This window comes from Zonotrichia leucophrys, chromosome 1A, assembly GCF_028769735.1.
Source record: "Zonotrichia leucophrys gambelii isolate GWCS_2022_RI chromosome 1A, RI_Zleu_2.0, whole genome shotgun sequence".
NCBI classification, from domain to species: domain Eukaryota; kingdom Metazoa; phylum Chordata; class Aves; order Passeriformes; family Passerellidae; genus Zonotrichia; species Zonotrichia leucophrys.
Genome location: NC_088170.1, coordinates 33,538,514 through 33,609,720, shown reverse-complemented (window position 1 = coordinate 33,609,720; position 71,207 = coordinate 33,538,514). Strand labels below are relative to the sequence as shown.

Here is a 71,207-nt window from a genome sequence, read left to right as displayed (position 1 = left end):
ATTCTCACGTGCCAGAAGCACTCTGCTAATCCACCCAGTACGCAAGACTGGAGGTAAGTGGGAATTATCAGGGAAATTGTTTACAAACTGCACTACTGTTCCTACAAAGCCAAGACTACTCCCATGTTTGTCTGTCAGAGATTTTATGGCCATGACAGTGGAAACTTGCCACTGCACTGCTGGACCTTGTTGTTTTCAGATGCTAACACAATGGTCACTTTGTCACTGCAGCCACTGTGCTTGCCCTGTGAAGGAGGGGCTTCAAGGCTCTCAATGGACACTTTCTAAGAAGTCTAGACTTATTTTATAAAGGCAGGAAACACAAAGAGTAATTGTCTCATGTTTTTTCATTCTGCAGATGACTTGGCTTTTTGGACTCCTGCTTTATAGCACAAAAGGGTACTATAATGACCTGGAAGAGTGGAGTCTGTCATGCTTAAGCATTTCCTTTATTGTCTAGTATTTTTTAGAGATAATTTCTTACACGCAATCTTATACTAATTTTGTAAAAAGAAAAAATAGCAGAAGGGGAATGAGAGAAGTGGGTGGGTATGAATGACATCAGGGAAGACAGATATCAGGTGTAGACTACAAGGGTAGGATTGGTTTTTTAATAGAGGGAATTAAAGGTCCTGATGGCAGCAAATAAAGGATGGATCTAGGCTGCAGCATGGAAAAGCAGAGCAAGTTTGAGACTCAAGAAGAACTTAGAGTAAGGAAAAAAACAACAAGATCAAGAAAGAATCAATAGAAGTTAAATCTCATTTAATTTTATTTTCCAGCCCAAATGGACCATTTTTTCTCCTTGAAGTATGCAGTATGTGTTTCAGCTGATAAGTTCATGACAAGGAGGAAAAACCATCCCTGTCAAGGCTTTCATTGACTGAGACGTGCAGTTTGGAGTAGCAGAAAATATTTTTGGGTTAAGGACATAGGTTTAGCTATAACAAGAAATAATGATCTGGAAATGCTAGGATAAACCTTTTCATAATGTTCACAGCAGTTTTTAGGACTCGTTTGTGTTAGCAGCAAAAGTTTAAATTCAAGCAGCAATGGCATCAACTCTGCTGCTGGTGTCATCCCAGTTGAAATACTGGCTCATCCAGGATGCATCGGTTCAAGCCTTGTCACCACCTGCAGACATTTAGATCCCTGTCTCCTGCCACACTGCTTTGGGTTGTGGTGGGTGTTTTGGGATGTGCTGCTTTCCAATGCTTCTGCTGACACTGTACCTCTTTGCATACACATTCACTTGGCACTTATGTGTCCGTGTAAATGTGGGCCATTCCTCCTAAGTGGTGCCCAAAGCAGCAGGGGATAAAGCCATCCTCTCTTGCACAGTCTCTGTGCAGCAGCAGCCTGTGAAACTCACTAAAGAAACCTCAATGAGCAAGAAAAAACACCGAGAATAATTCAGCCTGCAAGAACTCTTTGGTTAGGGTGTTTTCCCAAGAAGGAGGTTTAACCCTGCTCAGGGCTGTTCCTTGGTGAGGCCTTCTTTCACTCCTTTAGCTCCTTTGGGAGCTTGGCATTTCAGCATGCTGAACATGGCAAATAGGAAAGTTTTCAGTCACCATAGTCAATACTAACATTTAGGAAGAGTTGCTCAAAAAATCAATGATGTTCAGAGTTTAATTTCAGGGATAAGAACAATATGATTAGTGTTGGTATACTGAGAGGTCATCCAAAAAGAGAACAATCACACTTCTGATCAGATGATGAACTGAAAAAATAGCTACTAATTCAGTGCTCAGTAGTGGTTTTGTTTTTCTTTAAAAAAAAAGGTATTGCATGGTCTAGAAGTGCTACAGAAGCCCCCAAGCTCTCAGTGGTTTCAGGGGCCCACCACTGACACAGCTTGGAAATCCAGGAGGATTGACATCTAATGTGTGCCAGGGAACTTCAGCAGTCTCAGTCTCCAATGAACAAGCTGAATCTTCCCAATATAAGCATCAGAAGGAGTCAAACCTTAAGGAGCAGCTGTGCCAGCTGACCCCAAGCAGAGGTCCCATCTAAGGCTTAACAGCAAACCTGGGCAGGGAACCAGGTCAAGAGCAACAGCAAAAAGAGAGCAAATCCCCTAATTCCTTGCACATTCTAGTCTAAGCATGCAAACTTCTCCAAAAATACTGCAAAAGAGTTCTAATTCCCCACTGAATTGGCATACTCATCTTACGAGCAAGATGGTCAGGGCTGTTGATAGAATGGTCTTATTCATACAAACTAAGCATCTGGCTGGTATCTGTCCCTGTTTGTGAGCTTTTTCCTCCCCTTCCAAGCACAGTCACAGCACTGACTCATGGCACTTGAAGGAGTTCCCTGTTGCCCAGCAAAAGTGATTTTAAGCCACCATATATTGAAGTTACCCTTCAGGAGTTTAAAGCAATCACCTGAAGTCTTGCCTGCTGAAATTTTCACAGGAGTCCATAGGCCTTTGCTAATGAACTAATACATGTGGCTGCATGTAGGAACAGCAGCCCCTTCCACTGCCCCATAGTTCCCAGTGCCCAAAGCCCACTTGCAGAAGTGCTTTGGGCATTTGAGGCCTCACAGCTCTATAGAAGCTGGATTTTCTGTTCTTCCTGTGAATTTACCAAATCAGCCAGCGAGAAGAGGCTGTGCAGACTGAAGCTGCCTCCACTTCTTTTTCTTCTGTGAGAGCTCCTCCTAAACCTCTTGGATACAGGTATACAGCTAGCATGTCCTGGGGTAACAATCTGTCACTTTACTACTGCAAAATGTCTCCAGATCCCCAGGTTCCTGCTGCATGCTGTGGGATCAGAGGCATACACACCAGGGCTTGGAAATCTGAGCTGCTTTGAGGAGGATGGAGAATCCCCAGAGGACTGTCTCCGAGATGATCATGCTTTGTTCTGGCCATGCTGATATTTCATGTCTTCCCTGCTGCCTGCAGCGTGGTTTAGAGGTACCCAAGCTCGCTGTAAGCAAGAGCTTAATACAGGCTAATTTAGCTTAATTGCTCTATTTTCAACCAGAGCAAAAGTCATGAGGCCCCTGGCATCTTTAGCATATGCAGGAATAAGGCAGCTGGGAATAGTGTTACTCAGGCTGGTTCCCTGGCCATCTTCCCACTCTGTACGTGTTCTACGTCCAGACACACTGAACAACCAGGGCTGTTGTATTTAACTACCCATAAAAAATGATCTTTAAAAGCTCCCTAGTGACCCAAGCTTGAAAGCAGCCAAAGGGTGACTAGAGTAAATGCACAAGTTACATGAATCCATAGCTCTGCTACATTATGGTGCTACAACGGTACAGACACAGCACGTTCCACATTTATGGAGCTCTTTCTGTTTAAAGAGAGAAGGGCTCTTCCATTTCCACTTCCACTGAAGCTAATTCATTTGACTATGTGATATACTCCAGATAATCTGCTGGGTGTGTTAGTCATACAGAAGAAATTCTCTTTTGAAGGCGTATTTTCCACCAGCCAGCACTCAGTGATGCCCACACCCAGTAACCTGCATCATGAAGTCTGACTGCAATGAGAGTATCTCAACTAGCATGAGCTCTTTCTAGCATTAGATCTTTCCACTGCACCTCATGGTACATGACCAGTATTTTCATCTGACCAGGACTGTGGCTCCTTTGGGTTATTCCTGATGTCCTAAATGCAGATACTTTTTTTTTTTTCCAAAGAGAGGAGGAAAAAATAGACCTTCTGCAACAAACCTCTTTGTCAAGAGAGCTTTCCCATCAGTACAGGACAGGCATCATTTATGTCATATTTTTGTGGAGTCTCTGCTACACAGAGGGGAAGGAGGAGGACAGCCAGTCATGTCCCTGCCCTCCCCATCTGTGCTGTCACAATCTGGGACTGTGGCTCCTTCCATCTTTGCTGCTGGCTCATCAGTACACCTCCCCGTCCCTTCTGCATGGGGCTCTGCCTGCCTTTGGGGGCTGCACTGCATGTCCTGCAGCAAGCAGGCTGAGAGCCCTTGCCCTGCTGCCCAAGGGACTCAGGCTCAAGAGGGGACCAGTGCTCACAGTACCTCTTAGACCCCAGCAGGAACTTTCTACTCCAACAGCTCATTCAATCAAGTGAAATAATTTAAGCAATGTTTTTTCACATGTTGTCCGACAGTAATTTCTGTTTCTTTTTCAATGGAGTCCAATGGGATCATAAAACAGCAACATGCTTTCCCTAAATCCTGCCTTTATTGCCATGTTTGATAAGTGGTCATTATTTAAATTGATCTGGAATGCCTGAAGGGGGTGATTTAAAACCGCCATACCCTCCCTATATTTGCGATGAAACCACTGCCAAATGCTTGTTTGAGCATTTCTAAACTGAGTTTGTCAGATTTTCATTGCTCATCCTGTTGATCAGGCAGACAGAGGCATGTTTTTCCTGTCTTGCTTTCTACTAATACCATCTTTCCTCCGCATGAGTAGTGATTGTAACTGAAGGCTATTAAACCTCATTTAATTCAAATGCAGTGCAGTTCTTCAACAGTCCCACTGGGGAAGCAGGTTCAGCAACAAGTCACTGTCCTGGAGGAAACCCTGATCCTCCAGTGCCCATTCCTGGCTTGTTTAGTTGGATTTTAAGCTGGTTTTCTAAATTCATTCTGTGTTCGCAGCTGGAACTCTCTGCAACTGTCTGCTAAATTACCTTTCTGTAAGGTGCAGTGCAAAAGGCTTGTTCCCGCACTTCAGTACCAAATTCCCATTGATCAGGCCACTAGGGAAGAGCTGGATGCTTTGAGAGTCCCCAGGATGCCTGGACTGCTCAGCACCAGGGAGTTGAGAAGGATCACAGAAGGATGATGCCATTGGCTTGAAGCAAAAATTAAAGAGCAGATGCCAAAGAGGGTGGCATGGCCTCACCAACATCTCTATCCCATACATCCAAGGTCCCACAAAGGGGGTGCCCCTGACAGATGTCCTGGTGGAGGGGTGGGAGCAAACACAGCTGTGTTGCCCTCTTTTCCCACTGGAAAGGGCACAGAGGCAAGCACAGCATGATGGGTTCTCTGTCCACACACATAATACCTGCTGGCAGAGGATCCCTCCCTCAGTCACCCTGAACCCCAGATTTGGGGTTTGGCTCACCTTACACCAGTGGTGAGGTAGAGCAATGCCCAGGGTATTTCCTACATCAGGAGCTGAGAAACAGGCTGTGGAATTCCATGGCCAGCCAGGTGTTTCCTGGAGGTGAAAGATGGTGAAAAACCATTGATGGTTTTCCAGCACAAGGCAAAGGTCCAGACCAAGTTGTGGCTTGAGGGTTGTGGAGAGGTGACAGCAGATTTCCTCAGCTAATCCTTTTCCCTCTGTATCCCCAGCCCACTTCTCCAGCCCCACATCCCAATGCTGTGGCTACTGCTGGCTGCTGGGCATTCCTCTGGCACTCTGCTCCCAGCTCTGGGAGTGAGTGCCAGGGCTGGAACAAAGGCAGGGTGAGGGCCTGGCAGGGCTGTGCCAGTCTGTCCCACCGCCAGCCCCATCCCTGCTGCCGTGGGGCTGTCTCACCATGGCAGCCCCCTCCCCACCTCGCTGCTCTCCTGGCTGCCAGGAGGGTTTCTGCTGGCCAGATGCTGGAGCTGGCAGAGGTGGCATTCAGGAAGCAGCCAGCAGGTTAATCCTCCTAATAATTTGTAGCCTGAAGGACACAGAGAACTGACATAGAAAACGTTGATGCTATGAGTTTCTATGGCATTTTAATTTCATCCTGGTCTTGATATTTGCATATCAATTACCCAGGAAAGAAGGGGAGGAGGAAGGGCAGAGGTTATGTGGGAGCTAAGAAAACACTCAGAGCAATAGTCCAGCAAGTACAGGTCTTATTGCAAAAAATTGTGCTGACTGCCGACTAACTCTTTCTTTCTTTAGCAAGTCCTTCCCATCTCTTTCTGTCTTTTACTTTGCTTTTTTTCCTCCTGAATCCCCTGTAAATGGGGCATGGGCAGATTAGCTGGTTCCCCTTCATTCCTGCTTGTCCAAAATGGACAGTAAAAAGAGAAGGAGAGAGAAAGGGAAAAAAAAAAACCCAAACTCAAAATGCCTGGAGCCATGGCTTGTGGATAAATACCAGCTGCACATGAAAAACAATTGATGTGGGGTTTGAGCTATTATGGCTTGGAGAATGAAACACCAACTTACCCTTCCAGAAAGATGGCAAAACCTTTAAAAATTATTATTGAAAACAGGGATTGAGGTTGGGTTTTTATAGCAATGAATGTAGATAATTTAATGCACTTGGATCCAGCCTTGTGCACTGCCAGGCAATCCCCTGCAGCAGTGGACTTGGGACTGACCTTTCTTCCTAAAACAAATCCCTGTCAGAAGGCATTTTGGGGCTGCTAGTCAGAGAAGTGTAGCAGTTATTGGACCTCCTGGACATCTGAAACAGCCTTAACCCTCTCGTCCCTCCCGTGAACCCCACGAGAGGACTGTGAGCAGAAGCAATTCCTGCTTTCACGACCAGGTGATGAACACTTACTGGGGCACTGGTGTGGGCAGACCCATCCCCACACTGAAAGGACCAGTGCTATACACAGAGTGGCAAGGATTTAAACCTTTACCAGACTACATAGTAAACAGGTTTTTCTGTGACTGATGAAGGAGTTTAGCATTATGTGCCAGGTGCAGAAGTCTACCCAGTTCCTGACTGACCCTTTGCATTTTTTCCTTGTGGTGGGCAGAAATAGTGTGTTTTCCATCCACATTACATCTTCCATCTCAAGAAGAGCACTATCACTGTATAATCCTTCTGTGACTTGACTTCCAATTACATTGAATTCCATAAATCCCACGAAAGTGCTCCCATTCTTATATGCACACTGGTCCAGTATAAAAAAATACTTGGCTGCAAAAAGTTAAGTGAGCCACTGGGTAAAGGGCAAGGTAAGGGCATTTTGGCTCCCTCATTTTCTCCAGTTGTTTGTAGGGTGTTGTCATGTATCATAATTCAGCTTTAACAGGAATTTGCATATCACAGAGCATGTGAACAGATTGCCCAGAGAGGCTTTGGAGTTGGCCTCATTGGAGACATTCAAGAACTGTCTGGACTGAATCCTGTGCAATCTGCTCTGAGATGACCCTGCTTGAGGGAAGGTGGGCCATATGACCCACTGTGGTCCCTTCCAGTCTTACCCAGTCTGTGATGCTGTGACACTGTGAATATGGAGCTTTAATCAGTAATGTTTGCTCTGGGTTTTCCTTTGGTTTATTTTCAAACAGAAGACTTGGGAATCAAGTTGTTTCAAAATCTCATGAGTCAGTGAAAGGTTTCTGTTGCTTATTGGATGATGGTTGGAAAATTTTCAGTGATTTGCAAAAAAAAAAACAACAGAGAAGTACAAGAGTTAACAAGGTGTTTTAATAGGAAGGATTAAAGATGTAGTACCACAACAGAGAGGAGGGTAGTGACTTCAGACGCCCATCCAAAATCTACTTATCAGCTGTCAATTTCCATTGACTTCCATGGGCTTTGAATCAAAACCATATTTTTTATTGAAACAAGTTTCAATTCCTTTCTACAAAGCTCTTCTAACATGTTTAAATGTGTGCATGGTACATCAACCTCCATTCATGACTAGAGGAGCGAATCATCTCCTGAAAATTACAACAGCCACAAGATCTGGATCTGCCAAATTTTCTCTGAAATCAGTAGGACTGCTAATCCAGTAGGTCCTTCATATAAATAGTAACATCACCAAATCTGACACAGTAAATGACAAGTTCTACTGCTGAGCAGAGCGTGATCCATCCAGTCCTGCCCAGAGAGAGGACACTGAAAGGGTCCCTTGATGGAAACTAATTAACAAAAATAAGCATCTCTGGAGCTAAAATACAGGTGATTGTTCAGCTGGAGTTGCTGCCCTGCAGTTAGACTGCTTGGCAGAGACTGCTCCGATCCAGCCTCTCACCTTCCCACCAAACTGTGATGCTCTGGGTAGCACTCCATGCACAGCACGGAGCAGGGCATGCCCAGCTGGTGGAGGAGCAGTGAATGAAGCAGCAGGCTCAAACAGCACACATCACACCACTCAAAATAGTCAGGCACGTCTGAAGGACTGCACCGACCCCAAGGGCCTCCTGTTAAACTATAACAGCAGTTCTGCATACTTACACAGATGCCAGCAGACAAAATGCTGATCTTTGAACAAGCCTCTAGTTAAAATTAAGTTTGATCTTTTGAATTTTTGAGATTTTTTTTAATGACAAAAGTCTAAACCAGGTAGCTCTGACTGGGTGAGGTATTTCTCCCTCCCCTCCCCACCATGGTGTGCTTCTAAATTTAGCTTGGTACAGTGACTTGAAAGTGTTACTCCCAGCTCATCCTTACCCTTGGCAGGGTGCTTGGGGAGGAGATTCACCCCTCATCTCTCCTCACACGATTCAAAGCTGGGATTTCACGCTGACAGAAAAGGAGAAAGGCTCCTGCTTCCACTCCCCAGGGTTAGTTAGAATCATGCCTGAGGGGACCTCTGCCAAAGCAGCAGGCTCCTTCCTTCAGGTTACCTCCTCAGCATCTCTGAAAAGGCAGAGGCCATGCTCTCAGGCCTGTCATCCCTGATTACTTCCTTCACACTTACTGTGACACGTCTGTTGAGGGAACATCATTACTCTTTAAAGATTTCTTATGTATAATTGAGAAATGCATACACGAGACAGGTGATCTTCACATTCTGAGCCTTTCCATCTACCTGTCTACCTACAGTCACACTGCAGGAATCATGGAATCACAGAATGGTTTGGGTTGGAAGCGGCCAAATATCATCTAGTGTCTACCCTCTGCCATGGGGAGGGACACCTTCCACAAGCCCAGGTTGTTCAAAGCTAACCTGGCCTTGAACACCTCCAGTGATGGGGCATCCACAGCTTCTCTGAGCCATTCTGTTCCAGTGCCTCACCACCCTCACAGTGAAAGGTGATGATGAGCTATCAAATGACAGCTGCAAACAACTCTTGCTCTTCTTTAACTAGTGGTACACTATGAACCCAAAAGCTTATGATCCTGAAGAAATTTGGTGAGAGGTGTACATCTTCTTTAACTAGTGGTACACTATGAACCCAAAAGCTTATGATCCTGAAGAAATTTGGTGAGAGGTGTACATTCGCCTCCTCGCAAATATGGGATTTTTGTTTTTCCTCTGACAACTCAAGAGGCAACTCTGACCAACAAAGGAAATAAAACTGTGCTGGAACACCTCTGAGCTCTTCTAACCTTCTGGAGAAGTGCCAGCAGCCCTGTGAGGCAGCAGACAGCAGCACCTGTACTGGGAAGATGCCCACAGTTTGTGGCGATGCACAGCTCCCCAGGATGCATTCCCTGAGCCACTGCCTTGGGTGCACTCATGGCTGCAGGTCCCATGGAGCCTCCAGGAGCCAGGAAAGGGTGCAGGAGGGTATGAGTTCCCTGTGGCCCAAGCTGCAGACTGTCAGGCCTCCAACAAGTAAATCAAATTCCTCTAGGAAGAGCAGAGCTGATAGGCAAGAAAGTGCAGCTGGGTTATTCGGCTTAAGAGGACTGAGGCACACGAGCCAGGCAGCACCTCAAAGGAGTGGGATCATGCTATCAAGCTCTCAGATGTACAGATACCTAGGATGGCTTTGGGATGTCATCTCTGAGGTTATCTGGAAATTGTTCTTTATTCTCTCCAGTTTTCTATTCCATTAATCTGTTTCAGCAATATCCAACCTCCTGCCTCTGACAATGCTGTGAGTTTGTCCTGAGCACACACTCCCTCTCCTGTCCCCACAGTTACACACCCACTGTGTAACCTCTCTCCTCATTTCCATTCACTGGGCACTGCTCTTCCCTCTTCCAATTTAAGCCTGAGCCTGTTTGCACTCTCTCTCTCTCTCCAGCTAGTGATAGCACCATTCACCTCCTTCAAAATCTTTGTTCTGCAGTTTTTCAGTCCAGATCATCTCCCTCCCTCCTGCTTCAGGGATTTCTCCAGAGCCTCCTCTGCTCCTGACAGGTCTTGTCTTTTGTGCCCTATCAAGAAAACTACTCCTGCTGCTTATGGACCTCAACCTCTGCTCCCAATGCCAAATGGGTTGACACAGCAGTGTGAGTTCTTGCACAGCTCCACCCAGACCTATCACCCTGCAGCAGACTTATCACCTGGCACTGTCAATGTAGAAGGAGCTATGAGTTATGAGTTGCAATGGAGATAAATTCCTCACCTGTGGCTTGCACTTTTCATTTCCCAGCCCTGCAGAATGTGACTGCTGCAACCTGTCTGTAACAGCACAAACCCTGTGTGGTTCCTTGGCAGTACATCACTGTTTTGAAAGATGCAAGGCAGAAAGCCCCTGGAACATCCTTTACCTCTGTGGTCACTGCTATAAGGAGGCTCAGATGTGTGGGAACATCCCACACCATGACAGTCAGGCTGCAGGAAAAGCCCCTGAGTAGCTCACAAGTAGCCATGGGGACTCAACAGGTGCCTGGGGATTAGAAGTCCCTGTCTAGATGCTCTCACCTGGGGGGTAGTGAAAATGACAGGGGCAAGGCAAGCAAAATGCTTCCCTGTGGCATGTAACTGAAAGATGGCAAAGATCAACCTTCCTCTACCTTTTAAGGTAAAGACATAGAGATAACACTGTCCAGTCAGATGATTGCGCACTAAATACTTTTCAGTGAGCATTTAGGTGATGATATAATCCTAGCAGCTCAAAATGTGTGTTTGAAATGCATTACAGGAGGCACTGTGGTAGTCTTAAGACGCTGTTATGCTGGTTTTTAAAACGGAATTGTTCTTAAGTTGTCCAAGTTCAAAGTGCAGAGAATGACATATTTGTAGCATTTTGTAGCTCTTGCAACATGCTCCCCTCACAGATTAGATTCAGGTGAGTAAAAAAAAATGACTGCTCAGAAGTGCTCCACCCTTGCTCTCTTAATAGTCCTTCGCTGAGACCTTAAAAAGTAATGGTCTGGTAGGGAGCAGTGGATGTAACTGTGCCTTTTCCTACTTACAGAGCCCAAAACTGCTGTAGCAGTGTGGTGATCGGTGCTATCGAACCCATCAAACCATATGGGAGCTAAGCCATAGATTGCCAATTCCCAGGAAAGAAGGGAAAACCTCTCGCGTTCACATGGTTCCATGGCTCAGTTACCAGAAAAGCCGATTAAACAAGTAACGCCTTCAAAGTTGAGCTGCCCAGGGTTACTTGTGGTAAATTAAGTCCCTCGTTAGAAACCGTGCCGGGCCTGAGGAAGGCTGCCTTTTGCAGCTTCACTTCCACCCTCTGTGCCCCGACAGCGCGCCCGGGCTCGGAAGCCGAAGCCTGGCACTGGCGAGGGGTAGCCCGCTGTCCCGGGGGATCGCGGATCCCTCTCTGTCTGCGGGCACCAGCCCGCCCGCCCCGGGCTGCCGGGGCTGCGGGACGGGGCGGAGGTGTGCGTGTGCGTGCGGACGGGCGCTCTCCGCTGCAGTACCGCGCCCGGCCGCGCACCGGCAACAGCCCCCCGCGGCGGGCGGCCCCGGCGGGCGGGCGGGAGGGCCGGGCTGCGGGGCGGGGCCGGGGCGGTGCGCGGGCGCTGCGCGGCGGGCGGCGGGCGGCGCGGGGCGGCGCGGTGCGCGGCGGGCGGGCGGCGGTGCCGCGCGGGGCGCTGATGCCGCGCGGGGCCGGTCGCGCCGCGGGGCGGCGGGGCGCGCAGGGCGGGCGGCCACGGGGCGCTCGGCCATGGGGCGCTCGGCCATGGGGCGCGGGATGCGGCTGGCGCTGCTGCTGCTGCTGCTGCTGGGCGCCGCCGCCGCCGCTGCAGGTGGGTCGTGACCGGCCGCGCTCGGCGCTCTCCGTCCTCCGCGGGCGTGCGAGGTAGATGCGCGGCGCGTGTGCGTGTGCGGGAACGCGCGTGTGCTGGAGCGTCCGCGCCCGTGTGCGCGGGTGTGCGCACGCACGGGGAACCGCACGGGCGTGCGCGCACCGTGCTCACAGTGCGGTCTCTGTCCGCACGTGTCCGCACACACGCATATACGTGCGCATATGTGTGCGCGTGTGCCCGCACATGCGGTGCGTGTCGGTCCGCGGCGTGCGCGGGTGGCTGTGGAAGGGCAGGGGCCGGGATGCGCGTCCCCCCCGCGCCCCGCGCCGCAGACAAAGAGGGGTCCGGCCGTACCGCGCTGTGCTGCGCGGGGCCGCCCCTGCCCGCGGAGCCGCCGGCGGGGCCGAGTGGGCTCGGGCCGGGGCTTCGGGGGATGCCGCGGAGCGCTGCGGGTGGCAGCGGCGGGGTGCTACGGGTTCCGCAGGCGCTTTGGGCGGCGGTGCCCCGAGCCGTCGGGGTGCGGAGGAGCGCGGGCAGGGTTTCCAAAGCCCCTTCCCGCAGAGTAAACACTTCGCACTCAGAGCTGCCCGCAGCGGGGTCCCGCAGCACACACACTCGGGCATAAACAGTTTGCGTAACGCTTCCTCGGCCGGGTGCAAGCCGAGTGCCAAATTTCTTTTTTATAAAGAAGAAAAAACTCTGATGGGAAACAAACATTTAATGAGGCACAAGATATAAACGAAACATCACAAGGCATGTGTTGCTAAAATGCTTAAGCAGGAAGCATATGATTTTCCATGGATGTTTTCCCAGGTGAGTCATGGTACTTGCTGCATGCTCTTACTCATCACTGAAGATCCCAGTCCGGTGGCATGTACAGTAGATAGAATGGGAAGATTTAGTTGGGCAGATGCATTAAGTGCAATAGGGAAAAGCACCTTTTCCAGTGCTGTGGCAGACCAGTTGTGAACTTGTGACTGCCAGCATAGAAACCTCTATGGTCTCAGTTTGTCCTTTTACTGAATCCCTGTGGCAGCCAGTGTTACACTAGAAAGCTGTCACTTTTCATAACGCGAAGTGCTCTGCATTGGTCATGCAACTCTTTTCCAATTCAAGTGAAAACAAACACCCTTTCAAAGGGGGTTTCCTCTCCCCCCTTTTTGCCCCTGGGACCCACGACTGTGTGCCAGCAGCATTTCTCAAACCCTGCTGAAGCCAAGGTCCCTCGCCCCAGATCTCATCCCGGCTGAGGAAGGGAACCTCAATGCCTGGCCCGAAGACAACTGCAGTCAGTGACCGTGCATGACCAGGGCTGCAGCATACCCCGAGCTGGGAGCAATCAAATACTCTCAGCTGCCGGGGTCTGACATGGGATTTTGTAGCCAACCCCTCCCAGCCGGGCTCAGGCAGAGCCCTGTCTCTGCCCTGGGGCCATCTATGACAGCCCTACCACCAACTGCAGTCACAGGGAAACCTCCCATTGACCAGGTCCTCCTCCACTGCATTCCTGGAGGCAGCAGCCTGGTGTGCTAAAAACAAAAGGACCTGATGAACACAAACAGTAATCTCAACCTGTCTGATGGGGCTGACTGAGCCCTGCTCTTCCTACACTTCCCAAATCTGCTTTGCAATCCCACAAGTGAGGGAACCGCAGTAAATGTTCATCTATTTGCGTAGTGGCCAACTGCTCTGTGTTACACGTAAGCCAAAGAATCCAGGAAAGCAGCCAAAGACATAAATTAGGCCAACTACTGGCTGGCCTCACTGATAATATGATAATAGCACTTAACTTACCTACCCCTCAGGAGAGCTACGTGGGTTAGTTAATGTTTATACAATGCTTTGAAAAGGATGTTCAGGAGTTGTAGGTGATATTACATTGACCTTACAGTTCTATTTGTTTACTTCTCTGGAGCAAAGGTGTCCTGCACAGTTACTGTAGGTCAACTCCAACACAGCTTTACCAGCACACTGTAGGAAGCTAACTTGACTGAGCATTTCTTATTCGCTAAAAATTTCCCAAGACTGCTCACCCAGGGAAATCCAGAGACTGGCTTCAGAAGTGCCTTGTACTGGGTGCACAGCAAACAGCGCTCCACGGCTGTTCTGAGGAAATGCTGTAGGAAACCCATATAGAACTTTTGTGGTAAAAATGGTTTTTATCCAGAGTGCTTCTTGAAGAGTGGGAGAAATGGGGGATTCTGTCGGGCTTGGAAGGCTTAGCACTGCTAGTGCATAACATAGCTTAATTGCAGCTATGACACTGTAGGCAAAAGCTGAATAAACCCCAGATAAAGGATTTATTGGATGCTAAACTGAAATGACCTTCAGATATAACAAAAATGCCAAGAAGAAGACATTAATTGGTGCACAAAGCTGACTGTGTATGACTGGCCTGGTGATAAAGAAGACATTATGCACCTCAGATGCTTTGACCTCCACACATCCAAGTCAACAGATTTTTTTTTATATTAAACAATTCCCCAAATACCGCTTTGACCTATTCTGAAAGTAATTAACAAAATGTTGGAGAGCCCCTAATCAAGCATTGCTGCACCAAGAGTTACATTGATAATATGTGAGAGTTACATAGGTTTCATGGTGATTTTATTCTTCTTTGACTCTATAACTGTGGATTTTAAAATTTGACAGGACTTCCAGAAAAGCTTGAACAAAAACCACAGAGCCTCAGCTGTGTGGCAGCTTGCCAGCATAATTTCAACCAAAACTTTTTTTTTTCTTCCATTTACACTCATCAGCAACAGCCTTTCCAAACTTATGCCATGCTACAATTAAACACTGGTGTCAGCAACAGTTTCTGATGGTGGGAAAACTTGAGGTGGAGACGGAATGGTGGGAAAGGGGGTGAAGACTTGAGGCCTTTGCTGGCAGGTGATATTCCTGTGGGTTCTCACAGCCCGCCCCCTACTGTGCTGCACAGTGGGCTGGGTTGCAGCAGGGCTGCAAGGACTGGGTTGTAGCAGTGCAGGCAGTCTCCTGGCCTGGTGGCAGCATGCTGCCTTGTCGGCAGCTTGCCTTTCCTCTGCTTTTCTCCACTTCCCCAGGGCCACCTGGATCCCTTTGGAGGCGTCGGGAAAAGGGTGGCCTGGCCCTGAAGCCTCGGCCCTGCTCTGGTGCCCGGGGCCGGGAGGGCAGGGCGTACTCATGTCTCACCCTGTCGGCTGCCTGCTCTGCATCTCTTGATAGGCAGGCATCTTCCCAAGTGCAGGGAAACCCTGAAAGGTTTTGGGGTGGCTTTTTAACCTTTTTTAGGCGCACTGAGCTCCACAGAGGGGAGAGCTGAGCAGCAGTGCCACACTGTCCCACAGCCCCGCCCGGGCTCGGTGGGTACCAGCGGCACACGGTGTTGGTGTCGGCAGGGGCAGCATCCCGCTAGCGGGACGTGTCCGTTCTGACGGGGTGCGGTGCTCCAGCTCAGGAGCCGCCTGCAGCCCCGCTCTCTGCAGCCCCGCTCTCTCTCTGCCCCTCCGCAGGTCTGCGCGGCGTGGCGGCGGCGAGCAGTCCCTGCGACAAGGCCTGCAACCCTCGGATGGGCAACTTGGCGCACGGGCGGGCGCTGCGCACCCAGACGTCCTGCGGCCGCCGCCACGCCGAGCCCTTCTGCAGCTACAGCGAGGATGCGGAGCGGCGCTGCCGCCGGCCCCGGTGCGGCCGCTGCAGCGGGGCCCAGGCCGGGCTGGCGCACCCGCCCGCCGCCATGGCCGACTCGCCCTTCCGCCTGCCCCGCACCTGGTGGCAGGCGGCCCACGATGCCCTCCGTGAGACCATCCGCCTGGACCTGGAGGCCGCCTTCTACTTCACTCACCTGATCATGGTCTTCAAGTCGCCCAGGCCGGCTGCCATGGTGCTGGAGCGCTCCCAGGACTTCGGCGAGACGTGGAAGCCTTACAAATACTTTGCTGCTAACTGCTCGGCCACCTTCGGGCTGGAGGATGACGTGAGGCAGAGAGGAGCCATTTGCACTTCCAGATATTCGAGCCCCTTCCCCTGCACTGGAGGAGAGGTAAGTGTGCCTGGGCTGGGACGGGAGAGCCCCTGCTCCAGCCCCCTTTCTCCCTGCAATCTCTGCACCCGTGTTTACGCTTCATATTTCACTATATTTCACCGGCATCTCTTGTCATTTCACAAGGTGAATGAACGTAATTCACTCCTAGGTGATGCGGGCACCACCCTTCCTCTTGCTTTGCTGTGTTCGCAGTCCCTCTCTTTTCAAACCAATTCCTTTCCTTCCACCTGGTGAACCCCGCTACGCAAGTGCAGCCTGGGCACGTGGTTTCTCAGGAGTGCCAAAGGCAGCGTCACTCTGGACAGCTTTCTCCAGATCTTGCAGCCGTGTGGTTTTAAGGTGATGCAAATCAGTCTCACCAAAATGCAACCATGTTAAAATGAATAATCACCAGATTGACTTTTAATAGTGACTGCTTTCACTGAGATGCAGGCACCTAAGCAGTCAAAGTAGCTACTCACCTCGCATCGAAGTATGGTTCCCATAAACCAGGTTAGCCAGGTAACTTAAAAACTAATACCTTGTCTTTTTTCCTGTGCACACTTATGCGAAAAGAACTTGGAAAAAAAAAGGAAGAAAAACATCAGATTTGCTAAGAAGAAAATTATACGTGAAAGTCGGACGATTATCAATATCAGAAACAGCAGATAACGAGTGATGCTTTTGTGGGTGCTACCAATAATTCTCTTACCAGCGTGCCATTCCGTCCCCCGGTGCTGGGGAGATCCCCCGGGAGCCGCGGCCGTGGGATCGCCCTCCTGTGTCCCCCCACTCGCGGGGACGCATCCCCGATCACCAGCCCTGCACTCTGCTCCCTCTAGTGGCCTAATTTAATGAACTTGCCTGAAAACTTAATCAAATTTACAATTTCCCTCTGGCCTAACACAGAGAAAGGATAAAATCTGACTGGTGAATCAGGAGATCTCTTATATCATTACAGTTTCTGCTGAGAACTGGTTTTGAGGTGAAAGCCTGATTCTTGGAGACCAGCATTCATGTTGAGAAAAATCATGTGTTCAGACCCCTTTGCAGTCACTTGTGGTCACCTCTACCCATGCTCTGACTAGGAAGTCACTCTCTGCACTCTCTGGGAGCTGTTTTTTCACTAAAATGCATCTGTTAGCTGTGTCCCAGGAGGCAGCCAATGTCTTCCTCTGGGAGAAGCTATTCTGTGCCCTCATCAGCTGAGAAACAAGGATCTCCAGACCTGTCAGACAGAATCCAGAGTGACTATTCCATTACATTTTAAATCAAATGGTGAGAGAAAAGTGCTACCTTTTTTTTCTTGCCACCCTTTGCTTGTGCCCCCAAAAAGCTGCCTAAACTTCCTTTCAGAGTGCAATGTATGAAGGGGCTTAGGAGAAAGGTGGGAAAAGACTTTTCAGCATGGCCTTTTCTGATAGAACAAGGGGCAACAGTTTTATGCTGAAATTGATTTAGATTGGACATAAGACATTTTTTGTTTATGAGGGTCATGGGGCACTGAAAGAGGTTGCTCAGAGAAGCTGAGAATGGCTCATCCCTGGAAGTGTTCAAGGCCAGGTTGGGTGGGGCGTTGAGCGACCTGATCTACTGAAATATGTCTCTACCCATGGCAGGGGTGTTGGACTCAATTATCTTTGAAGGTCTTTTCCCAGACAAACAATTCTGTGGCTCTGAATCAGAGCTAACTACGAAGTAAGACCCACAAAAGAAAGGATGTATGTTCACCACCGGGAATTTCTCAGGCCCTCAGTACTTTTGCCAGCCTCTGTGTCCCACCTGAATCATGAAGTTATGCCAGCCTGTGATGGAGGGCATGGAGAAATCCACAGCTCTTAGGCCAGTCAGTGGGACTTCTCTTGGGTATATGATTTACATGCTCCCTTTTTAGCTTTCCAGGGGTTTTTACTCAGGGACAAGAAACCCTGGACATCTTACAAGGCAGTATTTGCCTCACTGGTACTGGGTGCCCCGTTGCTTGCATCCTGGTGCACTTTTCATTGTGGTCACTGCACACCAGCATGGTGCTGTCCCTGCACACAGGATGGGAGCTGTGCCTGGAGAGAACCTGTACGATTCCCAACCTCAGGCTAGCTCCTCTCTGGGCTGGTGCAATGTGGGGACAGCAGAATCAAGGTCTTGTGTATAGAAACCAATGCCTCTCAGAAGAAGAAAAGTAACTTGGTGCTCTTTGGTGCATCTGCAGTAGCATGCTGCAAAGAGAGGCTACATACTGAGCTTGCTCCTGTGGGACCTCTTCTTTTGGCATGGCTTTAGTCTGTGTTATTGCAAAGAAGCTATAAAAGTCAAGAGCATTTATTTGTTCCAAGTTTTAAACAAATACTCCATCCAAGGGGCTGGAGCTTAGAAGATTTTGCTCACATGGTACACTTCAGTTTCCTGCACTTAAACACCACTTTTTACCTGCAAAGTAATAGCAGCAGCTCTCCAGATGGCAAGCCTGCATGCTTAGCAAATATCACATTTAATTTATTACAGTGTGCTGCATTCCAGCAATTACTAGTAGCTGCCAATAGCAACATGTATCTGACCTAAAGAAACATCAGAATTTTGTGTTCTGTTTGGAGTTATGTTGTGCTTTACTCCCACTTTGGTAGCACCTAATTTCAGACATATGGAAACAGTAATTTCACTTGAAGCAGTGGTTTCAAATATGCAGTCATCCAAAATGTCCATGTCTGGAGGGTATTTCTCCTTACTCTGAAGGGTATTACTCATCTTCTTTAAAGCACAACTACAAATTCTGTGAGGGCCACTGGGTTTCTTTTTTAACTTTTTAGATTTTTTTTTAACTGGGATGTAACAGTTGTAACCTGTGATCCAAGCCATGTGTCACACTGTCTGTGTGCTGCTTTCTCACACTTCAGACATTTCAACACCACATGTGCATTTCTGGGCACTGCATTAAGGGCTTGCAGGATTTTGCAGGATGCTGGGGTCTCTCTGCATGGTGCTGGCAGCTCATTCACTGCTGTCTGTCCTCTCGGATGAGCAGTTTGGCTCAGGTGAGGCCTCAGGTGGTGGTGACTCACCCCAGGTATCACTGTGTTTGGCACAGAGACAGCAGCTTGTTGGGCTGGTGGTTTCTGGTTTTACCCTCTGTAAAGAACAGGCAGTGCTGATCCACCTGCATTTCTGCTCACTGTTACACTACCTGCAAGGTCCAGTTCAAGGCAGCAGTGTGCAGAACCCCACAATACTCAGGGGCTTAGGGCCTTTTTTCAATGTATCACCCATCTTAATTTGGGTCAAAGGTGTATCTGCCTCACTTTCTATTAAAAAAAAAAGATCATACTTTATGCATTCTGCCCTCATCATCATGAGTCATTCCTTAGATGCTTACTTCAACTCTTATGACAAAAATCCTCCCTCATCAGAATTTGCCATGATGTTGATCTTGAGGAGATTTATGATAGTGTAGAAAAGAAGCTGCCAGGTCTCTGGGTTCATTTCAAAGACCCAGCTCTCAGAAATGCTGAAATGGCTCAGGGAGATGCCTTTCATCCTTCTGTAGCAGTGTGACTCTGGGCTTGCCCACGCAGTGGTGGCACTGGGGTGCTGGAGAGCTCTGGGAGAGCGATGCTTTTGGAAGGCTGCAGTCACCTCTGCTGGGTGCCACCTCAGCACTGGGAACCAGAGAGGTAATTGTGTCACACACCGTGTGTGGCACTTGGATGGTCTATTGTTGGATAGAATCACCTCATCAGGGGCTTAGTAGGTCCCTGCTCTCCTTTGCTGCCTGTCCCTAATGCTGCAAGTCACCAGACCTGGTTATCTGTGATGTGGATGTGGCTCCAGCCTGAGGCAGGCAAGAGATGGAGGATCAGCAGGCCAGGGGTGATATTAGGAAGGAAAGGACAAATCTGGGCAGAGCTGCCAAGCAAAGAGGTTGAAGGCTGTACTAAAATGCACTAAAATGCCCGGGGTTTGGTCTAAATAGTTTTCTTGGTGGAAGTAAACCTGTGTTCACAGGTCAACGTGCCCAGAGACCTCAGGGGCTCTGCTGAGCTGAGCCCCATGCCAGGGCAGCCTGGCTGCAGTCTGACCCCATGCTAGCAAGAACCACTGCTTCAACAACCAGCAAAGTGGTCAGTGATTTCTCTGCAGGTGTACAGAAGCCAAACAAACCAACTGAGCCTCTCCTCAGTAGGCAACAGGAAAGGAGGCAGATGGTGGGTGCCCACCTCCTGCCCTGGCATCCAACCTTGGTACAGCCAGCCTGGGTTTCCAGCAAGGCTCAAGCCCCTGCCCGTTTGAGGAGCTGGATGTGCAGCATTGTGAAGGAGACACATTCCCATGTCAGGGAATGATATCAAATCAGCTGCATGCAGAGAGGTCATTATAGACTTCCCCTGTGCTTAATACAGTGAATTAATTGTTTCACAACAGCAGTTTATTAAGCATAGGCAGAAACCTCTAAATGTTAGCCTTGTATCACCAGTGTTTTAAGAGAAAGGCTGTGGCCAAGTTTTAGCCTGAATCATACAAAAATGCCAGAAGTGCTGAGTATTTTCGCTGTTTTCCAGGGTGTAACCCTTCAGCCAATTTATTGCAAGGGAAATCAGAACTGGATCCACCAGCCAAACATAATCTGATCTAAGTAAACAAGATGCAGAAATAAACTCTTTCAGCTTCATGCTCAGACAGGAATACTAATTTTACTAGTATGCAAAAAAAGGCTATCTTCCCTCCCATATTTCAGATTATATTAATATTTCCTTTTCAACACACTAATCTTAAAATTATCCTTGGCTAGGGATCACTGTTGAGGGCTCAAGGGGCCCTTAGCAGATGTTAATTCTTCAACTGTGAGTGAGAGTGACTGTCCACTCTGCAATGCAATTATCTCATTTACTTTACATTCCCATCTGTGGTCAATTCAGATTAGCTCGCCTGAGTGTCCCCATTTAGACAAGCTCCAGGATAAAAGGGCTTACTGAAGCAGAGTCTCCTTGACAAGATTTTAGTAAATTAGTAACTTATTTTAGTGTTCATCTATTCAGAATACTGCTAATAAATCACTTGGAGACCTCAGCTATTGTTGCTCTTTGCTATTTATAGAAGAGGCATATTTGCAGTTTGATTATATTCCAGCAACAAATTCTAACATGCTTTTAACTTTTGAAACATCACATTACCACCGTTTTGCTGTGGGATGCGTGTCTTACTGAGCATTTTATTGATCTCGTGCCTTCCCTATCGGAAAATCCTTCATATGTTCTGCCTTTCTGTTACTGCATGCAGCCTGCCTCTCTTCCTTAGGATTTGGACACCAGTCCTACTGGTTTTACCTGAAATTAGCTGTGTAGAGCAGAAGTAAAATGTGGATTTCTACTCAGAATCTGACTATGACAGTGAGTGGTTGTAACACTTGCTGCTGAAACAAATAGGATTTAAAGATGGTCAGTAATTTTTATATTTGAGTCCTACTTTTGGGTTGTAGAAACTTCAGCCTGGTTGGGCTTTTTTTCCCTTTTTGGCCCGGATAAGCTTGGCTTTCAAGTTTATCATTGTTGTCCCTAACCAAAGCTACATTTTAATTGTGCTGAGGTCCTTCAAGGGTCTTGTGGGTAACAGGAGATTTGAGTTCAGTTACTTGCAGGACTCCACAAAGAACCCGGGCAAATATGCAAAAATTACCTCAAAACAGGCTGGGATGTCAACCCATTAGAGGACTGCAAGCATCTTTTTTAATTGTCCTGTGCCACTGACATCTGCACAGAGAGAAATCAGAGGCCCAAACTGATGAGCAGGAAAGAGGAATCCTGACAGGCATTCAGAAGTGCTCAGGATGTGTGAGGACATAGCTAGGGATGTATGTTTTCAAGTCCCATCTCTACACTTTGTAGAAGTGCACTTTGTAGGAAAAATACCTCTTTAAGAGTGTCTTCCTGATCATCCTGTCATTGAAAAAACACAAATTGTTGGGCTCTGTTCAGAAATTCCATGTGCAAAATTCCATGTTCAGCTAGGCGTGGTTGGGGGGTGGCCAAATCCTGTCCAGCTCTTTGCATTGTATCACTAAATCTAGGAAGACATGGGAACTGTTGTTTCATAAGCACGAGAATAATGATTCATAGGGGAGTAGTTAATGAGATGAAGTAAATGAGGCTAGGCTGGAGTCAATAAAATTATATAGGAGCCTAGAAATCTCAGGCCGTGGCAGCTGGCAGTAGCTGCACACTAGCAGGACACCATCTCACACCAGCCTCCTTGCTGGTGAAGTGCATCCCTTGGTTTGGTCCTCAGGCTTTCCTTCCTGCAGGGAAGTCCATCTTCCCAAGCACTGTGGTGGGTTTCCAAGCTGGTGCAAGTTTCCAACAGTGGAGGATGGGAGATTTTCCCTTTAAATAATGGTGCCGGAAAAAGCGAATCAGGGGAAAAGGAGAAACTTTAGCTTAGTTTTCACCTAGTTGTGACAATCCCTCCCCCTCTCCCACAGGCCATTCTAGAGGAGTGACATGTCCCCTTATGAGGCCTCCTGGCTGCTCAGCATCTCTGAAGGACAAGGGCATGTGAAGAGCAAGATGCTTCTCCAACCTGCCCCATGATCCTCTGCATGATTTGTCCCATTACAAGTAGCCCATAGGATCGTCTCCTTTCCTTCCTGGATTTCCAGTGCTTTGGCACTTGGGGGTTGGCCCTCTGCTTGGCCAGCTCTTGAAATGCAGCCACCTCTGGGATGGAGCATAGCCAGTGTTTAACAGTGCATATCAGAGTCCCCCATTTGGAGCAGCAAGTTTCTAACAACTGCTTCTGGATCGACCTCCAATTATGGCTAAAACAAATTATTCTTTGGAGGGAGTTTGACCAGTCTGTGAAAGGGGGGATATTGTAGGCTGCCAACAGCAGGAGGGAATGGGTCCCAGGGCTCCAGGAGACCCTTTCCAAAACTTCTTATGTAGGATGTGAAGAGCACTGTACCCACATGAAACAAGAGGAGTTTGGGTAGGCAGAATTTAATTCTCTAAATTGGCATCTGGCCTTGCTAGCGGGACTATTGCTTCCCCTGAGAAAAGTGCCACGGGATTTTAACGGTGCCTCCGGAGCCTCTCTTCAGGCACTGCACCCCACTGCTTCATTTCACAGCTCATTTTTGGCATGAAGAGAAGGCTAGCTCACTTATTCAGCTCCCAGTTCTCTGGCTAGAGAGTAGGACTGCCATGTTTCTCATTGGGATTCCTGGATGCAGCTGGTTACATGGGAAGCGTGTAACCTAAAGCAGTGTATTGACATGTCTCAGAAGTTTTGGATCAAAAGCTCGTTTGAGATTAATTGCCATGCAACAGTAGGTGTCAGTGTGAGATACCCACTCTAACAACATTCAAAGTCCTCCACAAATGGTGAAGTTCTCAAATTCTCTATGGATAACATTTTACAGGAAGAAAAGAAGTTAATGTCCAGAACCCAGTTTACTCGATGTATATGCTGTGAGTTGTTTACCACCAGTCTCTCTGCAGCATCCCTCATTCCAGTAATCAAAATCTATAGCTATGGGTTGAAAGAGGGCTGCTGCTCCTTGTGACCTTTTTGACAGTGTGCAGTTACATATAATTCCAACAAGTGTTCTTTTTCCTAAAATTTAGTGTATCTCATGGTAGTTCAAGCTGACAGTCCTATAGACACAAAGCCTTTTCATTATAAACAAGAGCAGTTGAAAAATATTCATGGAATTGTGTTACTCTTAGGCTGAAAGAAAATCCCCTTGATCCTCAGTACCATTGCAGTTACTGACACACTAACCTGCTGCCTTTCAGGCTTTTGCAGTGGTGTGTTGTGCTCAGAAGCCCTTAAAGAGGTTATTCTGCAGCTCTGGGGAGTGAGCCAGCTTTTCTTACAGCCCTGCCAATGAAGAAGCAAGTCCAGTCCTTTGTCTGGCTCTTTGGAGGTAGCTCCAGGCTTTTTTTGGTCCTCCATAAGCACAACAGGTACTGCTGACCAGCCAAGGCTGAGAACATAAATCTTTTATGGGGATGGGGAAAGGAGGGGAATTGCTGGAGAGATGAGTACTTAAATACCATCTTTCTTGCTGATGAGTCAAAGGACTTCATATAATCAGCTGAGATGTGCTGGTTCATTTTCCTGGCTGGGCTAGCACAGCCTTTACTTTAGAAATGGTGATTCTAAATATGAGAAAAAGGCAATAATTGTTTTCCTTGATAGCCCATAGCCAATGATATCATGCATCTGGAGGGTTCTGTGAACCAAGAAACTGAGTGTTTCTATCTGTTTGATGAGCAAAAGTAGTGGTTAAGCAAAATGGAGCCATTGTGGAATAAATGATGAATTATTGGAGAAGCACTATTAACCGGAGATGAAGAAATACAAGAGGATTGAGCTGTAGTGAGATTTTCCTGATAAGAACATTAGTTTTGTGATCATTGACTGCATGAGGACAGGAATGACCTAGCAGTGTTTCATTTTCATCTAATGAAATTGTGTGGTTGAATGTTGAAGAACAGCTGGGAAGATGGCTCTCATCTGGCTGATTATTGCCAGAGATTTCAAGGATCCTGGAGAAATCCCAAGGGTCTTCCCTAGCTCTCCTTGTGCCTTTTCCAGCCCCTCACTGGTCAGCTGCTGCATGAGAGTTGGAACTCTTCCTGGACAGCTTCTCACTTTTAAGAATGGCTGAATACTTTGAGATTCCCAAAAGACAAAAGTTACCTTGGTATAAATTAATTTGGGAGGGATGATTATTTGAAATAGTTGTATTTTTGTCCTGAAATCTCTGTAAGATTGCATAAATTTTGGATTGTAAGGCAAGGGATTATTTGCCTTGATTGATGTGCTATAAAAGACTGCAGAAAGACTGGAAGCATGGGCCAAATGCTGTCTTATGTCAAATTATATGAAGGAGCCTTGTTAAGGCTGCTGCCATTTCTCCAGCATCTCGGGGAGCTCAGGGACTGCTGGTGGTGCTACACAGTGGCTTACTGTCATGGTTGCCTGGGGATGTTGATCAAGTGCCAAATACTTTGGCCTGCAAGATTCCAGTGCTCACTGTGATCTTAGTGTCTTTGATGGTCTCCTCTCTGCAGTGGCAAGGCAGGTTTTCCAATTTCTGTTGCTGTTTCACCTCATCCAGGTGATGCTGAAGTGCACACCATGGGGGCAGTCTGACCTCTTCACAAGCAAAAGAGGCTCTTCTTTCCTGCAGTCCACTTGGTCTGACAGACAGAAAAACAAAGTGTCTTAGAGGAGCTGGTGGATAATACCTGCCCAGCTTAGGCTGATGAACTTTCCACACCATGTGATTTATTTGCAGCATCTGCCAAAAGCTAATGTGTCCTTATTTAGCCTAGAGTCATTGCAATGAACATAGCACAGAGATGCACATTGGTTTCTCTCCTAAAATCTTGTTGCTCAGTGTGGTAATATATGAAATAAATCTGTTTTGTCAGTAGGAGGTACCAGCATTGTGGCCCTATCAGCCTTCTTCACAGGGGTACTAATCCAACAGGCTTAAATTTGTGAAGCAATAAGATTGTTTTCTTAAAGCTTTCAAGAGCTTAACATTTAGGGTGTATCTCCAAAACGTGGTTGAAGTTAGACAGTGGTTTCAGAGGTTTTTAGAGTGGGCTGATGGGCAGGGACACGGATACACAGGCAGTGCAATGGCACAGGGCCCATTTCTGTAGCAAAATATTCCTCTGCAGACACAGCTGTGCCCTCCAGGAAGAGCCAAGGAGAGCCTGGCAGACTATGACCATACTGATGCAGAAAATCCCAGAAACTAAAATACTGACCAGCAGGGTAAATGCTAGCATAGAGCTGCACCCTCAGTACTGAAAGTGGGAGACAGAAGCAGCTGCCTTCAGAGTATGTGTCTCTCAGAAGATGTGTGAAGGCAGAGAATCTGCTGGCTGTTGCCTGCACTAGCTCTGGTGTTTAAACTGTGCATCTGACAGCAGGTGTGCCTGAGCTGCTCCTGCTGAGGGAGCCCTGCTAAACCAGGCAGCTCCTGTGTCTGAGGCTTCTCAACGTAAAAAAAAAAAAGATCCTCAAAGGTGTCAGGGCAAGTAGGACTGTCCATGTTCCCCAAAGGTACCAAATCAGATTCATTGCTGCAGCTTGGGTCTTGCTGCATGGCACAGCAAACCTTCAAAGTCAAGCCATCCTCATATGAGCAGTAAGACAGTTTCACATCAGTCTTCCCTGCACGTGTTATGGTGTGAGAAGTTCAATTATTCTTTCCTTGGAAGGCACAGGGGACAAGGCCAGAACAGTCTTAGCTCCAAGGTTCCTCTGCAGCACGAAGGTCACTGAGGAGGGGTGTGGGGAAGAGGTGTGAGAACACTCTCTTTGAAGGGGGAGCACCTCACTGGCAGTGTGTTTCTGCAGCTAAATTTACATCCAGTTCCATCAGTCAGGCCTTTGTGGTTATGATGAGCTTATTGCTTCTAGTACATTTCTTGGGTGGAAGTTGAAAGCAGACAGTGTGGCAGGTTGACAGTTGGCACACATATTGCATCATTATTAATATTTTTAGTTACCCGTTTGTACAAATGAAATTGCTCCCTGGGATCTTCCCATAGTGTTTACCAAGAGAATTGACTACTTATAACTTTTACATCTAGTGAGCAGGAGAGTGCCACAATACAATTTCCCTGCTGAGCTTCTCTGAACAAGAGCAGGCAAGGCTGAAAGCAGTTGCCACCTTTGGGCAGTGCCTTCAGGAGAGTTCCTGGGCTGTTGGATGGCTGGGCTGCCTGGAGGTGCAGGACCTGGGGTGCAGGCAAGCAGTGGCTGGGGGATGGCAGAGATGTACCATGAGTGGACAAAGCATGGACTACCTCAGCTTGTGCCATCATTTGAAGTGAAAGCCAAGGCCTGTGAGCACAAGTAGATGTGAGGCAATGCTGGGCACACAGCTGGGAATCCCAGGGCCAGGATGTCAGAGATAAGGGCTCACTTTCACCTCAGCTCCAGCACCAGGCAAGTAGTGCCTAACCTCAGTTCTTGTTGTGCTTGAGGGAAATTTTTTCAGGAGGCAAATGGGTGAGGTCCTGGATGTGCTGGCAGAGCTCCACCACTGCATTTACTGCCCACATTTTCAGAACCTTGTCCAGGCACTAAATAAATAAGATCACTTCCAGTGACGTGGAGATTCCACAGAGCCCCAGGATACAGACCAATTAAACACATGTATTTAGTGCCTGCATACCAAGAGTCACTGCAGACTCCTAGTACACACCTTAACTTTTCTGTTGAACGCTTACTTGGACATCATACACCCTTTTGTAAAGTGGTGCACATCCCTTTTGCTGTATATCTGGAGAAGACAACAAACTTTGCATTCTTTTTATTCATAATTTTTTTTTCCATTTGTTGCTGTAAAATGCATTGAAAGGGATAAATCTACCAGCAAAAATCAAATAAGCCAGTACTGAACTGATCTAATGCCCCTGAGCTAATTACATGAATCACTAATATGGATGATCATTGTTGTAATTATAGATATATTTTCATGCATGCAGGTCAGACAATACAGGGTAGAGTTCATCAGTCTCTTTTGGAAAGAAACCACACATCACTTCATGCAATGTTACCACCATGGTTTTCATTTACAACCGAGTAAAAATGTGGTTATGTTTTTAATATTTGTTTATTGCTTTTATTTTTGCCATATTCCTGTTTGTTGGCTTGTTCCCATGTGTATATGCTTCTTGAGTCTTCTATCCATTTGTCTTCTATCCATTCTTTATCCATTCCTGGCTGAGGGCAGGCTCTCAGTTGGAGGTGGGAGCATGGCACCTCTGGCCAGGTGCAGGGACCCAGGGAAAAGCACATGCACAGCAGCTGCAAGACTCTGTGCAAGCCTCTGTAACTATGCCTGTGTCTGAAGGTCTATGAGGAAGCGACTTTTGTGGGTCACCCACATCTCTTCAATGTCCCTGGCATTTGTATCCCACAGGGTCCCATTCCATTGCTCTGGACACTTGCATCTTGACAAAAGTCCAGGCCCTTGCAGCTGCATTCAGTGGAGGTGGGCCCATGACTCACTGAGAAACCTTTGCTCCTGGAAGTCTCTCATTGGTTTTGTTGACTTCCTCAGGCAACTTTGACTTCACAGTTTATTTTGTTGCTGTCAAAATCATTCATTTGCATTTTCCTTCCCACTGTGAAGATATATATAAATATGTCTTTTTATTGCCTCTCACACATAAACATATTAGGGTACTTCTTGCAAAGGGACTTTATGTATTTATATATCAAGGTCACTGTGGTGCAAGTGGTTACTTGAGTGCACCACTTCCATGGCTGCTGCTTTATTTATATTCAGGGCTACATTGCTGCAGGAGGAGCTCAGGCTTCTTCTGCCACTAGTACTTGTGAAATAATCAACAGAGCAAGAATTGCTCATGACAGCCCATGAGGAAATTGAAACCCTGTGGAAATTTATTAGAGGCTGTCTATGTAGTGATGTGACCAAACTGCAGACAGCTGCAATGGTCTGGCTGAAGAGCAAAGTATTTTTACTCCATGGCATGTGCAACGTACTGTGGGACAGCTTAGCCACTCCTGCTCCCTTGGAGTGGAGTGGGCTTCCCTTGGGATTGGAGTGGCCTTCCTCTGAGAGTGGAGTGGGCTTCCCTTGGGAGTGGAGTGGGCTCACTCCTGCCACCAACATGCATCGCACTAAGGGGGTCAGGTGAACCCAACCCTCTTGAGGCACAGCAGTGGCATTCCTCACTCAGACACCACAGACTTCAGCTCCTATTTGGCTGTGTAGAGACACTACCACCGTGCCAAAAAATCTCTGTGCGTCTTTTAAATCAGTCCTCAATTGATGTTGCTTCGTGCAAAGGTTGCTTTTATAGCACATGGGATCCAACTGCATCATTCCATATCTCACAGTAGGAACATTACCCCAAGGACTAGATATTTTGTTTCTTAGCAGTTCTCTTTGCCTCCTGGTTTGTGACACGAGTTATTGCTAGATACTTAATTTTAAGTGGAAGCTGAGATAAAGATTCAGTTCCTGGGACTGTATTTAAGAATCCCAAATATCATAAGATTTTTGGTGAGCTAGCAACACTGGGAACAAAAACATCTTTCTGATAGGATATAATATGGATGTAAAGCACAGAAATGCTGGGGTGCTTCAATGTATTACTTCTGACTTGTTTTACAAAATATAATATTTTTATTAGTGCATACATTTCAGAGCTACTGGTGTAAAGATCAGGGCCTCCCTCACTTTGCTATCATAGGTGGGGCTATCACACTGCATAAGTCACATTGTCTGCCTAATGTTGAGGTGCCAGGTTTTGATGTTTTGATAGAAGGCCTTGTACACAGAGATGGAGACTTGAGTGGGAAAGACAGAAGCCTGGTCAGCCTGGGGTGCTTACTGTTGAGGCTTGCTGCCTGCAGAGTGTCTGGGGACCACTGCCCAACGGAGTCCTGGCTGGACAGTGGCACTAGGGAGACAATGGGCTTGTAAAACCACATCATCAAATGCACACACATGTTGACAAAGTGTTCTTTTCCATTTTTCCTACACACTTACTCTACACTGCTAAAAACTGAATTATATTTTGGTTGAGGAGATTGCTGTAGCTGGGAGTTGCCAGAAGAGCCAGAGGTGTGAAAACCTGGTCAAGTCTGCTGTGCAAACCGTGGTTCATTAGCAGAGAGGATGCTGAAACCCTGTGCCCATCCTATTGCTGGGGCAATTGCATGGAAAAGCCCAAGAAGAGGTAAAAGCAGGAAATCTGGCACTGCCTGTGTGTGAATTTGTGGCTGGGCTGCTGGAAAGCACAGGGGTGTAGACCCATGATAGCTGTGTAAGAGCACTGTGGCCCCAGTGAGATGCAGACTCCTGAGACCAGCTGGGATAAATTAGTGGTGTTAATGACAACAGGAAAATCTTGCTGGGAAACACATCCTTATCCTTATTATGCAGTGTCTGAGGGCTTGTAGAATCCCAGCTGAGTCTGCTGTGTCAGAGCAGAAAATTGCTGTCTGTATGATGCCCTACATATTGTAATGACCAGTTAGTATTTCATTACACCAGGGCTGCTGGGGTCTGGGATGGAGGCATGGGGATGTTTACTGTGCTGGCAGCACTGAGACCAGGCTCACTCTGTTCCTACACTGCAGGGCACAGTGTAGCTCCTCAGGCCAGGGCTGCTGGGCACAGCCACAGCAGCACAGGACAGCCAGGGGGGAGCAGCTGAGAGCCTGCAGCCCTTGGGAATTACAGATAGAGTTCATGTTTAGCATCACTGTTTTCATGTAGCCATAAAAAGAAATGTTTGTAGCATTTTAGGGTCTGAGCAGGAATACTGGCTCCATTGAAATCAGCAGCACAACTCCCCCTGAATTCCACACAGACAAGATTTAACTCAGTGCAGAGGCACTCAGGGTTATTGATTTCCTTGCTATGATTGTCTTTACTAGAACCGCAAACATCAGTCACATGCATTAAACAGGGATAGATAAACAAGGAAAACTGAAAACCTGAGAGGAAAGTATGCAGCTCCATCTAGCATAAATTGTTCCCATTTATATAGTTTCTCCCCTGTTCTCATCTGAATTAGGACAAACAAAGAATTCTCTGAGATGCAATTTATGTAATATCAAGAAACCCAAAATGCTAGTTTTTACTGAAAGTTCTTGAACCCAGCATTTTCTGTCATGTCCACTAAAAGGAAGTCAATGTCTTCAGACTGGATTTTTCCCAAGGAATTTTCTTTCCATATCTGAAAGCATCTTGTGTGTTCACAAAACCACTAGCAAGTAAATGTGATCAGAATGGCATTGGTCTAAATTTGGGTAAATAACAAGCCTTGGGTTGAGGTGCAAGACTTGTTGTATTTGGGGTTCACTTTGGTTTCTATTGATATCTGGTTTATATTTTTATTTTAAGAAAGAAGAAAAAACTCAGTATATCTCTGAAAGAGAGGGGAGAAAAGACCTCTTTTGAAGTGTGTTACTGTTTATTAATACCTCTCATTGGACTCAACACTTCTGCAGAAGGACCATGCTCACCAGCCTTGCCCTCTGACCACCTCTCCCAGTTAACCTTCTCCCTTACCTGTGTCTTTCTGGCAGAGGGTGCTCAGACACCTTTGGGAGGGAGGGAGGGAGTGTTTGCAGGAGAGCAGTGCAGAACTGCAGCTCTGATGTGTTTGCCAGCATGCAAGGCCCAGCTCCAGCACGGCCCAGCCGGGCTGTCCCCAGCATGCTGGTGGCAACTGTGCTTGGCAGGCTGGCAGGGCACACAAAAGCGTGCTGCCGCCGTCCAGCTCCAAAACAAGGCTAAATCTCCTTCCAGGCTGACACAAAGCTTCCTCTGGCTGGGTTCAGGCAGCCCTGGAGAAAAGCCAGGTCCCAGCCAGGAGCAGTGCCAGCAGTGGTGGGGCTGATGGAGGCAGCAGCTGGTAGGCAAAGCCTGCGGGCAGGCCAGCTGGCAGCACTGTGGTCATTATTTCCAGGATCTGTGGATCCTGGTCAAACAAAAGGGAAGCCTTCATCAGCTAAAGCATATCAGCTGCTTTCTATGGAAGGAGTGGATTCCATAGGGGATTCCAAGGGGCAGGAGGCTGTGATCCCTGATAGCAACAGCAGCAAGGTGGTGCCTTGCCTCTCACTGGGCAGGAAACAATGGTCGCCTCCTTGCCGCCTGCAAGAGGCTGGCCAGCATTTTGGGTGGCATGAATGGTTTCAGTGGGGCAGCACTGTAGTTTGAGGAGGTTTTAACTCACTGCTGGCAGTACTGCGTGGAGCCATTAGCTGCATCACACCCTCAAGCGCTCAAGTGATTTGATCAAATGTTGTTTATAATTATTGTAGTTCATCAAGCTGTCGGTGACTGTTCAGTGAAAAACTACCTAACTATTCTGAAAGTGTCACTGTAAGTTGAATGTACCAATAGCTAATATATATCAGAGATATGTTGTTTAATATCTGTGATAGTCATATAAAGTATATGCTGTTTCTGATTCCTCACTGTAGGCAGCTAGACCAAAAACTTTAAAATAAGCCTTTTCAAGAAAATTGGTTATTTTTATCTAGTGCTCTCAATATTCAGTTTGAGCCAATATTTACCTATTCAATCAGAGTGAAGTTAAAATAAAGAATGAATGATAAGTATTTGTTTAAACTTTGGAAGCCCCCCTCTTTCCTTTTTTTCTTATCTTGGTTTTCTTTATTATCAGCTTGCTGTCACTAATTGCCACACCTAATCACTTTTCCACTAGGAAGCAGCCTGGGACTGATAGGAGCCAAATATTTGGAAATATGAGCTATATTGGTTAAAAAATACACCCATTCTGGGAGAGGGAATGTTAATGAAGAGTTCCTCACATGCACATCACCCAGCAAGGTGCTGGTCCCTGTGCTGGGCCGTGCCACGAGGCCAGGGCACCCACCTCTGATTTGAGTTAATGGCAAAATGTCACTTGACACCCATAAGGTCCTTACTTCTTGTGGAGAGGAATGTAAGGGATCATGAGAAGTCACCCTGTGCGCACTGATTTGGAGGTGAATTTGGTGCTCCCACTCCTTATAAAGAGGGAAAAACATCATGAGAGCCTGGTGCACACTCCCAGAGGATGCTGTCATTGCCATTTCACCCCACAGCCCACCCTGGGGCTGGCTGACATCCTTCTTTCTGCTTCACCCACCGTGTTTCTCTGCCAGGAGATCTTCCCAGCCCTGTCACCGCTGTGTTTCTCTGCCAGGTGATATTCCCAGCCCTGTCACTGCTGTGTTTCTCTGCCAGGTGATATTCCCAGCCCTGTCACCGCTGTGTTTCTCTGCCCAGGTGATATTCCCAGCCCTGTCACCGCCATGTTTCTCTGCCCAGGTGATATTCCCATCCCTGTCACCGCTGTGTTTCTCTGCCAGGTGATATTCCCAGCCCTGTCACTGCTGTGTTTCTCTGCCAGATGATATTCCGAGCGCTGTCACCGCTGTGTTTCTCTGCCAGGTGATATTCCGAGCCCTGTCACTGCTGTGTTTCTCTGCCAGGTGATATTCCGAGCGCTGTCGCCGCCCTACGCCGCGGAGGACCCGTACAGCGCGGAGGCCCAGGCGCAGCTGAAGATCACCAACCTGCGGGTGCGGCTGCTGCAGCGGCAGGGCTGTCCCTGCCTGGCGGCCAGCCCGGCCCCGCAGCCGCCGCCAGCCCTGCACTACGCCATCTACGACTTCATCGTCAAGGGCAGCTGCTTCTGCAACGGCCACGCCGACCACTGCGTCCCTGTCGCTGGATTCAGGCCCAACAAGGCAGCTGGCGTTTTCCATGTGGTACGTACATGCACCCAACAATGTCTCACAACACAACACACTGCAGGAAAGCAGGATTTTGAAAATAGTAAGGGACTGTATAGAGTATGGTGTAGGTCCAAGTACGCCATATTTGACATTTGATGCCCTGAGCTCCAAGCACAGCGAGCAGAAATGGTGTTTACAAAGGGGGTGGTCTCCATGTGGAGCTGAAGTGCTGAACTTCCTTTATGTCTTGGTGTGGGACTCTCATCCTTTTCAAAGGTGCTCCACAGTAGTTTATTTATTTCAGGTAAATCTTAAAAAATAATTAAATTGCTGACATCCATCTTTCCCCAAATGCTGACTTGCAGTAGCACAATATCTAAAGGATAAAAAATGCAGGGCATTTTGGTAACAAAGAAGGAGGAGAGCTTCTCTGAAGATACGAGGCATCACATAACTACCATTGCTTCTGGAGGATCCAAGGATATTAGGTTGGGTCTTGAACCAAGGGGATAGAGATGGGTTTTGGCTCTCACTCATGGGCTTTCTATTGCACTTTGCAATATCTTTCTCTGGATAAAAACTCTGCGCTCTGGTTTTGAGGGTACTCCCATCACAAGAGCTCTGAGCTCCAATTCCTAAGGACCCACCAAGACCTAAACTCCAGGGAAGCAAGAGGCACCAACCCATAGGGCACATGACAGGCACAGCAGTGGCCAACACATTGGATGCCTGTGGCATGGCATGCCTGTACGCAGCCAGTCCAGGGACACTTGGTGCCACCAGCACATCTTATCCTTTCTGCTCATCCAGGCTGGCTCTGAAAGCTCTGGCTTTGCTGAAGGAAGAGCAGTAGGGAAAGACAGAACAGCCAAACATACTGTACTGAATGTTAGACAGAGAAAGATCATTAAAAAAGAAGAGGCAGTTAGTCTAGGTAAGGAGTCCAGCTCTTTGGGGAGCTCTCATTTCACTTAATTACAATCTCAGACATGAAGCAGACAGGATGTTTCCCTTCCACTAGAGCTAGCCTTGCAACATCTTGAAAATATACCAGTTTGAAAGCGTGCAGCTCTGTGATTGATAAGAGTGTTTCAAGTAGCACTGCTCTGCTTTCTGCAGATGTCCCCTGAGTGAAAGTCTTTGAAAGGGGCTGTTTGCTCAGGATTATTTTGGTGGGATACAATTGCATGGGAGCGTGCCCTGGAGCACCATTGAGAGTTGTAACAGAGCCTGCAGCCAAATAGGCCTCCAGTACAGCTACAGGCTGTGGCAACCATAGTGTGCAGGTAACAGGCAGGGCTGGGGGAAGGAAGCAAGTGCCAAAATCACACTGAAAACAGAGCAAGAAATAGCAATAAACCCCTGTGCTGGCCCCGAGGGGGAAATTCAACTCTGGTTATAAATGCTTATGTGGCAGGAGTCCCAAAGGTGACGTTTCTGCAGTGAGGCTGACTCATTTTGCTGTGTCATACTGTGCTTTACTTACCCCCCATCCTGCATGTACCGTGAGGGCTGTGCCAGTGTAGGGGTGACAATGCCCCGTGGTTTGCAGGGAGGGTCAAGGTGTGGTGAGAGCTTTCCTCTCCCAATACCACCTTTTCCATCACAGAGCTGGGGCATTTTTGGCTGAGCCTAGTCCATGCCTGGCTGCTGTGGCATGAGGCTACTGCTGTTTGGGGACTGCAGTGGCACCCACCTCCTGCAACCCAGCCTGGGGTTTGCCAGGGCATTGCATCAAGACTGGAAGAGAGAACTATTTCCAAGGTGATAGGAAGAATTCATCACACATGTGAATGAACAGAAAAGGGACAAAAGATTGCTATGTCCATGGCTGTTTAGGTGGTAGAAGTGAAAAAACTTCTGAAAAGAGAGTAGGATTTCAGAGAGGGAGCATTTTTATACATTTCAGCTAAAAAACTCAGAGAAAACATAAATCTGAAGAATTATGACTGGTCATTTAAGAGGTTGATGGAGATTTCAGTATAGTCTTTATGAACCTCTGCCTACCAAGGGTTTTATCAGAACCACAAGTGTAAAACTGAGGACAACAGAAGCAGGGAAGCACAGTATCATTTCACAATATGATTATAAAATCTGGCTCTGTTTTTATGTTTGTTTAGACAAGAGCACTCCTGAAGAATATGCCCTAAGTTAGAGTTAACATCGAAATCGAAGCATGTTTAAGATCATTTAATAAAAAACCAAACAACTTTTCAAAAAAATCTTTGTGGCAGTTTTCTTAGCCCCCCACTTGTTCTCAGCCTATAGGCAAAATCCTAACTGCAGCCTTAGTTTCAGTCCCTGCCTGGCCAGCAGAAGACACAGATGTAATATATTTATCTTTCTCTTGGGCTGCTCTGGGCAGTAAATGTGATATATTTATCTTTCTCTTGGGCTGCTCTGGGGAATCCCAGCAGCACTGGGCACAGCTGCCAGGTCTCAGTCAGATCTCACAGAGTGAGCAGAAGCATTTCAGCCACCTCACCCAGAGACAATCTGACAAAAGAGTGTGGGTATGTGAGAATGCTGGGGGCTGCTGCTCTGGCAGGTTTGATACAGGATCCTCACCCAAGGGGCCAGGATGGTCAGCCTGGGACATGGGCCCCAGCTTGCTGCCACAGGATTCCTCCCATTGAAAGTAATTTTTTCTTGAGATCTTGGCAATTTTGTTGACAAAGTGATGGTTTTGAAGGTAAATATTGTGAGTGGCTGAAGTGAGGCCACAAGTCCACTTGACCATGAGATAATACTTACCTGGAACACTGTCAGCATGTGGGCTTGGGATGCAAACAGGGTGGAACAAAGAGGGGCTCCTTCTACCCTGGCAGAAGCAGCTCTAGGTTCATTTTCTAGGGTGGGGAAACCTCTGTCTGCAATCTGTCTGAGCCAAGTCAAAGCAAAGTTCAACTTGACAGAGTCTGGTAGGAGATTTGTTTCTGTCCTGTCATCACCATCTAGCTGCAAAACTCTCCATGATGCTCCTCTCCTCCTGGCAATTCCCCCACCTACCCTTTTCCTAAAAGAGAATGGAATTTGTGCAGGAAAACTCTGGTTTTGTTTGAGCACCAGAAATGCCATGTCAGCCTTTAAGTGAATTCTGAATATACAGGTGGAACTTCTGCTCTAGCAGAAGGTGTCTTTCCATGAGCTCCCCAGAGAAGACCTGTCTGCCTGGGATGGCAAGGGCTGCTCCTTATAGGGAGTATGATCCTGTCTGTCCCTTGTTGGACATTTGTGTGCAACAGGCAACTGTCAGGTTGATACAGATACACTTTCTCTCTTTCCTACTTCTCCCAAATTTATTCAAAAGGTCACTACTCAAATCTCATCAACTAAAGCCCAGGGCTTACCCAGGAAAAGATATGCATGTACAGACAGACCTCCTACCATACCATGGTAAGCAGCTGGTCACTTCTGGAACTGCATTACATGGCAAACCACAAATATGAGCAAACAAATGAGTTTACATAAATAGGAGATCCCTCCTGATCTTCAGTGGACGCAAGAAAACTGTTTTTTCCTCTGATCTGTGGCACAGGAGCTTCTCACCCTTTGCCAGTACCTCTGCACATGGAGCCATTGCAGTGCATGTTTGCTCTGCATGCCTCTTAGCAGCCAAAGCATCCCCGTGGCCTGCTTGCAACAGCGGCAAATGGCACACAAGAGGAGAAGCAAGTGTTGTGCAAGCCTGGATGAGTAGGATCTTGCAATTTAGGAATCCAAAGTGGGGAAAGCAAACCCAGAGATACCTCACCTGGGTTCTGCAGCTCTGTCTCAAGGTGAGAGCTGGAGTTCATCCATCTCAGAGACTCCTTGCCCCTCCCTGAATGCAGATTCCTGCAGCTCAGCCAGCTGATCTCTCCAAGCTTCCTCCATAGTTATGAAGGTTGGGATCCTGGGTGGACTGAGATACTCTGCTAAAGCACTTCTGTGTAGTTAGGCAGGGGAATATTTCCCCCCACTTCCCATGTGGCCAGCCCAGTGGTTATAAATTGTTATCATGCTACTGACATCAAAAGATGCTCAAGGTCTTCCAGAGCAACGCTGACAGAAGCCTTTTGTACAAGGAATTAAAAAAAGCCCTACTGCACAGCCCCCACACCCTGGACAACAAGCTTTGTATTCTTTCACAAGAACAAGATAGGATATGAGAATTTTCTCATGCATAAATTTGGTTGTCTGGTGCTTTAGGAAAAGAATACTCTCCATGTGCTGACAGCCACCGGTAGGCATTGGTTCTAAAACTGGCACAGCAGTTGAAGCACAGCACAGTTTAAAAGCTATGGTTAGAGACTCAGTGTGAATGCTGCCATTTTCCCTTAGGCTAGAATCATGCCCATTTTCCATGAAAGCTAAAAAAAATAAAGCAAGAGAGAGAGAAAAAAAAATACAGTTTTAACAGTTCCAAAAAGGAAATTCTATTAAAAGCAGTTGCCCCTCCCAGCTATTTAGACTGTTTACGCTATCAGGTCTTTGGGACTTTGATTTTCTTTTAGTGTGCATTTGTGTTGGACTCCATATAGTGGGTGAATTCTTACAATATAAATCAATTTATAACAGGTGACTGAAAGCATTTTTCCCTCAGTGCAGCAGTCTTTGTCACTGCCTAACATTTTGGAACATGATAAATATGGGGAAAAGGATTTTATAAGATTCAACTAAAGAAAAAGCCCTATGTATTTGCAATGTGAAAGGAAGCGCTGAAAGGTTATAATTTGGCAACAAAAGGCTCTGGAAGGAAGCATGCCCTAGCAACTGTCTTTGTATAGAGAAATCAGTCGCTCGTTTATCTTGCAGAAGGCAACTTTTGTAACACTCTTTGCATTGTGCCCTCCAGTGACTGACGTTGCGACTGGGCTGTCAAGCTAAGAAGGGAAACAGTGTGAAAGTGAACTGGGATATAAAGACCCCATGACAAAATGAAAAATGTTATAGGAAGGCCTTGCTGCTTAAATGAGTCAGGAGCTGTGTGAATGCTTAAAGGAGTGAGACATACTGGCAATTGTGTTTGTGTACTTAGTGATGCTCCATAATGACCCTAGTGGGTATGCCTTACAGCTAGCTATAAGCTGAGGTGAATGAAAAGGGAAGAAAATATGTGCTTTTCCCCCTGTCAATGCACAGGGATCAGACTCTGAGATTCTGCCTTCAGAAAGGTGCTGAGATGCTGGGGAAATCCTGAAGGCCAGGTATGTCATTTTCCCATCTACCTTGTGTCCCAGCAGAGCTGCTGGGCTGGTTTCTCAGCCCCGTCTCCCAGCTGCTCTGTGCCATGACAGGGTATTTGCATGGCAGACCAGTCTCACAAGTGGCCCTCCTACAGCTCTCACAGACATTAATTTTGTCCAGTGCAGACAGTCTGTTGGCTGTTTTTCACCTGCTGCCACTTCTCCTTGTATTACCCCTTCTTGACCTTTCTCATATTTCTAGCTCTCATAGGATTTCTTTATTACTAAAAAAAATACATGTCTACCTATGGGCTGCAAGAAAGGGCTTGCTAGTATCCACCTTTTTTGTTGTTTCCAATGCATAAAAGTGTTTGCTGTCATGCTGGAATTATATAAAAGAAAGAAGATATTTTCTTCAGTGGGATAAAGCTAGGTTGGAGAGACATTTCAATGCAGAGCTGTTTTGGGTGGTAGTAATTGTAATGCTATTTTAAGAGAACAAATACATCAGCCTGAGGCAAGGTTTTTGAATCACTTAGGTCTGACTTTTCATTAAACTTCTGTGAAAAAGGAATATGGAAAAGAAGGTACTAACTAAATGGTTGCACTGAGAAGCAAGCTATTAAGGACTCTGTTTCCCTCTGCTCCCTCGGTTTGACTGCCCCTTTAGCTTCTTCCTTAGTGGGTCTGCACCCCACACTCTACCTGGCTGAGAGGGGTTGGGGCCACTATGAAACCTGAGGGGACCTTGGAGAGGCAAAGTTTTCTCAGCCCATTTAAGTAGCAGCGCTGCAAAGGCACGGCAGTGTCAGAATTCAGAAACCTGCTGCCTTTTCCAAAGCTTACTCCCTAAGACTGGGGTCTGGGTAGCTGCTTCTGATGCAGAAGCGGGGTCAGCCAGGCCATTGCATCTGCCAGGCCTCTGCAGGCGTTCACCCAAACAGGAATCCCACTGAGATTATGGGGGCCCAGCCCTGCAGCAAGCAGGGGCACACAGGTTTGCAGTGTGCATTGCAGGCTGGGCTACTGAGCAGCCATGGCAGGCCCTGCCCTGGTGAGCAGAGGGCGTGTGGGATCCACAGAGGGATCTGCACTTGGGAGGGAGCAGCTGATGGAGGCAGGTTGTGATAAACCCTGAGGAAAGGAAACTGCAAGGCAGCACCCTTAGGGTAAGAATGGGGAACATGTTCCTCCTGGCCCAGCTGGACAGCACCCACTGAGTCAGGCAGGAGCCCAAGCCCACGGGCCTCTGTGCTGGCCCTGTGCTTGCCTTTGCACAGACTACAGAATTGCTACTCTGTTATTTTTTACGCTTTCCAGACAGACCATTTGTTTCCTTTTGCCCAGGTGCATGGCACCTTTACAAGCAATCAATATCAGGAGTGTCATGCCATGCTCTGCCTCTGAGTCTATCTAGATAAACACCAGCTGCTTGATTTGCATCATCTCCAACCTGGCTCTTTTGCAGCTGTCCTTGCCACAGTGTGAGAGACCACAAGCCTTCCATTGCTGCAACAGTTTTTTAATTATGTACAACTTCTTTCCTTAGAGTTCACATACAGATTAATATATTGGTGCACAGCTATTCAGTGGTTTATTTATTAGCTCTGCATGCCAAATTAATGGCGGCACAGCAGATTCTTGGAATACCCATCCTATTCTGTTTTATTTTCACCCACCTTCCTTTATTTCAGCAATGCAGCAATGTTCTATTCTACAGTACTTGAGCTTTCAGAAAATCCAAGCTCTTGCTCTTTAGAGCCATGAAAGCTCCTTGGTGAGGCATTTTGCCTTGCTGTCTGCTGGTGTCTTGGGATGCTTAATCCTTTGAGGGTTTCTGAGGTGCTGCTGAGTTTCGGATGAGTTTTTGGATTATTAATGCTGAGCAGCCTCTGGATGATTGATTGAGTCCCCAGTGATTCTTTGTGTCGCTTTGGCAAGGAGCAAACTGAATTTGGAGGGTGAGACTACAGGCTATGGGCACAGAAAGAGGGAGCACACATCCCCACAGAAATCACAAGTGTCCCCATGTCTGAGACAATTTCAATTGCAATTCTTCTCCCATGTCCTTCTCACTTTGGCATCATGATTGCAAAAGCACCAAAGGACCCTCTGGTTTTGACCATGGCATCCTCTGACTCCTTACAGTCACCTTCCCTTCTTGATCATGTGTGTCGTGGGTCTGGTGGGTCCCTCTACCCTTACAGCTGGGACAGTTCTGTGAGGAAGGGATTCTGGAGGATCTCTGGCCACAGATGTGGTTCAGGCTAGTATGTCTAGCCCTAACCATTCAATGGCCAAGGGTCTTGCAAGAAGCTCCTACCAAAAGTGGCATCAAAGAGTTAGGACACCATCAAAACCACCAGAAGATGAGCAGTATAAGTTCAGTCATCTTCTGTTTCCATGCAGGTTTTAAATGTGTGTGAAGAGATTCTGTAACATTGGTTTGTGTGTGCACCTTGCCTAAAAAATATGAGACAGAAATTTATCGGCAAGGGGTAATTTAGGAAAGGGAGGTATCTGAAAGCTTGAAGAACATCTTGTTGGTTGTAGCAAAAATGAAAATATGAAAACACAAAACACACTTTGAGAACTAAATATACCCTCCACAAGTTTGTTGTTTCTTTCCTATGTTTACTTCTCATTTTTTTCAGACATTAGCACACATTTAAGCTTATATCAATGCAGTAAACCAGGCAGACCAAGTAGTATCTGCAGTGAAACCAACTAGTTCCTGTGATGAGGTCAGATAGCACAGAAAACAATGTTAGCTTAGTATTTTCACTTTAGCTTAGATGCTTGTGCATTCTGACTCCATCCATACCTATCCATTGCTTACAAAGCACAGCTGCTGTTTGTATTTTTTGACGATCTGACATTTTAATGGGACAGGAATGAATTCAAGAAGTTTTTGAAAGATCTTGCTATTTTCATTTCTGCTTAAAACTCTTGGAAAGACTTTTCAGGTCAGTTTTGAAATTTTATCTGTACTGGTTACATTTGACTTCTGTAAGATAGCAACTGAAATAAATTAATTAATCTATTCAAATTAATAAATCAGAAAGTCACCATAAGCCAGGAATGTGTGTGATGTGTGTGTGTGCACCTATGTAATAAGCAGGAGCTGTTTACAACATGTTCAAGGTCCTCTTCTGTTTTGTTTACTCTTCAGGCTTTTCACAGGAACCTTTTTGTGTGGCAGTCTCAACAGCAAGTGATGCAGTTAGGGACAGCACACTTGTAAAACCAAAGTTAAACTCTGTGGAAGGCAGCATTTTAGAGTAGCAGTTAAAGCCATGCCCAGCTCCAGGCTGGATCACCAGGTGCCCCAGCCACCCTGTGCTCCCCTCAATGCCAAAAGCAGCAGCAGCTGGTGCAGCTCCATTGGTTTTATGGCCAGCTTGTGGCATGAGCACAGGGCCACGCTGGCAGCAGACTGCGGCCCCTGGCTCGGTCACGAGCAGCAGGAGAAGCTGAACTCTGCATTTAAAAGCAAAATGTGGGGCAGAGTAAAGCTGCAAACACAGGCACATATCAAAATAGCTACAGTAGGCAGCTACCTGCCATGCTCCATGGGAAAAGGCAGGGCCTTCATTCTTGCCAGCAGAGCCATGCTGCTGCAGAGCTTGATCTTGTTGCATCCAGGCACTGCCGGCTGCTCGTGCCCTCTGGCCACATCCTGTTTTCTTTGCATTTGCCAACAGGGTGAGTAATGCCAGCGACTGACAGGGCAGCTGGCACCAAGTGTGCTGTGCTGGCTTTTCATCTCTAATTACCCCCTTACACTGGGCTGTCTAGCTGTTAAATTATCTGTCATGAACGTGTCCGAGTATAGTCAGTCACAGGCCTTGTGCTGTCCTTGAGTCTTCCTTTGTGGGGCAAAAATTCTGCCTAGGATGAGTAGATATTTATGTTTCAGGGGCTTGATTTTCCTTTTTCTCATGCTTATTTGTGCTGGAGATAGTTGGGCACACAGATCTGAGTTCTGAGATTGTAGGTGCTATTCCTGCAATACTGCAAAGGTGTATTCATGTTTATGAGAGACAAAAAGAGAAAGGTTTTACAGTGTTTCCCAAGGGTGCTCTGAATCCCGGCATTTTTTAAAATTTCTCCTGGAAATTCATGCTGCATCTGGAAATGGCTAAAGACGCTTTTAGATCTCAAAAATATAAATAAATAAAAAAGTAATATACCATGAGTAATTAATTAGCAAAGTAATTACCAAAAGTAATATGTCATGGTATACAATACCATGACATGCAGATCTACACATACTAACCTAACTGAAAGTGTAACTACAGAATGTTTGCCCCTGGCTGAACTGGACACTATGCTATATCCCTCCTTCTAGTCAATGCAACAGCATGGAGCTGGCATGCTATTTCCTGTGTGTGGGCAGTGCTTGAGCCCCAGAGACTCTGGCCTTTGCTGTGGGTGATCCTTGCTCTCTTTCCCCTACCAGGTCCATGGGAAATGCATGTGCAAGCACAACACCGCAGGGCCCCACTGCCAGCACTGCGCCCCGCTGTACAACGACCAGCCTTGGCAGGCTGCTGATGGCAAGACCGGAGCCCCCAGGGAGTGTCAGTGTAAGTAGCCAGTCAGGAATGGTGTCTCCAGATCCTTGCCAGAGTGAAATGCTTCCTCCATGCGTGCCTTTCTCCCGTGTGTGCGAGAGCAGCACCTGCTGAGGTGGTGGGGAGGTGCTTTCCAAGCAGCTCAGCAGTGAAGAGGCACTGCCACACCCCTGCCCAGCACCCACCATGTGTGTGTGTGGCCAGGACAGCCCTGTTTGCACAGCCCCTCACTTGGCAATCCTCACGAGACCGCCATGTCTGTTGCTTTGGCCTTTCTCTGGGTCCCAAGTGCATCTCCTGGGGATAAGGTCTGCTGCTGTGGGCAGTCTGCAGCCTGCCAGGGTACCTTGGAGCTGACAAGGGGCCACATTTGTCCTCTCCATGGACACCCTGACAAACACCTTTGCAGGAGGTATGACTTTCTGCTGCTGGGTGTGGGCTCTGCTCACCCCTGGGCACTGAGGGCAGGAGCAGCCATGGGCTCTGGAGGTTTGTAGATCAGTTCTGCAGTGCCAGGGGGGATGCTTAGGGAGAGTGCTGCAAGCAGGGGAATGCAGAGGTCATGGAGCCGTCTGCTTCAGTAAGAGCAGCAGTCTAGGCAGAAGGGTGCTGAGGACTCCCCACATCACCCTGGGAAGGCTTGCAGGCCTACTGAGTGCCATCCTGCCCTGGCTACAATGCTATCCATACAAAGCAACCATCAGCCTGCCAGTGTGGGCTATGGTCATGCTCACTGCAGTGTGGATGATCCCTGAGGGAATGACAGTAAATTCCTACTCACACCAGCAGCATTTGATGAACAGGCATTGGATTAGGTCTCACTTGACCCTTGACTATAGTCATGTGGGCATGCAGACTTCCTCCACTGCCAGCACAGGGTAAGGAGGATGTGTGTTCTCTCTCACACACCTATCCTCCACCTGCCTCTTTCCTCCCTCAGCTGCGGGGGAATATCCTGACAGCATCCTCATGGCAGATGTTGTATAGGGCAGTGCTGATTTCTAAAGCTGGGAGGGAAGGATCCTTCCTCAGCAGGACCAGTAAATGTGGGTCTCTCTGTTCTGGCCTGACCACCTGTGGCTGTCCTGGTACTGGAAAACCTGTATTGGAAATTAAAGAATTTTTTTAAATCCTTTTTCTTAAATGTTATCTCCAGAGGCTGGGAAATGTAGATGAAAATGTAGTGCTACTTCATGCATTTGAATGAATAACAGGTTCATAGGTCAAGTCCCCATTCCAAAACATGGTCTGAGTTTTTGTGTCTCTTTTCTATAAACCAGTATCTTTCACTGCCTTCATGAGTTTTTCTGTTCCCTTTGGCTTTGCCTCAGCGTGCAAGTGCAATGGGCACGCCGACACTTGTCACTTTGACATGGCTGCGTGGCTGGCGTCGGGCAATCGCAGCGGCGGCGTCTGTGACAACTGCCAGCACAACACGGAAGGGCAGCACTGCCAGCGCTGCAAGCTGGGCTTCTACCGCGACCTCAGGAGGCCCTTCTCTGCCCCAGACGCCTGCAAACGTAAGTCAGCAGCCACATACTACTGAGGGGCTTCTCGGGGGGGAAAGTGTCAAACCAAAGATGAGATCTTCTTGCCCCTCCTTGGAGCAATCTTCTTGCTTCACTTGAATCCTCTGTGATACTACTTGCAAAAAGAATCATGGGTGAAAGTCTGCAGATGCTGTTGACAAATCTGTCCCAAGGATCCCTGTAGCCTGAGGGCAGGAGAAGAGAGATGATTAATTTACTTTCTCCTATTGCTATTTTTGGAGAGGAAAAGCTGCATCTTGTTTTCATGTTCTCCTTGTTTGGTGGTTGTTGCAACCTCAGAATGGGGTTCCTCAGCCAGCAGGGGTGCAGCTGATAAATAGCATCGCCCACCAGTTCGTGTTCCCAGCAGCAGCAGGTGGGTATGGAAGGACAGACAGGAACACAAGTCAACTGATATTCCAGAAGGTGGGACACTGAGGAGGCAAGACTAAAAGCAATGAGTCAGGCACATGTGAAATTAAATCTTTCCCAAGCAAAGAAGCATTCCAAAAGCCACACTCCCCAAGGACCACTGTGAGGATGGTGACTCACCCTGGGGGACTCCAGATCCCCAAATTATGCTGAGAACATTTTACTGGTCAGCTAAATCCAAGGTGCAGGCATGCCCCCCTCTCTGAGCCTACAGCCACCCACTGGCTTCACCACATTTCCCCTCGTTGACTCACTTACTATGAGGGGGGACCTTCACAAGTGACAGAAAGAAATCCAGCTGACACCCTGCCTGTGTCTTTTGAGGAGACACTGAGCACACCTCTCTCCTCTCAAGGAGAAGTACCTGCATGTAAAGGAAGAGGGAACCCTCCCACAGTGAGGAGCTGCACCCCAGGCTGGAAGGATGTGTGAGGTTTCAGTTGTTCATTGAGGTCTGGTGGGGAACAGCTGCTTTTGTCCTGCTCCCTTGCTGCATATAATCCTCATGAGATTCCTGACAGTCTGTTGCAGAGGTCCTCCTCCTCTCCACCTTTCACTCATTGCAAGGAGGGGCAGCAACAGCTGAACTGCCTGTTTTACAGCCCTAGTTCTCTTTATGGAAATGGAATTGACCACAGTTCATTGCTTGTGTAAATAATTACTTCACTGCTGTAGTATGTACACAATGATTTTTTTAAACAGTGAATTTAATGACTTAAAAAAGTTTCATTACCTACTTGTATACATCAAAGTTCTAAGTCTCCTCTGTAATATCAGATACTTTCCCTCCTTAATTATAGCCAGAACTTAGGCAATCAACTTTTGTTTTGGAGTCTCATTAGGAAAAAAACAGGCTTAAGTCTTGCATTTACACACAAAGCAGAGGCTATATGTTTTTTTCTAACTTGTGGATTCATCCTTGCTGATTAAAAAAAGAACAAAGAGTATTAATTGATTGCTGGTAGATAATGCAGGGCAGAAAACTGAAATAAATGTTGCATGGGACCTTCAAGCTCTGAAGCATCATTGTACTGTGCTTCTGGTATGTTTGCTGGGGTTGTAATTCCTGATATTCTTTACAAGCCAGCTCCCATCAGGGAAGATTATGCACTTTTCTGAGGCAAGTGAAGCTTTGGCCCTGAGCTGAGTGTGGTTTTCTGGCCACCTAAAGACACCACCCTTTACTTTGGAAGCAGTAAAAGTGGCTCTATCTCCTTTGCCACCTCCTTCAGTCCATTGAGGGAGGGGAGTTCCTGAGGGACTCATTGTAGGCTTGTCCTTGTGCCAGACTGCCCAGTCCATAATCTGTGACTGTTTGCAGGGCCCAAGAAGAAGTCAAATGGCACTTCCTGGGCTAGCCAGCACTGAGTGGCTTTTCCTTCCTTGCAAAGCCAGATGGGAACCAGAGGTCTCAGGACATATTGCTGCAAAGCAGCCCCAGCTCAGAGGGAAGGCTGCCAACCCTGTGCACGTGCCTGTGTGCAAGTTAGACCATTGTTAATGAAGTCAGGCAGTACATCACATCATTAACTATGTGTTAGCCAAATTCCAGGGTTCTTGATTAAGTTTCTCCTCACCTTTATGAGCCAGAGGAAGCTGTGGATGTTAGATGATTAATGGGTATTTTTGTTGACATATGCCAGTGCTCGGTTCTCTTGGCTTTCTGCATTCATCTCTGAATCTCTGGCCCATGGCATTCCACTTTCCACATAAAAAAAAAATGTGCCTCATGTGCCTCCATTACTCTTTAGTGCAACAATCCAGCTTTATGAACCACTAGATACTCATGAACTCTGGTATTTAAAAGCCAAAGATAACATATACTTAACAAGAACTGAAAGGTGCTCTTGAGTATAGTGAGAAAAAGTTTACATTTATTTACCTTCTTCATTAAGTACATCTACTTCATCACTTTTTTTTTTCTGCATTTATGAATTGCAGAGCATGATAGTCCTTCAAGTGTCTGAGGAAGACAACTTTTCCTAGCACAAACTGAATTCCACAAATATAGGGATTAACTGAATGCTTTCTTTTCAGAGACGCTGTTACTACAAACTTCCAGATGATTTCTCTCTGGGCTTTTCAAACCCTCACAAAAGCACTCCTCCCTAAGACCCCTTCACCTCTTCACTTCTGGTCTCCTGCTGCCAGGAATGCTCCCTGCACCCAGAGACTCAGCATCTCACAGGGGAGATGGCAGCTGCAGGGCCGTAGAAAATGACTAATGACTGTTAAATTAAATTATATAAGATCAATTACAGCCTATGCCTGGAACATTTCCAAGCACCATGCCATGGTCTGCAATAACAAGGGATGTGCGTGGAGCCCTATTATTCTTTCATGGGAAGGCCATGGCACTGCCTGCTTGTTTCTGGCTCGAGACACCATTATTGTTCAACCACTGAAAATTTAAAAATACCTAAGTCTAAGTAAATAAAGGAGTTGTTAAGCCATAATCTTTAAGGATACTTTAGAGATTCTTGTAGGCAAAGAGTGTATATAATATTTGCTCAGGAGTAGGAGTGTACCTGATAAAATGAAACATTCTGATGTTTAAAACACCAATCTGATCACTCTTTCCCCCTGTCATACCTATGAGTTCTTTTCTTTCCATCCTCATGAGTTTTTAAGCCTCAGCTACAGTACAATTGAAGGCAATAAAATCAAGTTGTATAATTGCGAAGTTCATTTTGCTTTTCAACTGTAGGGTTTTGAGGGTAAATATTTGTCATTTCCAAAGGTTAGCTGGTTTCCAAGGAAACCACAACAGTATCACCAATCCAGGGCAGGGAAATCCAGTTCTGCTGGCATCCCACTTACTGATTTTCCATCCCCGTCAGCACATGCAATGCCAGGACAAGCAGCTGTTAATTCATCTGTGCATGGAAGTCACATGCAGAATACTGCTATGTAGTTCTGGCTGGTAAAATGGCATTTTTAGCAATGCTGCTTACAAATCAAAAGTAAAGGAAAAGGATCAAGCTTATGGAAGGTTTCTCTTGATCCAAAGCTAGGGTCCAGCCATTCCTTCTCTCACAGGAGCTCCCTTGGCTGTGGAGATTCCCAGCCCCTTTGGTGAAGCGGCCACGGCACATGAGACAGGCATCGTGCAGAAGCCTCAGCCTGAGAGTCTTACACTCTGCACCTGTGTATCTACAATGAAATGCCATCCAGCACTGCCTGTGGCTACTTTCTCTGCTGCTCAGCTGCTCCTCTCACCTTCCTGGATGGGGCTCTCCTACTACCTGTGCTACAGTGAGGTGCAGAGCATGTGGAAAGAGGAAAATGTGGTCTAAAACCAACACAGCACGGCTGCCCATGAGGGACCAACAGCTCCAGATTTCAAACACTGTATAAATCCTGCATCAGTCCTGCAACCTTTTCCTTCCTGCCCTTGCCATAGTAAGGAAACACTCCATCATTTTTCCATGCATTTCTTTTAAATGTGGTATCACACGCTCACATCTGAGCTCTAGAGCCTCATTTCTGTGCTTGGTGCATAGCGATGGGCTTCACTTTCTGTCTGCATTGCTCAGCAAGTTCCTGCTGCAGCCCTTCACAAACATTTACTGTGTTGAAAATTTGCCCCCCAAACCATTCCAATTAATGCCCTTTAGTGTCACCTTGGGCCTTCACTCACAATCCAAGAGCAAAAACCTTCAATTTGCCAGCCACCACTGGAAAGCAGATTGACACCTTGGTGGTTCATTGAGGAGTAGCCAGGAAGGATGGAATCCATGGCAGTGGCTATTCAGGCCTGTTAGAAATTACCAGCCTTCACATACATCTCTTTCTGGCTTTTATTAAAAAGTATAGCCAATTACATTCTCATTTTTAGTTGTCTTTTTAATTACCTATGAGTTTTAAATGAGTTTTTGCTGCTCTTTTTCATAACAGCTTTTGTAAATTTAATATTCTCGCTTCACCATAATGTTGCCACTGATGTTAAATTTTATATTAGGGGGAAAAAAGTATGTAAAAGAATTGTATAAAACTTAAAAGCTCCAACCCCAATGGGGTTGTATGTAAAATTCAGCTGAAACCTCACCAAAACAGGACCAAATCTCTGGCTGAGCAGTAGGTTTATCTCATTAACTGGAGGAGAATAGAAGAGCCTTAAGTGCCTGATATTTCCCCTGAAGGGCCTGAGGAATGCCAGAAATACCCTCCTCATCTAGTAGGAAAATAGAGCATTTGGCTGTGTGTATCAGGTGTAAAACACTTCACAGACTTCAGGAGAAAGGTATGCAAGTCGCAGTGCACGCTGTTGAAAACTATGCTATTAAAGGTACCAGAGTTCACTGCCTGCAGCTACTTACGCAGTTTGTGGAGAGCCTTTCTAATCTTTTAATTTTATATAATTATATTTGTTTGCAAGTGGAAAGGGTGGGGGAAATTTGGGGATTACTTTGGCAAAGATGTTGGAATCATAGTCGCCTCTAAGTTAACTGCCAATATTAATCTATCTTTTAATATTTTGAAACTATACTCCAGGTATGTCAGATTCCTGAAACCACAAAAATGTTGTCAGAGCAAAATTAAATGTATGTGTGCAGCAATAAGTATTTTAAGAGAAAAAAATATGTTGCCTGTAATGGCTTTCCAGCTCTGTTGCCTTCAGAGTTGTAAAATAGAAAGATTGGTATTAGAATTTAATGAAAATATTCTCTACAGGTATCATTTTCTCAGGAAACTCAATTTTATGTAAATGACACTTTGGGCAAAGGCGTTTCAGCAGGGAATTTTTTGCCATAAAGTGTAAGGCTGACCATACCATGTCCTGGTACAAACACAGAGGCAAGAATAGCACAAGTCACTCAGTTGCTGGTCCTGCAGGCCACAGGATCACCTGCTGACCTGACCACGTGATCAGAGATTTGGCTCGTGCTTTTGATAGCTGCATTTCTGTTCTTTGAAAACATTAACATCTTTGGGGAAAAATAGCTTTGTAACAGACATAAATTATGTTTATGTAAAAAAAACTCTCTAAGGAGTAGATAAGGAAAACTTTACATCACCTATTTTAGGTCATCTTTTCTGAGAACCCAGTATGTCTCAGCACAGTTTTAGTGCATTGTTCTAATGCAAAAAGCTGTGAGGGAGAAAAGAGAGCAGCTGGCATTTCTGATGTGCATTCTGCAAACCCGTGTCCTGGAGAGTATGCAAAAGCCTATCTCTGAGCTGTCAGTTCCCTCATTCTTTTTTCCTAATGTTTTTAATTGATGGTTTTAAAAATCAGACGGAGACAGAGGGGTACTTTTTGCTCAGCCTTCACTTTGATTAAAATGACTGTTCGGAGGGGTTTTTAACCTCCTGGCTGCATGGCAGTAGTTATTATTTCAAAAGGCAATTACACTGTGATTCATTTTTCAATGAAGCACCAGCAGCTGCTCAAACATCACAGTGAGGCAGGCACATCCCTGGGTACTCAGCCAGACTAGAATCCAGATGCTGCAAGGAAAGTAATAAAGGCCTGTTTGGCAAAACATAACACAACACCAGGGTAGGCTGACTAATTAAAAACTAGCTCACAAAACTTAAAATTCTGCAGATTCCAAAGGGACTCTCTGCTCATATTTGTCTGGGTGAGGGATACAAAAGCCCAGAAGCCCCGGAGGTGTCCCTCGGCAGAGAGGTGGTTTTGCAGGCATCTCCTGCACCTCTGTGATGCAGAGGCTGTGCGCTCACAGATGCTCTGTCCCTCACGGTGTCCCTCCCCTGCAGCTTGCTCCTGCCACCCCGTGGGATCGGCCGTGCTGCCCCTGGGCCCCGGCACCTTCTGTGACCCCAGCAGCGGGGACTGTCCGTGCAAGCCCGGCGTGGCAGGGCCCCGCTGTGACCACTGCCTGCCCGGCTACTGGGGATTCGGGCCCTACGGCTGCCGGCCCTGCGACTGCGCCCGCAGCTGCGACCCCCACACCGGTGACTGCCACAGGTGAGCTGGGGGGTCTCACTTTGTGATCTCAGCTCCAGGAGGGCTCTGTTTGCACATGTCAAACAGGCTGAAAGTGTCCATTGTGTCAAATACTTGGAGTTTGGTATGGGTTTGGTATGGCCAAGAAGTGAGGATAGAGTGGGAGCTGAGGCTGTGGTTCCCTTGGGAGCCTGGCACATCATGGCAGGACACCAGCGATGTTGGAGGTTTTGCTCTCAGTGCTGGTGTTAATGTACCAGGTGTTTTCCATAACCTTCACAGTTGTTTTCTCTTCACAATGTGTAAAATGTGGGCCTCAGGGACATCTGAGTGAGAGGAGACCAAAGGCTTAATTTTGCTGTTTTAACTCAGCTTATATTGACTGGGGTTTGGAGTCAAGCTCTGACTTCTAGAAAACAGCATATTTTAATAATGCCCCGCTCTCTAAATCTGACATGTTGTTTTCTTTACTAGACTGAAAATATTTGTGGTGTATAAATCTCTATAACGTATTTTAAACGCAAAATGAATCCATGATCCTCTCTGACAACACTCAACCTGTTCACCTTCCAAAATTGCCTCTTGCATTTACCACCATCAAGACACACAGTCACGCTGTGTCTGGAGGATGGGCTGGTAGTGGCCCTGCTTTCCAATGGCTCCTGGAAGAAGGTTGATCATCTCCCTTTCCTCTCAACAGCTCAGAAGTTCCCTGGCACAATGAAGCACCTCCTTTCCAGGGAGTGCTCAACGAGAGCGAGCCCACCTGGGCCTGGGAGGATGAGCAGGGCTTCTCAGCACTCCGGCACTCTGGTAGGACTGCAGCTTTGCACATGTTCCACCCACCCAATCCCTCCTGCCAGCAGCCACTGCACACCTAGTCTGCTGCACTGACTTGTAGTTAGCTCCCTGGCAGTTGCAGGGGGAAATGGACATTCCCGCACTAACATGTGGAGGAATGTCCTTGTGGCCACCTCCTTCTGCTCTGAGAGCCAGAGCCTCAGAGGCCTTATGGCTCATCCCATCAATGCAAGGATGTGCAGACCCATTAGACCGATGCTCCATGCTGAATGCCTGTACCCAGCATTTAGCTGTTGTAAGGTAAGAATTTGCAGTCCTAGCTCTGAATTTCAAGGCTGAGTGCCCTCATGTTTTACTTGACCATCACATTTTAAAGGTATCCTTATATCCCCTCAAACTCAACAAACCAGCAACTTTATTTAAAGGGTGGGGTTTGCCACTTCACTGGCAGGCAGGTAGGGGATTTCTAACTCAGAATTTATTTCCCCAATACCCACAACAATTTTGGCATCGCTTGTAGCTTGTGATGCCATTTGAGATGGTCTAGCATGCGGCTGGAGAAGTTATTTCCCTCCAGTGCTCCCAGCCTGGGGGAGGTGGGTGCTGCATGAAGGTGGGTGCAGGGCAGGCTGGCCCCATGGGGCAGCATCAGGCTCTCCTCCCTTGCAGCTGCTGCATGCAAGCAGGCAAGCGTCATTTCCTCCGTTTGCAGAGAGGGGCTTGATAACATCTCGAAGATACAATAATTGAGTTAATTGAGGGGAAAGCTCCATCATTTGTCTAGGCCACTTCATTTTAAACGTAAATAAGTATATCGTGTTGTTCTTTGTTCTAAGATCACGGAAGTCATTAATCTGCCTTAACCTCTGCAACATTTCCTTTTAAAATTTTGTCTGGTACATTACGGTGTGGAAAATACCACAGGGAAAGATACGCATGTTATTTGCATCCCAAAGCAAAATAATAAGGCCTTTGTTTTCCTTCTCTTCTAATTGTAAACAAGGAGTAATTGCCCTTGGACCAAGAGTCTGTATTCACTCTCAATCTGAAAACAGTTGCAAATTCCTTTTTTTTTTTTTTGAAGTCTTGTGGACCACTTGAAAAACCTTTGGCTCTTCCTGGGCTCTGCCTGCCAATGCTCCTGTCTTTTAAGCACAGTTCACCACCATTTGCTTCCTTCTTTTTCCCCAGGTAAATGCGAATGTAAAGAGCAAGTTTTAGGGAATCCCAAGGTCTTCTGCGGGATGAAGTACACCTATGGTGAGTTGTGGGTGAGGGGGCTGCAAAGGGAGGTCTGCAAGGCAGTGCAAAAATGTATACAGAGCATGAGAGTTGCTGTGTGTGCACCACTCCATCCTGGCAAACCCACTGGATACTTAGTCTAAAGGCAGAACTTCAGGCAAAATGTACAGGTATCATGTTTCCAAGTCAAGCTGGGTGAATCTTGTTCTGTTACCCATCTCTCTTGCTGTCAAAACACCTTTGTACAAAAATCATGGGAGGACGAGAGCTGGAAATGTCCCTGGGAGGTTGTCTAGGTCCAAGAGACACTATAAACCACTGTAACCCAAAATGGGTCACTGAAATGGTGTCAGTAGACAAAGTGCCCTAATCAGAGTCTAAAATGACTGTTTCTGGATGATACTGAATGTAAGGGGGGACTGTGACCACCACTCCATGGATAAAACAATTCCAGTAGCTACTGGCAACTCCCACTGTCAACAAAGTTCAGCTGTTGCAAGGGGATGATAAATGTTGTCTATGTGTCTCTGGGATTTAAATGAATGAGAAGAGGCACTTTGTTTCCCAAGACCTCCCTGGTGTGTGCCAACGAACTGCCTCCTTCATATTGTGGCAGAGCAAGGAATGCTCTGTACAGCACTCCCTTCCTTCACAAGGAATCTCTTGCAGGGGTCTCCTGCACCTGTTTCGTCTCACACTGAAGTTGAAAATGCACAGAGAGATAGCCCATACCTCTGCAGGCTGCAGAGCAACCCACAAAGTGGAGTTCAAGGGGTTGCCAGTTGTTGAAATGTAGCCCTGGATTTGTGATATTAGGAAAAAATGTGATTCTGCTCTGTTTTGCTTCCCAGTCACGATAGTAACTGTGTTTAATCTTGCAAAAGATAAGAAACTGGAAAAAAAAGAAAGCCATAAAACCTCCAAGTTCATAAATCTTATCTAAAGTGCACTCAGGCTGCCCCCACTTTCATCAGTCAACGTGTGAAGGTGTCAGCTACCCTAGAGAGACAGATGAATATGGGGCTCATCATGAGCTCCAGGAGGTCTCACTGAGAGAGGCTGCCCTGGGCTTCCCAGTGTGGGTGCTGAAAAAGCACCAGCAATATGGGGATGCCTACCAGTATAGGCCAGGTGGAGGAGCTGAGCCCTGAGCCTCCAACACAGGGGCTCAGCAGTGGAATGCCAGGTGGAGGAAATGTGGGTATGAGTGAGCTAAAAACACTCCCTGACTTGCCCCAGTCCCCACCAATGGCTCGCTCTCCTCCACTGAATTTGGATTTGGCAGCTCTGCAAAGCAGCAGGACTGGCACTGGGTAGGATGAGGCTGAGGCCAGCAAAGCCTCCAGGTCCATCCCTAAATCCAACTGATTTCCAAAAGAGATAAGGAACACAAAGGGTTTGTTGAACTCGGGGGGAAAAAGGGACCTCACACTCTCCTGGCAGTTCCAGGGGCCATGGCCAAAGCAACTGGCAGCATTTCTGCCCATGGGTGTGGGGATGTACGTGCTTCCCAGCAGCTGCTCTGATCCTGGGCTCCCCAGCAAGGAGCACTGGGCTAACTCCACTGCAACAAAGCACTTGTCCTCACTGCTTCACCCAGACACCAGCATTAGACCAAGAAAAAAAAGAGTCCTGTAAATAGTTGGTATATTCCTGGTTTTGAATTCCTGTGTTCCCAGTGATCAAGGCAAAGATCTTGTCAGCTCATGACAAAGGCTCCCATGCAGAAGTCAGTGTGAAGATCAAGAAAGTGTTGAAGTCCACAAAGCTGAAGATCCTCCGGGGCAAGAGGACACTCTACCCTGAATCGTGGACTAACAGAGGCTGCACTTGTCCCATCCTCAATCCTGGTAAGTTTGACTCCCTGAACAGTACATCCCCACCACATATACACAGATTTCATTGCAGCCCCTCTATCTAATCATACCAATGAGCTGGGATTGCAGCCCAGTGCTAATTAAAAGTTATTGTCTGTTACATCACTTGGATTCCAACAGCAATCTCCATCAAATTGAAATTTCATAGAGAAAAACTTGGTTCATCCTATAGGCTTTGAAACACACAGTTCTCTTTAAATAGCATAGCAACAGGCTTTCAGCTTTACCAGTCTCTGTTCCCAGAGGGAGGGAGGTGCACATCATGCCCCAATAAATAGCATTGATAAATCTTGATACATCTTTCAAAGCTAAAGCTAATTTGAATCTATAAAAACATATGTAAATCTAATTTGAATTGGGATTCTGCACTGAAATTCCAATCTAAACTCAGGGGAAGATTTCTCTTTGAAAGTAACACAAATTTAGATCTACAAGATTTGGAAGACATTTTCTTATGCAGTGAGGGAAGAGCTCCACAGTTTTTTCCCATCTTCTTTCACTGAAATAGAGTATAAGCAACAGTGGCTAAACAAAGCATGCAGTCTCCAGTATGGATAAGGACATGCAGGTACAGGGGTTTCTTCCACAGAGCAAAACTAAGCTCCAGCTGACACACCTTTCTTTACAACTCCAAGATAAATGAGCAGTTGCCAACTAATTCAAATGAAGGGCTTTCTTTCCATGAGATGTATACAGCACTGGGAAATTGGCAATGGAAGCATTGATGTAGGTGCTGAGACATCCCTTTCATGTGCAGCACTAGGAACTAGGAGCTACATGGCTGTCTGTGGGGCTGGGCTGTGCAGAAAGGTCATTCACTGATGAGGTGTTTGCAGCCTTCTTTCATGTCCTCAGGAGTGACTGACTGGTTTTGAAGGCAAGCTGCTGTGATAGCACAGCTGTGGCTAGGACTTGTCAGCTGCAAAGGTCAGAGGAATCACAGCATTAGGTAGGGCTCTACTGTTTAAGCGCAGTAAGACTTTGGATATTGCTGGAACACCATAAATCACTAATCAAATAGCCATAGCTGGTGTATTTTTCCACATGCAATGAAAACTCAAGCAAGAAAGCCCAGATGCAGCTGCCTTAATATGAACCTGAAGGAATGCAATGGAAGCTGTCCAAAACTGAGCCTGCAGGGCAGCCCCACACCTGACACCCAGCTTTGCCACTCGACTAACTTCAGAAGAGCTTCACTGATTTTCCCCAACAGATGAAAAGACAGCATTAATCACAGAATCAGTGGAGATCTCTTAGAAAACAGCAGAAAGGGGGAGATGCAACTGTCCTTAGTGACAGTCCAGGTGTCTGACACATTGTTACTTGTTACTTCCTTGCCAGCTCTCATGATTTACACTGCAAAGCTTGGTATTGTTTTGAAATGCAGCTGCTGGTCCCATGAGTATAAATTAGTCTCAGCCTTCATGTTGAAAAGAAGTTGGTTGCTAGTAGGAAACTTGAAAACATCTGTTGAGTGAATCTTTAAGATTCAGTGATGTCAAAGAGGGAAAAAAGATTCCTGATTTTTTTTTAATTCATTATTTTCTTTAGCTACCACATTTATTTCTGAGTGGCTTGCAGTACAATATTAGCAGATTCAACCCTCTATCACAGTTTGAGCTTATGGCCTACAGGTGAATAAACCAAAACCAGCTGGATGAAAAGTCAAGCTGACATAAAACAATTTTCTGACATACAGCTATAATGGAAATCACATCTTCAAAAACATAGAGGAGATCAAAGATAAACATAAAAGTAAGACAGATGTGGTTTTATACCATTTTGCAGAAGTAAAGGGATGCCAAAAGAAGAGTAGGTGCTTAAAGGCTCTGACAAGGCAAAAAAACCTGCAAACATTTATCAAATCTGTGAGGGCTCTTTTCAGATGAAAAACTGAAAAGTTTTAAGTGCTTAAGTTCATACAAGGGGAGCCCTTTCACCACCCTTGCACACCTTCTGCTCCACACACACACACACACACACACACACACACAGAGGCAGATTCTGCTTCTGGGGGACACTGGGCTGAAAGATTTAAAGGTCTCACCTGTTTGCAAGGTAACAGGAGCCCATCTCTTCCATGGCTCTGCCAAGCACAGTCAGAGAGGCAGAGAGCAGCCTGCCAGGACAAACTGCACAGCCTCAAGTGGCATCTCAGTCATTTCATTCGTTTTAATTTTACAGTTCTGTAGCATCAGGTTGAAAATCTAGAAAGCCCTACACAGTCAGCAACCATGGCAATATTTGCTTGCTCTCTGAGTATGCATACCACATTTCTCTCTCAAGGGAAATAAATCTAGGAACCCTTGAAAAGAGATATTTTTAACAGCAAGATTGACTTGGCCAAAATTAATGTCTTTTGAAGGGCAATGCTGCCACAAACCTATCCTGTGTTTACTTGGAAGAAGAGAGAATGTATGTGCCCAAAAACTCAAATAAAGTAGAAAACAAATTGTACTGCTTGACCTTGAACTTTGGAGTCACCCTCCCTTTATTCTGGACTGCAAAATGGAAGCCCAAAACAACACAAGCTGTAGCCAGGATGGGGTGGGACGGCTGAGAGCACCCAGGGAAGGCCCATCTCCTGTGCCTGGGTTGCACCAGTGTTCCCCAGACTGGTGCAAGAAGCAGTGGGTACAGGAGGGGTCTAATGCTAGCTGTACCCTAAATGTGCTGCAGTGGCATGCTGACCCTGGCAGGGAGCTCCTCCTGCAATGAAAGGGATTATACTCCTTATTATCCCCATTCATGGCACATTTGTGCCCCATTTAGGCTGTTTGGATCTGTGGCAGTGCTTCTTTAGCTAATTCAGGCCAAAGGCTTTGCTCTATCCCCCTGTTTAGCAGTTGTTACCTGGTTCCAAGCACTCTTTTGAGTCGTGTCCTGAAAGCCAAGCACAGACCTGGATGCCTGAGGAAAGCCCTGCAGCAGGGCAGGACAGGGACACACTGCAGCCCTTTCTATCTGTTCTGAACAACCAGCTGAGGCTTTGTGAGACCCTGCTGTCATGTCTCTAAAACATCTGGCAGAGGCAGAAATTAGTTCTTTTCAGTGTGACAGCCGCTCCTTCAGGCTCTTCTGCACATTTAGTGCTGCCTCTCACTGGGGTCTGGCATGCCTGTGCCTCCAAGGGGCCACGGGCCACTCCGAGCAAGATACCGAGCACTGGACTGTCCTGCACTGTTCCATTCCTTGAATTCGCTGAACTGATCTCCAGGCCCAGATATATTCAGGGAGAAGTGAGGCAGATGGCTGCCAAATGAAGGTAGTAGCAGTTCCCAGAAGAGGTGTAAGAAATTGCTGTGCCACCCCCAGAGTTCATCCATCTTTTGTTTATATTTAGAGGCTCACAAAGTCACATTCTGTGTGCTGCATCTCTCTGACAGGCAGCCACAGGAGTCATTTTGCCAAAGACACAGATAGAGCTATAGATATACAGATATATATGAGAGCCAATATATATAAATATTTCTTTGTGTAAGTGCTTTTTTGAATGGGACTAGATATCCAGGCTGACTTTGCAGCTCAATAGGCCTCTTGAGCATGGTACTGTGCAGTCCGTGACCGCTCTGCTGCTTTGCAGGCTTGGAGTATCTTGTGGCAGGACACGAGGACGTCCGAACAGGCAGACTCATTGTCAACATGAAAAGTTTTGTCCATCAGTGGAAGTCGGCTCTTGGAAGAAAGGTCTTGGAGATTTTGAAAAGAGACTGCAACTAGAGGTGTGCAACTGCCTAGGGCATTTCTTTATGCACAAAATGCAACAGCCTCCACAAAGAGAAGACCTCCAGCATGAAAACTGGAATGTAAGAAAATAGTGCCAAAACATGTAGTGAGGCATTCAGAGTTGTAGGCGCTGTCTAATTTAACCCTTTCTGGCCAATGTTCTTTCACTTGCCTATAGCTTCCTTGTCAGGGCCTCACCCTGAGCCCTGCTCATTGTTATGTTGAGGGAAAAAACAAGGAAGGGTGGTGGATGCTTGTCTCGCTCCAGTGTGCTGTTGGAGCAACTCCCATGAAGCCACTGATCACCCAAGACTAAACTGCCACCCTCAAAGAGCTACTGCTGAGAAGCAAACACTGCCAGTGCCACTAGTGTGCATCCTGAGTGACTTCCAGGGCTCCCAGAGGATGCTGTGGGGAAGGCAATGGGTAGGTGCTGCCACCCACGTGGCAATGAGAATCACTCCTTAGAAACACCCCCTTACAGGCTAGGACATGGCACCCATCAAAGAGAATGGGGTGCCACTTGCTTTTAGCCTGTTTGCCCTGCTGAAGGTTTCAAGGGCTAGATTCTCTGCTGATGCTGCTGAGGAGAGAGCTGCTGGAGTGAATCGAACCCCTCTGCCTTGGCACAGGCGTGATGCAGGGCAGAGGCCAGCTCTCCACCCACTGCATGGCTGCAGAGAAGAGCCAGCTGCAGAGGGTGCAGTGTCTCTGAGCTTTTGTCCTTGAAGTGTTAAAAGATGAACCTAGCCCTAGTGTAAATATTTCATTGTATAAAGCACTTTACTACCTGCCACTTCACGGTGTGGGGAGTCTAATTGTGTTGGGGAAAGAAGAATCTGAAGGTGGCACGTGAGAAAAAACTCCCAGAAACAGAAGCACTCCTGAGGACCCCCCACAGTTGGACAGCATTAACAGTATAAAGGGAATGGCCAGCCTGGCACTGGCCACTCAGAGTATCTGAGGATGCAATCTGAAAGATAAAGTATTTGCACTGAAGTCCCAGCTTCAGACCAGCACTTGGACCCCGTGGGCAGGACTCCAGCAAGACTTTGCAAACAGAGTGGGGAGAAGAGACTGAGATAAAAATGCAATTGCAGGAGGAGGAAAACTCTTGACTGCAGGAAAAGGAGTGGATGTAGAGAACAGAAAGGACTTGCATTTACATATCACAACCCAGCAATTCATGGTGGGCCTGGAGTTTATTTTATTTTTATGTTAGTATTTAAAACTGAACATTTTATTTTTTTCTTCTGTTTGTGTTATTGTTTGCAATATATACAGCCATTATACTCCCTCATTAACACCAGTATGAAATATAGCACAGTTTACTGCAGTTTTCAGCACTAAAATATATCCTTTCTGTAAAGCATCCTTAAAGCACATTGCATAGAGTGTATTTTGTTCATGAGTGTGAGGGTAAAGAAGACATACAACACCAGAAAAGTCACTAGTCTACCAATCCACTTTACGTATGTATTTTTCTTTCAAGGTCCTGTGGACTCACAGAAAAAAGATGTTATTTTGGTAATTTGTTTTTGTATCTCATGTATGTAATAAATATAATATGATTTCAAGATCTTCTTCTCCTGGTGCTGTTTATGCCAATGGCAGCAGGGTCTGCATGCCTGCACGAAAGAGCTCAAGCAAAGATTGCAGTGGGTGAGGAGAAGCTGCCATAGGGGATATTTTCCTCTCTGGTTGGGGGGTAAAATGCAACACATGGTAGAAAGCAAAGCAGCATGGATGGCTCACAGAAATCTCATTTCACCTCTTGTTTTTGGGAGGTTTATAAGCTCTTCTCATAAGAAGGGGAATTGTACCTAAATATTTTCAAAGTCGGCTAGATCCTTGGCCCCACACAGTGTTGAAGGCTGAGCTGCAGAGCAAGCACTTATAAGAAGCAAGTTGAGGATGGCAGAAATAAGGCTTGTTCCCTACATTTGAAACTACTAAGGGGAAACAAAAGGCTGTGGGAAACAAGTGCTGTGGCAAAAGGTCTACAAAAACACTGCAGAGTGAAGTCAAGCATCAGAAATTAGTGGCCAGGGGGTCAAGCCATAATCCGCAGTGTGGGCAGCAGCTCCCCAGGTGGGTGGTTAATCAGTGACTGCAGCAGCACCCATCTCCCTGCTGCAGGAGAGTGCAGGGACAGGCTCCCCTGTACAGGCACTCGGGGACCAAGAGCCTCCAATAACTCTGTTTTGATTTAAAACTGAGTTTACCTGCTTCACACATTGTTAGCTTCATTTTATTTTAATGCCACAGAAAATATATTTGCAGTGACCAGTTGATTCAAATATATTTGATGTGACCTTGTGAAAGCTGGAGGTGTGATCCCACTGTCCCAGCCAGCTCAAGCACTGTAGGAAACCAGGATGACTTTGTTGGCAGTGCTGCTTACAACATCTTGTCTGACTCCTGTCCTGGCCTTGGAGCTGGGCACTGATGGTTTTATGGAGGAAAGGGGTTAACTTCTGAGGGGTAAATCTGCCCTTGAGAAATTTCTGTCAGGGGATTTTGGCTGGAAGACGTGTCCCATTACAAGGAGCAGATTGAGCTGGATATCAAAGAATCTCAGAATCAGCTGGGTTGGAAAAGACCTCTGATATCATTGAATCCAAGCTTTGACCAATCACCACCTGATCAGCTAGACCATGGCACTAAGTGCCATGTCCAGATGTTTTTTGAACACCTCCAGGGATGGTGACTCCACCAGCTCTTCTGAGCTGCCCGTTACAGTGTTTAACATCCTTCCTGTGAAGGAATTCTTCCTGATGTCCAACCTGAACGTCCCCTGGCACAGCCTGAGACTGTGTTCTCTTGTCTTGTCTCCTTGCAGGTGGTTGTAGAGAGAGAGAAGGTCTCCCCTGAGCATCCTTCTCTCCAGGCTGAACAATCCGAGCTCCCTCAGCCACTCCTCACAGGACTTACCCTCTAGACCTTTTCTATCCCTCTTTTCATATGAGATCACAAAATGGCCAACCAGGCCCTCCTTAGCAAGGAAACCTTCTTTGGACACTGTCTTTGCAGCTCAGTGAGTTAATGGAAGCAGCCTGCCTGGTTTATCTGTTTACTTCCCTCTGTCATGTGTATGAGAAGAGAATGTCTGTCTCTGCCCACCTGAATAGTAGATGTGTTGCTTGATGATTCCAGGAATAGCAATGCCTTGACCAGTCCTTCTGTGTGACAAAAATCAGTGGCAGGAAAACCAGCCCAGTCATAATCAAAGTTGGCAACGGCACCCACAGAAGGGTCTTTTCTTCCAGAACTGCCCCACTGATGCAGTCAATGCTGGCAGCTGAGGCCAGGCTGCCCTTTCTGAATTCTGCTGCTTCTGTCAAGGGGTGAGTGCTGGATTTTCAGGAAGCAGAGATGGGAATTGCCACAGTTCTCCCTAGGGCATCCTCATGCTGTCCTTATGCCTCACCTGCCCCTAAAGAGCAAGGACCTCCCTACTGCTGAAGGAAGCATGGTGGAGTCTCCTTTTCCCAAGGCTGGAGGCCAGATGTCAGCAGTGGCCAGGGATCAGTGATGGGGGCTGGGGCTGCCTGCCAGAGCCCCGCGCTGGTTGTCTGTCAGCACTGCAGGAGTGAGCGGTGTTGGTGCCCTGGGCTTGGCTGGAGGAGGTAAGGCAGGGTAAGGAGTGCTGGAGCCAGCTGCCACCACAGCACTGAGCCTGGCTGTCCACAGCTATGCAGCCCCTCCAGCACCTGACCCAAACCTGTCCTCCTTCAAGGCACTCACAGGACACCTCTTCCACTCTTTCTGGAGGACATGAGCACTCCACTCTCCAGCACATGAGCTCCCAGCAGGTGCTTTGGCACAGGGAAGGAAACACCTGGCTCCAGCAAGTTTTCAATGCCTCCTTGCACTCTCTGAGGCAAATCCTGTGCCAAAAGAATTATCAGGAATAGGCACTAAGCCACTGTGTCTTTCTCCACTGTCCTCTGCCACCACTGCTACCTGTGGAAGAAAGCAGAATAAGCCACACAGATCTGCCCATTGGTTTTCCCTAACCTGAAGCTGGGTTCTTGGAGGAGGCTGTACTCAGAGACATCCCACAGCCTCCCTGAGAGGTGGCCTTACACCAGTAAGTGTAAGCAGGGTGAGTCTCCCCAGCTGTGCAGGGCCTTTGTGATGGGTACCTCTGCCCATTCATCAGATTAGTGAAGCATCTTCTTTCACTCAGTATAAGACCATTTTTCTCTTTGGATCACCTCAACAGACACTAACCATGCCCACGGGCTCTGAGTGCAAGGAGGCCCAGCAGAGCAGCCACCTGCAGGCCCAGCCACATCCATCCCTGCAGCAGCAGCTGGCCATGGCTCCCAGCAGCATGGCCCCCTCCCCTAGGAAGTGCCACTGACGGGAGCCTCCTCATGCCAGACCAGGCCCTGTTGGGCTACAGAAGTTTTCTGCCCCTCTGCCATGGTGAGAGGCTGCAGAGGACTCAGGGTTGTGCTGCCTGCATGTGCACAGGGCCACCCAGCCAGTGACTGCTCGCCCCTGAGGAATGCAATCTCCCAGTCACAATGGAAAATTACAGGCATGTTTTATATAGTTGCTCCAGCAGGCCAAATCTTCTGGGATATGACCATGTTGCTGAAAATGCCTGAACATCTGGGACTACAGGCCTGCCTAAATGGAAATCTGGGCTGGTATGGGTAAACAGAACAATTCAGGAACAAATAGCTGCAGTGTACTTTTTTTTTAATCTTTATTTTTAGTTATTGTATTGACTTCAATATCAACACAGGATAGAATAAACATCTCAAAAATGTCCGGTGGCTGCTGCCTCAGCATCCACAGGAGCTCTCTCTCTGATAAGGCTGGCGGGGATCAGCTGTCTGTGGGCCTTCTGGGCTGATGTGTTGATTTTTTGATGATGGTGTTTCTAAAGCATGCTCTTACCCAGGGGTCACAGTTTCTTGCTGCTCTTTTCCCACAGTTCAGCACAGAAACTTCATGAATGCCTTGTATTGCTTCAAGGGAAGACAGTGATGCCTCAGCAAGCCTCAAAGGCTGGGAAATACACTATATATGGGAAACTTGTAGGCATATTGAAAATTTTAGCATGGCCAAGAGGCCAAAGTGCTGCAGCAGGCATTGGGAGAGCCACTCTCTGTGTCTAGCTCATCTCCTCACTTCTCCACCACTCTTAGGGGTCCTTTGAGCAAAAATAATGCTGGGTTGCTTGAGCATGTGATGTATCACTGGTGTGATGCAGTCATGTGGGCACTTAAGCCCAGCCAAGTCCTGTAGCCCAGAAAAATGTCATCATGCCCAAGCTTTGTTGCAATGCCATGTGCAGTTCTAGGTATCTCCAAGTACTACCTGGACACTTTTTCAGCTGTAGAAGACATGTAAAAGAAGTTTGCCAGGCCACTAAAGGTCATGGGGGATTGTGGGCCTGGATGAAGGTGTGCATATGTGCATCCCCATGCTCACTTCTTCATTTCCCAGATGGTGTTTGCTCATGTCTCTGAGCTCCCCCTGACCAGGCAGGTTGTTCATACTGACTGCATTTCTTTCTTTGACCTCTTGTCTCAGATTAATACATGAAAATTAAATACAGCTATTTAGCACAGGGCATGGCTTTTAAGCCATCTGGAAATGAGGGCTGGCGAAAGACCCTCAGATCTGTATGAAAATTGCTGAGAAGAATAAAATTGCTTCCTAAAGCAAACATTAGTGAAATTTCCCCAAACTCACTTGCTGTGGACATGGACATGCACCCCCTTCTAGCAGGTGCAAAATGCAGCCCAGCTCCAGGCTCAGGACACATGTGGAGGTACACAAACAGGTGAAAAAAGATCAAAACCAAACAACCACCCATTCAGCCGGCATCAACCTGGAGGAAAGGGCATTCCTCACTGCAGTTCCTGTGGCAGATTCACACATGATCTCTGCCTGGATCAGTAGGAGATATTTCTCACATTATTACCTCAAGATTTATACATTAAAAAATATGTTTGCTCTCTGTCTCTGCTGTTTATCAGAGCTTTCTTTGATTTGCATCAGGTGCAACTCACATTTGACCTCGAGCACTTGTGAAGCCTCTGTGTGGTCAAATCTGGATAATCTCTGCTTGGGCTTTATCTGAGTAACACCTGTTACTCAGAGATCAGAAAACATTATTTCAGATACACAACCAAGGAGAGATTCACCTCACCTAATGTGCAGTGCTGGTGGCAGATGGTGGTCAGGACAGGATCCCCCAGCACCCCCAGGGTTGCAGAAGAGACCCAGGAGCACCCTGAGGGGACATTAGAGCTGCCCATCTGCCCCACAGGGGCAGGAAGATGCACAGGTACTTGTGCATCTTCAGGAGCATCAGCAAGATGCTCTTGGCATAGAAGCAGAGGATTAAACTAATGCTTAAGGGAAGTTAAACAGAACAGAGGTGCAAGCAGGCACACTGTCACCTCTGCAGCTGTGGGCACATACAGTGACCCCAGGGACCCCAAGGGACCCCAGCCACAGGAGACAAGGAAGCCTCAGCATTTCCCCCTGCAGGGCATGGCTGCCTGGACCTGATCAGTCTCTTACATTACAGTGCCATTCCTTGACCTGCAGAGCAGGTCCTCAAAAAGGCCCCCAGAGCTGCTGGTGTGACTGCAACAGGGAGGCTGACTCAAGGGAGTCTAACCTGGTCATGGCCACACATGCAGCCTGCAGTTGCCTAAGGGGGTTGAAAATGCTCTTGTGGAGCTGTGTGTGCAAAATAAACGTGCCCAGAGCCACTCTGCAGTGCAGCAAACCCCCGTCTCTGCCATCAAACACCTCTGACACAGACATTTTGGGAGGGATGGGAGCCCCCAAATGCCCCAAATTCTGGGCAGCCCCCAAGCCGGGGGTTCAGGAGAGGATGGAGTGGTGCAGAGCTGTGCCAAGAGCCAAGCTGACAACTCTGGGGTACAGATTCTCACCTTGCAGTGCCCAGAGAATTTCCAGGGAACTGTGTCATTTATTCCCATGCCTGTACCTCCGCAGAGGCAGCACATCCTGCCCCGTGACTTGGCCCTGGCCGCAGCCAACATCTACAAAGGCAGGAGGAAAAAAACAACAACAAGAAAACAGAAGCCAAGTTATGCAGCAGAGGGGGAATAAAAATATTTCCCTGGTCGCGGCGGGTGACCGGCAGAAACCCCGAAAGGCGCAGTGAATACAATGCCCGGCGGCTCGCACAGAGCCCCGAGGAGCAGCCCCGGCGGCAGCGCTCCAGGGACCAGGGACAGTGGTGGCGGTGCCCGTGGGACGGGCCGGCACTCCCGGTCCTGCTCGGGGACATAAACAGGACGCCCCACCTCTGGCAGATAGCGATCAGCTGGACAAGGCAGGAGAGGGAAGAGGCCGGGGCCCCGGCGCCCCGGTCACCTCTGAAATGACAAAGCATTACTGCAAATGACACAATTGGAGCGGTGCTGCAAGGAGCTTCCACACCGACGGCAGGAGGGCACCATCCGTGCGGGGTCTGCTCCATGCCGGTGACTATCTAACACACTAAAAGCAGTAACCACTGAATTCTTCTGAGCCAAAAGCACTTATAATTGGATAATGGCCACTGAGCATCGGTAGGTGCGTTGCCGAAAGCCTGAAGGAAACTATGAGAGGTTTTTTTCCACCCACAGCACTATTATGAAGCTGACAAGGTCCTGCTCTCTGTAATTCCTATTAATTTTACTGCCTGACCTTCAAGATTTATGACAGCTTTGTCTGACATTCATGGGGCAGACAGGTATTGTTACATGCCGACGTAACCCAGGTAGCAGCCACGGGTTGTTCTCCACAAATGACTGCACTCCAGTCAGCTTTGGAAAACTCCCTGCTTTGTACAGGGAAATACTAAGTAAATGAGAATCACTCTAAATTCCAGTCTCCCTTTCCACCCTCAGGGAAACACAACACATGCCAGAGAACAGAAATCACTGCTCATCCTGTATTCAAACAACAGGCAAGCTTAAATCCTTAGAAATCCTTGAATACCCAGCAGATGATGACATACATTGAGGCCGTACTATACCTGTCATTTAAACCCTCTGTGACTTGAAAAAACCAAATACACTGCAGTTATACTAGCCAGAGGCAAAGGAGGAGTGACCAGCTGGTCATTCTTTTCCTTCCAGGACTCTGATTTCTCTAGCAGAGTCTTTTTTTGTCCTCTATGTAACATCCAAAATAGAGAGAAATCAAAAAGAACTAAAATAGCAACAGTACAAGAAAAAACACCATCAGGAGTTCCTGTTCACAAGGCTATCCTGGCATTCATCTGGGGCTGTTGACATATTTAATAGCCAGCCGGTCTCTGCCAGCTGGATGCCAGCTTCAAACTCGAACCCACAACTGTGATAACTTCTTGCTTCATGTTACACTTCATGCACTGTTATTTTTCCTGCAGTGTGTTAGCAGTGCAGCTTATTCTGAGGAACAGCTTATCTGAAGGCATCCTGAAAAATAGACCTACATGGGTAATCTCAAGTTTCCCCCACCTGGGGAAGCAAGGATTTTGCTTCCATGTTATGTTAAGGAAGGATTTTTTCTGAGTGAATTGTAGCAAAGAGAGCCTGTTGCTTTGCTGTCAAAGGAATGTGTGTTACCATCATTTTAGTACAATTTCTGTAATGTTATGAATGTTTCTTCATTAAATTGAAGAAACATTTTCATTTTAATTATCTGTAGCCCATGGAGATACGTCTTCCCAATTCCCCTCCTAAGCTGGTGCAGAATTGCACTCTGTTGGTGGATACTGGTGCTGGGTTATACGAAGTGCTGTCCAAAGAAGTTTTCTCCCAAAAGACTGCAGTGTCTGAGGGCTCCAGGGAGACCAGTTCTGGGGGAGAAGAGCTGTGTCCTTTGTCTTCTCTGGGGGATTTTGTTTTCCTTCCCTGGCATTACTTGGGAGCAGCATGGAGCTGGGCCTTCATGGCTGGCAGTGCTCCCATGGTAAGACCAGCACACCTCCCACTTTCTGCAGTCCCAACACAGAGGCTTTGCAGCCCATCCCCTCCACCAGCAGGCCACTGCCAGGCAGCAGATGCCACAGGGTGGAGGCAGAAGCCACTGCCTGGTTGCAGGAACCCCAGAGCCAGGGAACACGTGCAAGCTCACAGCCTGCTGGTGACAGCTCAGCTGCCATGGAACAAGCCTGCTGAGAACCAGCAATATATGGCACTTCAAACTCTGTGGTTTGTATCCACCCACCCTGACATCCCTGGAAGTGTTCCAGGCCAAGCTGGATGGTACTGAGAGCAGTCTGGTGTAGTGAGATGTGTCCCTGCTCGTGGCAGGGGGGCTGCAAACAAATGATTCTTAAGGTCCCTCCTAACCCCAAACTATTGTGTGATTCTGTTTTCTAGCACACATAAAACTGTCACAAAACATAAAGTGTGGCTTTGGAGCCCACCAAAGGCCGCTTCTTGTAGGCTTGGGGCAGGGGGGATCCCTCACTGAGCGTGCAGACATCTGGGAGCCAGTAAGGGTCACCTATTGCGAGCCAGAGGTGCTACAGCCCTACCCTGGGTTTATCCTAATGGCTCACAAGCTGCTAAGCACTGCTTCCACTGCAATTTCTCCCTGCCACTCACTGATTAAACCCTATTTTAATCATAAGCCATAAAGATTACTGACTCATCCATTCTCTTACCATGAAGGAAATTGTCAATTGGTCAATTATATTAAGCATCACAAAACTCAAAAAAAATTGAGATTCCTGTTAAGGGATCCACTTTTTTGCCCTTTAAACTGAGAAGCAACCTTCAGGCATCAGTTCCCAGCCAACACAACATTTGCATGTGTTATAATTAGATATTGGTTTTGTTGCTGCTCAAGGTAGTTACAGTGCTTTCCACTGCTAACCCACTTGAGCTGTGGAACTTGGCCAATGATTCTGACCTTTTCTCAGCAACAAAATACAAGTTATTTTTGAGAGAGCTGGTGCCTCCACATGCTTTTTTTCCCTTGATGCTGGCCATGTATCCATGATAACTTTATTAAGCAGAGAGGGAAATAATAACAGTGATCTATTGTAGCATATACTGGGAAGGATTTTTTTTTAATGCAAATAATACACAATAAAATCCATTTTGACTCTGTATCACATCGTGTGACAAGAGAGAGAACAAACAGAGATAGCTAGTGTTCTGAGCAAACAGACACAAAATAACACAGTTAATAAATTTTTTCCTTGACTTTGCCTCCCTCGCATTCACAGCCTTGGAGCCCTCCAGTATCTTTATCTGCTGATACTCTGTCCACCGTACTCAGTGTGACAGTGAATTCCAGATCCCTGTGCCGTGCCTGTCCCTCCAGCCCTCGCTGCCCTGGGAAGGTCCTTCGGGGCACTGCCTTCTGTCACATCCCTCACGCACGAGCAGCACAGGGCTGCTTTTCTCCCACATTCACAACAGTTCAGCACACATCTTGGGGCAGCCTTGCATGGGCAGCAGCCGTGCTGGGGGAGCATCTCTGCAGGCTGCAGGGCTGCTGGCTGCCATGGCTCTTGAGTGCAAGGGCAGTACTGGTGCTGAGGGTGAGAACAGGGAGCTTCTCCAAACAAGAAAATGCATGAAACAGAGACAGGAAAGGAAATAAAGGGACAATAATATCCAAATGGAACTGCTGCAGGCAGAAATGTCCCCACTATGCATGAGTACCATGCATGGGCGCTGTAAGCTTCTCCGAAGGGAGCATATAAAAATATCCTTTTACCAAGAGAAATAGCAAACATTATTTGGTGGCAAGGAAGAATCTGTACAAAAACATCAAGTATGGCAAAAAAGTGGCCAAAAAGTGAGCAAAAAAGACAGCCCCTCAAAACAATAATAACCACCTCTTCGTAGTCAAGAGCTTGAAAGAGCTGAATATCTGTAAGTCTTGGGTTTTTTCCAATACAAATCATCCAGACATGTTACAAAATACTGAAAGTTGCAGTTCATGTTTAGTAAGCACTTCAATTGGCAGGTATGGGGATGCATGTTGGGGAATCCCTGAGCAGCAATCTCACCTGGTGTGCTCAAAGACTTGCCTTTTTTCCAGCTGTACCTCTTTGTTTAGTAAAAAGTGTCACTCCTTGATAAGTACCTTCTTTCACCTCTTCCCTTAGACCATCACAGACACAAGGCTGACTTGAGAAGGGCAACAAGGTTGGTGTGGGACTTGGAACACAAAGCCCAGGAGGAATTACTGAGGGAGCTGGGGTTGTTTAGCCTGGAGAAAAGGAGGCTCAGAGGTGACCTTAGCACTCTCTACATCTCCCTGAAAGGTGGTTGTGGTCAGGTGGGGGTTGGTCCCTTCCTCCCAGCAGCACCGACAGAAGCAGAGGACTCAGTCTTAAGCTACACCAAGGGAAATATAGGTTGGATATTGGGAAAACGTTTCATACAGAGAGGGTGATGGAATGGTTTGCCTGGGGAGGTGGTGGAGTCACCATCCCTGGATGTGCTTAAAGAAAGACTGGATGTGGCACTTGTTGCCATGGTCTAGTTGAGGTGTTGGGGCTGGGTTGGACTCCATGATCTCGAGTGTCTCTTCCAACCTATTGATTCTGTGTGCCAGCACTCCAAACCTCAGCTCCATAAAGGCAGAGATGTTTTTGTGCCCACCAACGCCTGGCCCCACTTGGGCCAGGGGCTGGCTGCTGCCCACAGCCAGGCAGGCGCCAGCTGGGAGCAATGTCCCCGTTGGGAATGGCTCCTGGCTGGCACCTCGCCGGCCGCGCTGCGGGCAGCCCAGGGCAGAGCTCAGCTCCTCGGCTCGATTGCTGCACCAAAGGTCTGCAGGGCAAATTGCACCGCACTACCTGGCACTCTGCGGGGGGCATGGATGTGCAGCCACGGGCCTGCAATTTACATTTAAAGAATTCATAAAAATTCCAGGCTACAGAGCTTCTGTGGAGTTTATAACCTTGACATTTTTTTATCACCCCCTGCCTTGTTTCTTTTCCCTTTTTTAACCAAACCAACCCATACAAATTAGTATTTGAAAGTATGCAATTAGCAAGCTGCTTCTGCGGCTATGCAGTTCTCCTGCCACCCAGTTTCCCAATGGGGGGAAATCAACAATAAAGAACAAAGAAAAGAATTTGCTGCCTCATATTAATGACTGCTGTTCGAGGACAGCATTTGTATTTTAAATGAATAGCTTGCTGAGGACAAAAAGGTCAGAACTGCATTTTATGGTAGCGATAGAATAGCAGGAGGACAGAAGAAAGGCGAAAGCTGCGAGCAGACAGGCGGAACAACACGCTCCGCTTGCTGCAGAGGTGGGATCAGCGCCCGGCCACGCCGGGGCCACGCGTTCAGGAGCCAAAATACCAGCACGGTCCTGCAAGGTGCTGAGGACAGCGGTGGGAGAGGAGAACTCACAGCCCAGCCAGCTCAGTGAGCTCTGAGGATACACCATGGTTCAGGCACACAGCTCAGCCCAGTGATCCCCCCCAAAATCCTTCCCTTCTGCAAAGCCATACAGATTTCTCTCCTTGCAAAAGGAATTTGTTTCATGAACTCTGAGGTCCTGACTTTGTGCCTCAAGATGCTGCCTATGGACACACAACAAGACTCTGCCAACATCCAGTAAAAATCCTGTGCCTTTGTGTTGAGTGCAGCTGCTTGGGAATGTGCCCTTTGCTACCTTAACATCTTCAAATTACCTGAAGTTAAATCTAAATTGAGAAACCCAAATGAAACCTGATGTTGATTCAAGTATACTGCACAACTCCAGCCTTTATCCATAGGTTTTGATCAGCACCTTCCTGAGAAATGAGCCTGCTGGAAAAGGTGAGCCAGTATGGGACTATTTTACTAATAATATGCCATCAGAATGAAAGAATCACACCACAACTGATGACCAAGCTTGCCAGAAGGAAGCACTAAGTCACCCAGGGAACCCTGAGATGGACACTCCACTGGGATATTACCTGAGCAGCCAGCTTAC

General features: G+C 47.2%; 1 protein-coding gene across 3 annotated transcripts; it reads left to right on the top strand.

Moving 5' to 3' along the window:
* The first annotated feature begins 11,643 nt into the window (after positions 1–11,643).
* NTN4 (netrin 4) lies at positions 11,644–59,853 on the top strand. Of its 3 annotated transcripts, XM_064702097.1 has the most exons (11): positions 11,644–11,749; positions 15,244–15,773; positions 32,763–33,041; positions 42,639–42,765; positions 44,085–44,273; positions 50,439–50,501; positions 50,556–50,649; positions 51,329–51,441; positions 52,621–52,689; positions 54,351–54,521; positions 58,132–59,853. In XM_064702097.1, the coding sequence occupies exons 1-11, from the start codon at positions 11,668–11,670 to the stop codon at positions 58,266–58,268; spliced, it is 1,854 nt and encodes a 617-aa protein (XP_064558167.1). In that variant the 5' UTR covers positions 11,644–11,667; the 3' UTR covers positions 58,269–59,853. The 3 variants fall into 3 exon arrangements, with proteins under 3 accessions (XP_064558167.1, XP_064558166.1, XP_064558168.1); XM_064702096.1 differs by having other exon boundaries at positions 50,439–50,649; XM_064702098.1 differs by having other exon boundaries at positions 11,739–12,562; positions 50,439–50,649.
* The last annotated feature ends 11,354 nt before the right edge of the window (positions 59,854–71,207 follow it).

Excerpts from the sequence above, each read along its gene's own strand:
- NTN4 (XM_064702096.1), top strand. The coding sequence starts at position 11,668 with ATGGGGCGCTCGGCCATGGGGCGCGGGATGCGGCTGGCGCTGCTGCTG. Across the intron at positions 15,774-32,762 it reads TCCCCTGCACTGGAGGAGAG|GTGATATTCCGAGCGCTGTC; the intron begins GTAAGTGTGCCT and ends TTTCTCTGCCAG. Across the intron at positions 42,766-44,084 it reads AGCCCCCAGGGAGTGTCAGT|CGTGCAAGTGCAATGGGCAC; the intron begins GTAAGTAGCCAG and ends GCTTTGCCTCAG.